Source organism: Lynx canadensis, chromosome A3 (genome assembly GCF_007474595.2).
Source record: "Lynx canadensis isolate LIC74 chromosome A3, mLynCan4.pri.v2, whole genome shotgun sequence".
Classification (NCBI taxonomy): domain Eukaryota; kingdom Metazoa; phylum Chordata; class Mammalia; order Carnivora; family Felidae; genus Lynx; species Lynx canadensis.
In genome coordinates this window covers 70,579,213-70,651,301 of record NC_044305.1, presented here as the reverse complement: position 1 = coordinate 70,651,301, position 72,089 = coordinate 70,579,213, and positions in this window count along the sequence as shown.

Below are 72,089 nucleotides of genomic sequence, written 5' to 3'. Positions count from 1 at the left end.
TTTGTAAATCACCAAAGTGAAATCTATCTCTGAAATAACTGAAACAAAATAAATTAATCCTTATATCAATTATACTATAATGTAGAAAAAGTAAAAGTGTAGAGCAAAGGACACGATATAGACTGTCTTATACTTTGTAAGATGAGGGAAAACCTCAGAAACCAAGGGGAAAGATATGGAGGGCCAATAATGAGTTCGTTTGGCTAAGATGCCATCTTTTTTATTTTTTTATTACTTAAATTTTTTTTTAATGTTTATTAATTTTGAGAGAGATAGAGTGCAAGCAGGGGAGGGGCAGAGAGACAGAGAGAGAGAGAGAGAGAGAGAGAGAGAGAGAGAGAGAGAGAGAGAGACATAGAATCCAAAGCAGGCTCCAGGCTCTGAGCTGTCAGCACAGAGCCTTACATGTGGCTCAAACTCACAAACCACGAGATTGTGACCTGAGCTGAAGTCAGATGCTTAACTGACTGGCTCAGATGCCATCTTGACCACAGCCAGAGACCTTCTATGTTATTCTGTTATGATCTATTTGTTTTCTGAATGTCCAATGTAGAATGATAAGAAGTGATAAGTTCTTCCTGGAGGGACTACCAACTGAAAAATAAAACCACTTCCCTTACCTAAGTCTAGATTTCTCTCCAATTCCTGGCCCTGTGGCATCATCATGTGGAGGACGGGACACAACCATTTGAATTAGAAAGTCTTGAAATCAGATAACAAGTCTGGTATTAGACAACTAATCTAAAACAACTTCTTCCATGAAATTGGGGTAACCCCACTACATAGGCTTGCTGAACGAATACATAATATATTGTTGCAGGCAAAAATGCCTGGCACTTAGTATTTCCTCAGTAATTTTAGTTCTTTTCCTTTCTTTATTAATTCCATGATATAACTAGATGATAATAGATATATGATAGGTAGATTGATAGATAGATAATCTTGCTTTAAAAACCTGGAAGAAATCAAAGTAGATGTTTCTATACATCTAATAAAATGTTTATTATATCTAATAAATAAATATAATCTATTTATATTTTATTACATCTAATAAGTAAAATGTTCTATACATCTAATAAATTTTATTACCTCTAATACGTTTTTATTTATTACATTTAATACATATTACATCTAATTACATCTATTATATTTATTACATCTAATAAGTAAAATGTTCTATACATCTAATAAATTTTATTACCTCTAATACATTTTTATTTATTACCTTTAATACATATTACATCTAATTACATCTATTATATTTTATTACATCTAATAAATACATTTTATTACATCTAATAAATAAATAAAATGTTCTATACACCTAATAAAATCATGATGTTTTTCCTTTCTGGATCCCCCAAGTATTTTCCAATGAAATGAAAAGTAGAGTACAAATGATTATGATGCATTACACTATAAACTAAAACATTGGGAATAATTAGGGAGGGTTAAATTTTATTTAAATATAATCTGGCCCTTACATGTTATTCATGGAATAATACTGAAGGTCTCAGGGGACTAGTAATCACATGGCTTCCCAACTGAGAGTGATTTAAGTAGGAGTGGGAGCTGGAGAGTCAGATAATCCATTGCTGTTCAGTAGTGTCCAGTGCTGATAACTCACATTACCTTCAACATTGTGCAGTTAAACTATTTGTAAGCAAGGTAGGCACTCATTGTGCCTGAGTTATCAAAGCCATTACATAAGACAATATTTGAGAAAAGCCCTCACAATACAGCACTAAAGAGGGCAGAGGCAGAGCACTTTACCTGGAGAATATGTAAGGGGAAGATTTGCCATCTAGTAAACGTTCAGTTTCAAGAATGTTCTGGGGCTCTAATCATTTCTGACTATTTTAAATGTTTGATAATGTGAGCAGAGGTACAAGGAGGCTGAGATTTCTTCTACCTCATGTGAAGAAGCTTGTATTCTCTGGAAGGAGTGCTCTATTTGAAAATACTGAGGCAAGATGCTTCCTTTGTGACACTGTTAGCCTACCTGTCACTTGCGCTTAGCATCTCATTTGGGCTGACTGCCTTGAAGCTAAACAACTGGGAAGAAGTCATGCCATATTTATAGCCTGAGGGTATAGATGTATAGGGGGTATGCCAATTAGTACACTTTAGATATCCTGAAATTCTCTTCTGACAATTGATTTCTATTGTAATTTATCATTGTCCCTTTGCTTTATATTCCTGCCTAATAAAATGGGTTTTGGTGTCAAAAGTCAAGAAATGCTTCTGAGAATGGGGATGATGAATCATTATGGTTTTCTAACCAATGAACTCACAAAACTTGGAAGGCAGTCCTGGAAAGATTTTGGTTTGAGGACTATAGCAGCAGAAAGGATATCCTACATTGTTTATGCTGTATTGATATGAATTAGTGGTAGGTTTTCGGACAGATTCTAGGTGAGTAACATAGATTTTATTTCAGGGTAGACATTGAGGTCTGAAGCTTGCCTTCGTGTTAGCAAATGTATGTCACCAGCTAAAGGTAAGTAAATCAAATTTCTGTCTTTGGTTTCTTTAATACAAAATAAGGATAATGATATCTGAATCATTGTTTTTAAGTATGGTTCAATTGAAATATAGAAAAGACAATGCTTTTAGAAATATGATTCAAGTAGAGACCAAAGAAATCAACGTGCTTCTGATAAGCATCGGTGTCACCATCACCAAGAGTGAAAACAGAGTGCCAAAACTCTGTCATCTTGGAAAGATCCCTTTCTCTTTCCCAACCCTCCAAAACTCATAGGTTTGCCATCATTATCTGCATAGAGACCATCAAGACTAATCACTTTATGTCCTTTATCCCCATTTAGATCATCACCTTAAAAATCTCAAGCATTTAAAGGTAATCTTCATGACTAGATTCTGGGCCCTATAAAGTTCGAAGAAGCAACATTCAGCCCCTACCTTTTCCCATTTTCTCTGCATCCCCAATCACCCTTAATGCTTTATTTTTCTTCAGAGCAAATATTGCTATATCATTTACCATATAGTTTTTGGTTTTTATGTTTTCCCAACTAACATGTAACCTCCATAAAAAGGTATGGGTTGTCATGTTCACTGCCATTTTCCAAGCACATTGAATATAACTTGGCATAGAGTAGATAATTAATAAATATTTTTGATTATATGCATGAATGGAATTACTAAAATTATAAATGATATTAATATATATTTAGCAAGCATTTATGAGAATTTAATATACTATGTATAACATATCAAATGATATTAAAATGATACATGTCTAAAATATATATCCTGAGACAACAAATAAATTAATATTTATCTTTCCAATAAATCAGGGATCTACAATATTAAATGTAAATTCTGAATGTTGGAGAGTCTACTGTTTTTGGGTCCTATGAAGTGTAAAATAAGTCCCTATATTCAGGTACTTCAAAGTACTGTTTAGCAAAGAAGGTTTATACGTAGATAACTAAAATGCAAAGTAGGAAATGGGATTCAAAGAAAGCTACAGATAAAGTTACTTACTGATAAAATTACTCCTCTTAAGAGGAGGGTATTAAGGTAATTATGTTTTGCTGGTCAAAAATACTCCAGAATTAGGCAATAAACACTTTCTCTTAGTGTGTTATGATTGAATAATTTAATATTTGGTATTACATTTTAAGCTTCATGGCCTTAGGTAGTTTCAAACTAATAGAACCCAGAAAATTATGCTTGGTGATAGTTTACATCAGTGCCTCTCAAACTTCAATGTGCATTTGTATCAACTGAAGATCCTGTTAAAAATTCAGATTCTTATTCAGCAGGTCTGGGGTAAGACCTAAAACCTTAAGGTTCTAATGAACTCTCAGGTGATTGTGGTAGAGCTGCCGGACCATGAACTAGGCTCCAAGCAGCAAGGACCTAAACAGCATCACAGTCATTAAGGAATGATTATTATAACAACTGGACTTTTGAGAAAATGTATCATACAGCAAGTTTATTGAACTTCATTTTGTAATTTGAGCATTAATACCTAAAACATGTTTGATTGCATTTTCACTAATATTGCAGTCAAGCAGCAGTTTCATTGTGCTGTTCAAAAAACTTAGACTTAGTGGGGCGCCTGGGTGGCTCAGTCAGTTAAGTGTCTGACTTCAGCTCTGCTCATGATCTGCCAGTTTGTGGGTTTGAGCCCTCCATCTGGCTATGTGCTGACAGCTCAGAGCCTGAAGCTTGCTTTGGATTCTGTGTCCCCTCTCTTTCTGCTCCTTCCCCACTCACACTCTATCTTTCATCTCTCTCTCTCCCTCCCTCTCTCTCTCTCTCTCAAAAATAAACATTAAAAAAAAAATAAAAACAAAAACAAAAACAAAACTGACTTAGGATGAGCACATGGTAAGATTACAAATTTCCCCTGCCATACTGTTTCCTTATATATTATCTTGAAATAACGCTTGTTAGATATCCACAGGGTTCCCATTGTAGAACCAGGTACTGTACAAAAGAGAACAGCCAACCAGTCTCTGCCCAAGATATTCAGTTGTAAAATCTGACAATATTTTTATATGATCCGAAGCTCATTTTGAACAACTTTAAGAGTCTTATTAAGGATTTAGAAAATTTTTCAAAGCTGAATTCCTTGTGAAGCTTCATTTTCAATTTGATCTTTTACCAAATTCCTGATAGTAAATTCACTGGAAGACTGAAAGCATTCAAAATTTGAAAGAGAAGATGCAATTACTCTTCTCAGTGCTAGAATAAATAAATGCAAATGTGAATAAAGAATGGTATTTTTATTTTGTTTACAATAGGTATTGTGTACCCATACCAGGAACAGTCAATGCAGCTATGGTTTAGAACAATTAACTGCCTCTCCCACAAACCCATCTTTTTGACAGAAGTCTCAAATGTACACTGGTTATAATATAATATGAAACATGCTATAAAATTGAAAACATATATGAGTTCTTATGGGGGCAACTTAATATGTCTGAGGTCTGGAAAAGACACTCCAGAAAATTTCATATATATATATATATATATATATATATATATATATATATATCAGAAGTGGTGATGTATAAGCTGGGAAAGTAATACCTGATAAGAGTTTTCAGGAGGAAATATTTCTAGAGGGAATGCATAATTTCTGTTAAACTTTACAGGCCCAAAATAACTGGGCATATATGGGGAATAGTGAGTAGTTTGCTGCGGTTGGGAGAAAATCGCTTATAGATGGTCAAGGAGGGCAGGAAATGCTGAACATAGAATCTGGAGGCCAATTACAAGGAATTTTGTGTGCTTTATTTGTTAGAGAGTTGCTGATTTATCTTATAACCAAAGAAGAATAATTAAAACATGCCTCATATGTGGAAGCTAAACAAATACATGAATAAACAAATAAAAAGCAGAGTCAGACCTACAAATACAGAGAACAAGCTGTCGGCTGCCAGAGGGAAGGGTTGGGGGATGGGCAAAATGGATGAAGGGGAGTAGGAGGTCCATGCTTCCAGTTATGGAATGAATAAGGGAATAAAAGATACAGCACAGGCAATATAGTGAATGATATTGTAGCAGTGTTGTATGGTGACAGATGGTACTATACTTGTGGTGAGTTTAGCATAAAGCATAGAGAAGAATTATATGTACACTATATTGTACACTTGAAACTAATGTAACATTGTGTGTAAAGTAGACTCAAATTTAAAACCAAATTAAAGATATTTATAAATATTGTGTTCTAGAAAGCTAACTTCAGTAAAGGTATGGAGTACTGACTAGCTAGAGAATGTCTCGAGGCCAACCATCACCTAGAAGCCTACTGACCCAAAGAAAGAAAGATGCTGAAAGCCAGAATCAGCACATTAGCAGTGGGAATAGAGAGAAAGCAAAGAGCATATATTTGTGTATTATGTGTATGTGTATGTGTGTGCACATTGTGTGTCTCTGTGTATGGATTGGTGAATATATATACATATGTGTATATATATACATGGATACATATGTATATATGTATATATACATATATGCATACATATGGATACATATGGATATATTATATATATATATGGATATCTATATCTATATCTATATCTCTATATATCATTGAGTAACTGGATCTGTGTGTTACCCAATAGTTGCCTATAAATAAGAAAAACTTATAGATGATAACTTACTCCTAATATAAGATAATGATGAAAACTGTTAATATGAATGTGAATCGGGGCACCTGGGTGGCTCAGTCTGTTAAGTGTCTGACTTCGGTTCACATCATGATCTCATAGTACATGGGTTCGAGCCCCATGCCGGGCTCTGTGCTGACAGCTCAGATCCTGGAGCATGCTTTAAATTCTGTGTCTCCCTCTCTGTCTCTCTCAAATAAATTAACAAAATGTTTAAAAAAATATGCATGTGAAGCAATAAGAAGTTCTCTATTTACATGACATAATTTTGTGTGTATCTTGTCAGAGTGTTAATATCTTTTTCATTAGTATCCTGAGACAGATTTATTGGGGACATGGCCTTGCCTTCCTTATTTTTATAGACTCTTCTAAGATATGAAAAGTGGCAGAATTTACCACCCCAAAATATTCCACTTTAGCATAGAATTATTTTGAGCTAAAGATGCTGAATAGCATCATTAGAAAACAGATTGAGGGGCACTTGGGTGGCTCAGTTAGTTGAGTGTCTGACTTTGGCTCAGGTCATGATCGCAGGGTTCATGAGTTTGAGTCTGGCAATGGGATCGCTGCTACCAGTGCAAAGCCCACTTCAGATCTGCCCTCTCTCTCTCCCTGCCCCTCCCCCACTTGTGCGCTCTCACTCTCTCTCTCTCTCAAAAAAAATTAATAAACATTAAAAAAAAAAGAACAGACTGAAACTTTCATTGGAAAGATGCCCTCCCTTTTCTGGGAGGAAAAAAACCCCAACATTCTTTGACAGAGAGTGAAAGCCTAGAGAATTGTATACAAGCAGACCTTGTTAAAATAATTACCATCTTTAGCCGCGCCCCCCCCCCCCCCGCCCCATATAGTTTAGTTACATTTTCATTCATGTCTGTCTTTGTGAAACTTCATATAATAGTGTGTAGGTTTTGCTGTTTCTTTCAGTCTTTATTCCTTAGGAGGGTTCCCATATCACACGTAAAGGGTATGAATGCATATGTTTTTTCCTACTAATCTGTCTTATGTCAGTCTAATTTTTTTCAGGTCCAGCCAACTCTCTATGTAGAATAAAAAGCAATGTTAGAATATAATTTACCAGAGTGTACTGTAGCTTCTGATGTATTTTCTACCTGTCCTGTTTTGAATATTATATAAATGAAGTTAATACCAGGGTCTCATTTCTCTGTGAGTTCCACTCTGTTTCATAGCTGCAGACCATGAGATCATTTGGTGCAATGTGTTGTCTCAAATATGTATACTTTTAATAAAAAATAAGTCTGCATAAGAAAAAAGAATTGTCCAACCCACCACATCCAACTTTGAAAAGTGACATGAGCTCTTATGTTGGTTTAATGGTGGCATGTTTATATAGAGAAGTGATCACACTAATTCATGAATATTGCTATTCCTGGGGAATGTGTCAATCAGGCAAGGAATCAGCATGGGTAGAGGTTTAGCAAGATCTTAGAGAAGAGTGTAAAATGTGCCAAGCGTATGCTCTGATACCTTTCAAGGTTTCTGGAGGGGTTGCAAAGCTGATGAATGCAATGACGTGTGAGGGTACACATACCCTCATGACCCTATATCCAGTAAACACAGGTTACTGCCATTTCTTGTTTTGCTCATCTTTTCAATTTGCTGGAGATGTAGACTAAAAGAACAGAACTGGTAATAAGTTATTATTGTTTTCTGCAATAAACCTAGGGTAGATTTGGGTCAGAAAATTGTTTCATGCCATCATTTGGATGCAAGTTATTTGTCTTTCAATACATTTTGTTCATTGTTGAGAAAGTCTTTTAAATAGAATATCTCTGTCAAATTCCAGATAATTATATTCTTCCTCTGAAATAACCACTGATATATTCCTTTTTTTAATGTATAAAGAATCATGGGGTTTAAGTCTAAGATGATAAACTTATCCAAACTCTTGCTATCAGGGGAAGATTGAAAAGTCAATAGGTCATGTTAGAATTTGTCATATGAATAAAAAAAAATGAAAGCAAGGGGGAAAGGGGATAGAGAAAGTGACTTTGCTGTAAAGAAGTTGGAAAAGATAAAAGTATTCCCCAAAGTGACTTACCAAAAAGTGTGGTTTAAAATTTTTTGCACAAATGTCTCTGTGTGAATCTGGCTGTGAGATTTTTAGCTCATTGCTGCTCTATAAATGCAAAGAAACTCAGATTTATTTCATTTTCTCATACAACAGGGATACTACTATTTCATTCTCTAGTCCCATATGCTAAAAAATGGCTCCTCTTGCATGCCTCAATAATTTTTGAATTTAAATTAGGTCATGAAGGTAAGTGAGGAGGAAGAAAATGCTAACATTTTTCAATGTTTATTACCTGAACTTCCAAATTACATCAAGAAAGTCACACACTTCTCTGAATTTGAAGGTAGGCACAGACCAAAAAGTGTATTCTTATCCAGGTAACACAATTATATTGGAAGTAGTTATCTTTGCAACTCCAATTTTTGTCATTCTTCTGGGGTTTGAATTCTATGTGATCTTGCAGAAGACCCAATGGATTTTGTGTCCTATATCAGATGGTCTTGAGTATTATGCTCACATTACCTGGCTGAGTCTAACAAAGTGAATTGTCATAGCAAATTTTGTCTACCTAGCAAAGTAGAAGACAATAGCATTATCTCTAAACTAGATAATTTTAACAGTCTAACCCCTTAACTGCTATCTTTACCATCCTAAACAGCAGGAACAGGAATCTTAAGATATTGATTGCATTGATGAAAACTTAACATCTTATTTCCCGAATTGTGATTCTCTTGGTTCTTAGTTATCTCTCTCTCTCCCTCCACCTCTCTCTCTCTCTCTCTCTCTCTCTCTCTCTCTCTCTTTCTCTGTGCCTTCTCTCTATTTCTTTCTATCCTCCCTGCTTTTGCTCTTCTAATGAGTAAAAACAACATAAACATAGTGTTCGGCATAATTTGCTTGAAAACCACTTACCTAACACTTACTATGCTCCATTCTTCTAAATGTTTAAAAAAATAATTCATTCAATCCAGCATAATCCTTACAACAATTCTACTAAATAAGGATTATTGTAATTGTCATTTTACAAATGATGAAACTAAAGATATAAGAAATTAAATCAAAGTCACAAAGGTAGTAAGAGATTAGGAATCCAATTCAGGTACATGGGCTTTCAAGGCCACTGCTATTTTCATTATTCAATGTAACTGTTTAAATAAACTGATAAGTATAAATAGGCTCATGAGTTAAATTGTAGACAGTTCCCTAGGGGAATAATTCTAAGTCACTGTTTAAAATAAGTCACTAATTCTACTAATGAACCATTGTTTGTTGATTTATTCTGTGGATCTAGAGTCTTGTTGTCAAAGAAAATCCAACCCAAACTCATGACCATTATCAAGTATTGATTAATGTGAATTTCAGTAGTAGCTTACGTTTATTAAATCTTTACTACCAGCTTAATGCTATTATGCATTTTATCTGAGCTTCCTCGAATAATATTCATAACAATCCAATGAGGTAGGCACTATTGTTATCCCAATATTCCAAATTAGAAACTCAGCCTCACAGAAGTATATAACTTCCTATATTCAGTTGCTCCTAAATGGCTCAGTCATGGCTTGAATTGGATCTAATTTATTTCAGAGTTCAAACTATTAACTTCAGGACTTGTCATTTGCGATAACACTTAGAAATGTAGTAAAACAGTTCATTACTGACTTCAGAATTTATTCAACATACCTAACATGAAGTAATTGGGCATTGCTTTCATTTCTCCCTGAGAATATAATCAAGTTCAATCTTTGCTTCTTCTGGTCACCTTATTTGTCCCAAGGTCTGCACATACCAAAGGGATATATTTAAAAAGTGAAGATGACAAAATAATTCCTAAAAACCTTTTATATTTCATGGTAAAAGTCTTGCCTTTTTCCTCCCTTGTTTTCCTATATCCAGGACACTGCCTGACTTTCGTGGACAGGAGATAACAATTTATTCCTGCTTACTTTAGGTGACTGTTGCCGGCACAGCCACAGATTCCTACCTCTTCTTCAAACCTTGTATCTATCTCTGCTACATAATCTTGGTTCTATCAGACTCTTCCTGCACTTTCTCTGTTGCTATCACAAGGGGGCAGTTGGCATGGTAACACTCAATGGCCTTCTGAAAACTGTCACTTATTTTTATTCCTTTAATGACAAGCTAGGTGATCAAAGTATGGCTGTTTCAATTTTTACCTTTTTTTGTATATGAAATACAAAGTATCTTCCACAGATATTAGTGCATAGTAGGCATTCAATAAAGATTTCTACAGGATTCAGAGTGTCTCTGAAGCAGGGGTGAAACTGGTGTCCTCATTTGTATATCTAGTGCCATGTCTGGATGGGGGAATCTCAGTAAATATAAGTCGTATTAATCAATGAAATGATCTTTAAACTCTTGCTGTTTCTTTTCTATGTTACTATTCATTATTTATTGATTAATGTATTTCATACTTTAAAAAAAAAGATTTTATTTTTAAGTAATCTCAATGTAGAACTCAAATTTACAAACCCTGAGATGGAGAGTCGCAGGCTGTAACGACTGAGCCAGTCAGGTGCCCCAGTGCATTTTATACTACTTATGAATCTAAATTATTTTCTTCTCATCCTAGAGTGTTTATATCATTACGGGACTTTCAAATCATTAGCAAAGATCTGTACTGATAGGGCTTTCTTTTGTCTACCTTCAGAAACATAAAAAATATATATGCATTGTATTTGAATTTGGTTCTCTAATGGCAAGCAGAAATAACTAGAAATTTTCTTTTCAGGTAACAAAACAGGGGCACCTGGCTGGCTCAGTCAGTAGAGCATGAGACTCTTAATCTCAAGGTTGTGAATTCGAGGCCCACATGTGGTGCAGAATTTATTTAAATCTAAAAAAAATTAATAATAACAAAACATATTAAGCCAGTAAGAGCTGCACTTACATTTTGGATAAATACTTTATAGTTAAGTCAGAATATCTGTGCAGGAGCAAAATGCTACATTACTCTTCATTTTCTCTAATAATAGATTCACTCGTGTCTGTGAAAAGAATTTACAAGATGAAGATACGGTGACTGAACTGGCAAAAACTAGAGAACACACTCCACACATAGACAAATGGGAAGAGTTCTGGGCAGGAAGTAGGAGGACCTGTGGTCTCAGTTCTACCACTAATTAGCAGTTTGCTATTGAAGTCATTTTACTCTTTTCCAATTAAATATCATTAAAAAAAACAGTGAGAGGTCAGTGACACAAATTATTTTTAAAAATGTAATCAGGTCTATTGCTAACAATCAACAAGATACTGTGGAATTAGGTTTTATGTGTGTGCAAAACTGTGTTACTTATTTCAGTCTCTGAGAAAACCAAATCCATATTATCTGTTCACACAAAGGATGGGTTTAGTCATTGCTTGAGCTTATGGTATTTGCCTAGAGATTCTGGCCTTTCAACAGACTTAACCTGGAGGTTTGAACTATTGACTTAATTTCACAGAATCTCATAGTTTTCTGAACTACAAATTGGGGAGATTCATGTTTACTTACCTGCTAAAGTATTGCATGGATTAGTTAACAGAGGAAGAGCACACATTTTGGAGTCCCACAGTTTCTATTCTTTCTTCATGTTTTAAATGACTTCTATCTTGAAAGAGATATTTGCTTTACATCTGCCAAGACTGCTTATTTCATCATCTATTTTTTTTTTATTACCTTAGTAGTTTGGAAAGTCCAATGTACTCAGTGAATAGCTAGCACCCTCACCCTCCTACTGTTTTATTACTTTAGCAATGAAAGTTTATTAACCTATTTTAATACTTATTCTGAACATCCCTAATAGTTACCTCTTTTTAAGTTCATTCCCTTTGTTGGTTTAAATTGAACACAAAGAGGTTATAGGAAAATCTTGAATTTTCCCGTAGTTCCTGTTATGAACATATGTAAAATGCCATGATAAGCTAGTAATTGAAGTAAAATGGGCAATTAGATCAATTATGTATGTGCTTTGGTGATAGTCTGTGTTGACTAAAGGGAATCCAAGGTTAGCCAGCTCCGTAGTAAAGAGACAAAATAATCTAATGTTTGAGACCATAGGTTCCGTGATCATGCAGAACCTATTTCCAAATTGAGTTTATCCCTTTTTATCTGTATGACCTTGGGTAAAGGTCTCAATTTTCTAGGCAAGGCTCTTTGTTTGTAATATTAAGATACTAATAATTTTCTACATATAGATGTTGAAAACATTAAATCAAATGTTGTAAGTTAAGAGTGAAGAATAATATTTAATCCATAGGAGATGATCAATAATTTTAAGCAATTATTATTATTATTTTATTATTATTGTAGTTGTATCCTTCCAAGAAATTTTCAGTGATAAAATTTAAAGCATTTGAAGCTGAAACTGATGCCCCTATATTTTATGGTATCAAATGGCATCCTAAGAAAATTCAGCTCTACAAATTATCAGGGTCTTTTGTACAACAGTTTTAGTGTCTAACCTGGAGTAGGTTGCAGTATGCTAACTATTCTAGACCTCCACCTAAGGATGTTGATCTCAATTACACAGAACATACTCTTCTTCTTCTTTTTTTTTTAATGTTTATTTTTGAGAGAGAGAGAGAGAGAGAAAGAGAGAGAGAGAGAGAGAGAGAGAGAAAGTGTGAGTGGGGGAGGGGTAGAGAGAGGGATACACAGAATCTGATGCAGGCTCCAGGAGCTGAGCTGTCAGCACAGAGCCTGATGTGGAACTCGAACTCACAGACCACCAGATCATGACCTGAGCCGAAGTCAGATGCTTAACCGACTAAGCCACCCAGGCACCCCAGAACATACTCTTCTGTGTATTAGTTTCCTAGTGTGTTATTTTGTACTCATGAGTATTTTCTGACTTACCAGAAGTTGAGTGTGGAAAACAAGTGAAAATATATATCATAACTTTTTTCCATGTTTTATTTTTACAAAGCTATAAATAAAAATGTTCTTTGTACATTTAAAGATATATTATTTTTAAATGAAAAGCATAGGCACTTTCAATTTAATAGCAGGCAGACAAATATATCTGATATTTTGCAACATGTCCTGTACCATATACAAAATAATGATAAGTTCCAAATGGCACCTAAATATTTTCAACAGACCAGGAGTATTTGAGACTTGAACAATGATTGTATCTAATATTTATTGTTCAGTAGATACAAATTACCTTACACTCCTCTATGCTGTGTTGTGCTATGTGGTATGTCATAGCACACTGATCTACACTGCTTTATTTATAATCCCAATCCAAAATGCTCCATAAACTAAAAAATTCTACAAAATTCAGCAAATTCATTTGATGGCAAACATGAAATGAAGGATGTGAGGTTCTTTGTAGTCCTTATTTTTCCTGGTTAGGTAGCTCTCTCTATGTTTCACTGCAACAATATTATGCCATCTGATTATGAAGTGCTGTCATAGATGTTACTGGGAATATTATGTAATACACAATATATGCACTATATTTCCTTTCTAAAATCTGAAGGATTCTGAATCCCTGTAACATGACTTGCTCCAAGTATTTTGGAAAAAAAAAATTTTGGACCTCTACTAAGGATATTACTATATACCTAAACTTTAGAGGATTAAATGAGAGAAGTAACCAGCATCATTAAAAAGACAAGAATTTCAAGCGCCCCCAAAGTCACTTTGAACAACAAGAGACTCAATTTGGGGGAATTTCTGTCCCCCAAAGTCATTTTGAACAACAAGAGACTCAATTCTCCTTATGTAAATGTATTAAACTGGCCAAAAGTTGTCTAAATTCACACCATTTCCTGATCAAACTGGTGTAAAATTGCCTTTCCATAGTCAATAGCATCTAGCACTTCTCCAAGAAGCTTGTCAATTTTTCTGTAAAACAAGACTGTCACTCTTCTTTCTCTTATATGTCAAGATAAAGTCCAGAGAGTATTGCTTACTCACAAAAGTTGAAACTACATTCCATATCCTCCTGATGATTTGTCTTGCTCTTGCTTTTTTGGGCACATGGATATTCCATGTGCTGAAGGAAGTGATAGATAAAACTATGAATGATGTGTGTAAACATCACACTTGTCATAAGCATCTATCATCATCTTCTCAGGAATAAAACTATATATATATATTCCATCAAGAATTTCTTTCCAAATAAGTTGTGTTTGAAGTGAGGACTGTTGTTGTGTCAGTTATTTTTAACCTCTCTGGTATCCAACCTTCTCTGACCTTTATTATTATAATATGAGTCACTACTGGGCTATATTTAATGTTATGTGTTAATACAGAGAACTGGCATGAGCCTCTACAGCTGCACATAGAGTAGGCTAGTTAGCATGGACTTCAGTGGGTAAATTGGAAGCTATAGATATAAGGTGAAAGAAACAATAGGATGTCTCCAACAATAGAAAATTAGTTGAATAAAAAAATTATGGCAAATCCTTAAGAGGTAGCAATGTACAAGTGTTAAAAACTATCATGCAAAATGCAATATATTTAAAGATGGAAAATTATCAGAGAAATTTAAAAAGTAATATTTAAAAGCAATATGGAAGTTCAATACCAACTTTGCTACACACATAAGCATTCACATATATGCAAATTATATATAATATTTGTTTGAAGAAAGGACCGTGAAATCTTTTGACTCTAAAACATTTGTGGCAATAATTCCAATGGAGCTGAGTTAGTAGTGATTTTCATTTCCATTTATTTGCCTTTCTTCATGAGCAGGAGTTTCAGGTACTTAGCATTCTTGAGAACATGTGGTATTCCTATTTATTTCTTTTAGCCATTTTCCACTGTTTTTTCTTACAGATTCATCAGAATTCTTCACATTTGGGACTACTAATTAATGGTCAGTAATATATGTTGCAACAATAGTTCCCAATTCATGGCTTGCCTTTTCATCCTTATTTTATTTTTCTTCATTTCATTTTTATCTGTCATGATCTTAAGTTCCTTATTTTATTTTTACTAAGTTATTTATTTTAAAGTATTTATTTAAAGTCAAATTTCTCATCGTATAAATGTTCTACTTTATGCTTCATAACCAATGCTATATATGTGTAGACATATGTAGATAAATGTAGTATATATGTATATGATAAGTGTAGATGATGACACATATATAGGTAATAATCAACTGCCCTTATCTAGTTTTACCTCATGGATCAATAGTAAATCTATCAAACACAACTGTTCATATATATTAGTTGGACCCCTTTCACTACATTTATCTATTTGCCCATTCCTATTCTGGTAATAAAATTAACAACCATAGCTTATAATAATAGTTAGCATTAAGTAGGGCAAATATTCTATCCAATTCTGATTCTTCATGGATGAAGAATCCATGGTGGCTCTGGCTCCTTCTTTCCCACACAAATTTAGAATCATTTTGTGAAATCCTCTCACATACTCATCAAAAAGCATGTTGAGATTCCTACCAGAATGACATTGAATCTATAGTTTAATTTAGGATGAATTAAAACATTTAAAATATTAAACCTTTGATAACTTGAACATAATATATATCTTCATCAATGTAGGTCTTCTCTTATATATTTTAAATAAAAGTACAAAAGTCTATAAGATCTTAAATATATTTAATTCGATTTATTTCTAGTTACTTTGCATAGTTGCTGCAATTTTAAGTTGTATGCTTGAAATTTCATTTTCTAAACGTTTGTTGTTGATGTATAGGAATGTAATTGAGGAGTGTCTTGGTTGAGCATCCAACTTTTGATTTTGGCTCAGGTCATGGATTCACAGTTTTGTGGATTTGAGCCCCGTGTCAGGCTCTGCACTGACGGCATGGAGCCTGCTTGGGATTCTCTCTCTCTTCCTCTCTCTCTGCTTCTCCTCAGCTTGTGTTGTCTCTGTTTCTCTCAAAATAAATAAATCAATATTTTTTTTAAGAGAAATATAGTTGAATTTCATATATTACCTTTTTATTTAAAAATTTTAAAAATATTTTTATTTATTTTTGAGAGAGAGAGAAAGAGAGAGAGAGAGAGAGAGACAGAGCGCTAGTGGGGGAGAGGCAGAGAGAGAGACACACACAGAATCTGAAGCAGGCTCCAGGCTCTGAGTTGTCAGCACAGAGCCTGTTGCAGGGTTTGAACTCATGAGCTGTGAGATCACAACCTGAGCCAAAGTCGGATGCTCAACCCACTGAGCTACCCAGGCACCCCCATATATTGCTTTTGTACCCAACAAACTGTTAGTTTTAGCTCCTTATCTATAGTTTCTTCTGGATTTTTACACATAACATATCATCTGTAAATAATGACAGCTTTTGTTCTTTTACTATTTTTGTAATAGTTTTGTTTCTTTTCCTTGCCTTATTGGACTGGCTGGAGTATTCTGTATGGTACAGAATAGAATGGTGTTAGTGGGTGTCATCATCTTTTTCCTGAATTTGAAGAAAATGCTCCCAGTATTTACACTTAATTATTGTAATTTTAGTAGTTTTTTTCATTAATAGCTTTTAGATAGTTTAGAGAATTCTTTCTTCTTCAAACGTTCCTAAGAACTTTATTTTTAAATTATCATTCTTATCAAAAAAGTAAGCTCCTGAAGGCAGGAATTTTCATCTGTCTATTTTGTTCATTGGTTATCTCTAGTACTTAGAAGAATGGCATATAGTAAATGACCAAAAAATAGTGTGTTGTTAAATTGGATGTTGAGTTTTATACACCTTTTTTTCTGCATTTATTTTGATAATCACACAAATCTTTACATTAATCTGCCAATATACTGAATTACATTAATATATTTTCTTTTTTTAAAATAATATTTTTTAAATATTTTATTTATTTTGAGAGAGAGAGAGAGGGCAGAGAGACAGGGAGACACAAAATCTGAAGCAGGCTCCATCCAGCCTCTGAGATGTCAGCACAGAGTGTGATGCAGGGCTGGAACCCACGAACCATGAAGTCATGACCTGAGCTGAGTTAAGGACATTTAACAACTGAGCCACCCAGGCGCCCCCATTAATATATGTTCTAATGTTAAACCAGCTTTGCATTTTTAAGTTTTCCTACAAGAAAGCAGATGTTAAGAGGTACGACAGACATTTCTGTGGCTGTACAAATTCTGTAGCAAAATATATTATTTTCTTTCTTATCCTTCCTTCTTTCCTTCCTTCCTTCCTTGCTTCCTTCCTTCCTTTCTTTCAAGAGTACGAACAGGGGAGAGGGACAAAAGGAGAGAGAGAGAGAGAGGGAGAGAGACAGACAGACAGAGAGAGGGAGAGAGAGAGAGACAGAGAGAGAGAGACAGAGCGAGAGAGAGAGAGAGAGAGAGAGAGAATCTTAGGCAGGCTCCATGCTCAGTGCAGAGCCCAACGTGGGCCTCAATCCCAAGACCCTGGGATCATTACCTGAGCCAAAATCAAGAGTTGGACACCTAACTGAATGATCCATTCAGGTGCCCCAGTAGCAAAATAGATTCTTATCATCAAGGAAAATATGGTATCAAGCTAAAACTATCATTTTAGGGTATACCATACTTTCTCTTTCTCCTCAGTTATCAATGCTGAAAGAAGACAGGGCAGTATGTTACCGCACACAAAATAAAAATGTATTCACTACCTTCCAAATATTTGTTTTCCAAATTAATGTGTGAAGATATGGGCTTATGGGGTAAAGTTCAAAACCATAATTTTGTTAATTAGTGTGCTAGAACTAGATGTGATACACATCAGATATGCAATTTGCATGGGAAAGTCAATGATGAAGATGAGCTAACAAGGAGATGGATACTAAAGCACGTTTAAGTTATACTATCAGCTCTAGCCTTGTTTTTCTCTCTGACTAAAGTATTAGAAAAAATTAAAACCCTCAATTAATTCTTCCCTATTAATAATTTTGCTGTACCTTTTTCTCTTTCCAAACCTGAGATTGTATATTGTCTTGCTGTTTGAGACTTCATAAGAAATATTCTTCTGATAAGCTATATGGTGCTTCCCATGTCTAATCATGTCTTAGAATTATGAGTTGTTTTCCCATTGAATATTCCTCTGCCTGGTTATGTTCTTGAATTTATAAATAGAAAATCAGGCTTTCCCTTGCTCAGCAACTCCTAGACATGAAAGATGCCTCAGAAGGAAGTGATCCTTTAACTGCATACATGGCAAAATATACATGTTACTCACATACACAAAAATGGACTTTCTAACCAACTTCACAGGCACTTTGATTGTCAGGGAGGTGTTTCTAAATTTGATATTGGCAAATTTCATTAATTTTGCAGCAAAATAAAATCTAGGATATTAGTATTGCTTATTGACTACTTTAATGGTAGAGATTCATACCAGCAACATACATTTAACATTAACATTGGTTAATTACAGAAGGAAGAATAAAATTAGAGTGCTCACAGCATCCCTTTTTCCTAAATGTCATATAAAACCCAGTCTGTGGCAGATGCAAATATCCCTTGGGTAATTTCTCTGGCCCTGATTAAAAATTTGTGACATCATTATTAATTTTTATACTAACTATCACATCTGTTTGATAAAATGTCCTTTAGAGGTGTTATAAATTAGGGCAATCCCAGCCATGGACAAAATATCAAATTGGGTATTATATTTCTTTCACTCATTCATCACTAATATCATGCCCTAGTACTTTTTCATGTTCTAATCCCTGAATTTCCACTGCTGTCCTCTGTCTGGATCCAGATCTCCTGTTTCCCTCATTTACCCTAACAAAGCCTAGCTATGTCTCATTCACAGTTGTATATAGATGATTGTATTTGATATAATTTTTCTTGGAGGTGTTTACATTTAATAGAGACACAGGTTATGTGTACCCAATATTTCCCCCTTTCACCAAAATGTTGGCTGTGTAAAAGACTATATCAAGGTACATGGAGCTTTCTGCACTCCCTGGTCACCAGTAAGGAGCTTGGAGGGGTAAAGTGCAAAAACAGATAGCATCCTGTAAAAGTATTTTCAAGCTGAACTACAATGACAAGGACATTTCTGAGATATCTTGTTTGAAAGGTAGGAAGACTAATGATGTGGGACCTTTACAATATTTCATTGTCAGTTTCATTTGTAATGACACCAAATATAATTTATTTGTCTACTCTCTAGGAGCAACATCACTTGGGCAAAATTTCTTTCACATTGGTAATCAGATATTTCTCCCTGAACACTCTTCCCAAGGGTGATGATATAGCATATGTAGTTGGCTCAGGAATATTGATTAGGAAAAAAAGGTGGGGAAAAGTGTTGATTGATTCTTTTTTGATATTCCCACTCTTAACACACCTTGCTTAAGATTCTATCAAGCTCTCTGATGGTTTCAGCCATAGTCTAAAGAATAAAGCTAAAATTGCTGTGTAAATTGCAGTTGTTGGATAGTTGCTGCCAATAGTGCATTGTAAAAGTCTTATGAGACTGCATTCACACTACAGCAGAGTACCATGATCAATTACTTTCTCTACCATGGGTGCAAGAGGGGAGATAGGGCAGTTAATGTGTCAAATTACTACTGGCTCTTCTGGATGATATATGAGGGATCATAACCTGGTGATCTATTTGGAAGATATAGCCTTTGTCTTTATTGTTAACAAATTATAAGAAGTTGTAATGCTTTTGAAACAAATTATTTCTTTTCTTTGCATTTTTTATTTGAAGGGTTTGCCCTGTCCACAAAACTGAATGAACTGTTCCAACTATATAAATGTGGAAGTGCTCCCGAGAATTAAGGAACAGAAAGAGTGCATGAGGATCAACTTGTTTTGCTTTTGAGTAAATGAATCTGGCAAAATCATAAAGTGGACATTATAAAATTAAATATTACTTTGTTATATTTATGTATGTCAGTGTAGGTCTTTACACTTTCAAAATATTTCTCCATTAGATTTTTTGAAATCCTAATCCCCATAACAGCCTAGTGAGATATAGAAGGGCAGTGCTAGTATCCCTACCTTATGAAGCATGAAACTGGATACACATCAAGTCAGTGATTGTTCAGGGACAAGATCTAAGGCATTCAACCTTAAAAAATAATAATATTTCTGTTATACTACTTTAACTTCTGTTAAACCACATAAAGAAGGAGGAACACCAAATGTGAAAGCCACTTATATGTCAAACACTATACTAGTAGCTATTTAATAATTATCTCCTTTAATTATCATCCTAGCTCTCTGAGGTTGTTGATAATTATTTTCATTTTATGAATTTTATGAATAAGGACACTAAGTTTCAGAAAGATTAATTAACTTACCTAATGAATACAACAGGTATATGGCAAAGGTAGCATGCAGCATTAGGGGTGCATGATGCCAAAAACTACTACTTTTCAGGGATATTATCTAACCTTCAACTGATCCATCATTGGATCCAAACTACCCTTTTACTAAATGGGCTACTGGTTTATGACCTCTTTTCTGGCTTCTCTTTAGATCTTCTCTCTGCCAAGTATTATCTATATGCTGGCATTGGCAACCAAGATAGTAATTTTCCTTTGTTAGTGGCGGAGGTTGTGCTTTGCTCATGAGTCACATCTTGTTCAAACCTTTATTATGCCACTTACAACAATGGACAGATCATCTAGGCAGAGAATCAATAACAAAACAATGGCTCTGAATGACACATTGGACCAGATGTACTTGATAGATATATTCAGAACTTTTCATCCCAAAGCAGAAGAATATACATTCTTCTTGAGTGCACACAGAACATTCTATAAGATAGATCACATACTGGGTCACAAAATAGCCGTCAACAAATATAAAAGTATGGAGATCATACCATGCATATTTTCAGGTCACAACACTGTGATACTTGAAATCAACCACAAGAAAAAAATTTGGAAAGCTGCCAAATACACGGAGGTTAAAGAACATCCTACTAAAGAATTAATGGGTCAACCAGGACATTAAAGAAGAAATTTAAATATATATGGAAGCAATGAAAACATGACAGTCCAAACCCTTTGGAATGCAGGAAAGGCAGTCCTAAGAAAAAAATACATTGCAATCCAGGCCTATCTCAAGGAGCAAGAAAGGTATCAGATATAGAACCTAACCTCACATCTAAAGGAACTAGAGACACAGCAGCAAAGAAAGCCCAAAGCCAGCAGAAGAAGAGAAATAATAAAGATTAGAGCAGAAATAAATAATATAGCATCCAAAAAAACAAGTAGAACAGATCAATGAATCTAAGAGCTGCTTTTTGAAAGAATAAACAAAATTGATAAACCTCTAGCCACACTTCTCAAAAACAAAAGAGAGAAGACCCAAATAGATAAAATCATGAATGAAAGAGGAGAGATTACAACCAACACCACAGAAATACAAACAATTATTAGAGAATATTATGAAAAATTATATGCCAACAAACAGGACAACCTGGAAGAAATGGACAAATTCCTAGACCCCCACACATTACCAAAACTCAAAAGGAAAGAAATAGAAAATTTGAACAGACCCATAACTAGTGAGAAATTGAATCAGTTATCAAAAATCTCCCAACAAATAAGAGTCGTTGGCCAGATGGCATTCCAGGGGAATTCTACCAGACATCTGAAGCAGAGTTAATACCTATTCTTCTCAAGCCATTCCAAAAAATAGACACACAAGGAAAGCTTCCAGACTCATTCTATGAAGCCAGCATCATCTTGATTCCTAAACCAAAGACCCCACTAAAAAGGAGAGTTACAGGCCAATATCCTTGATGAACATGGATGAAAAAATTCTCAACAAGATACTAGCAAATCGAATTCAACAGCATATAAAAAGAATTATTTACCATGATCAAGTGGGATTCATTCCTGGGCTGCAGGGCTGGTTCAATATTCACAAATAAATCAATGTGATACATCACATTAATAGATGAAAGGATAAGAACCATATGATCCTGTCAATAAATGTAGAAAAAGCATTTGACAAAATGCAGCATCTTTTCTTAATAAAAACTCTCAAGAAAGATGGGACAGAATGAATATACCTTAACATTATAAAAGCCATATATGAGAGACTCACAGCTAATATCATCCTCAATGGAGAAAAACTGAGAGCTTTTCCCTGAGATCAGGAACATGACAGGAAGGTCCACTCTCACCACTGCTGTTTAGCAGTGCTAGCAAGTACTAATCTCAGCAATCAGACAACAAAATGAAATCAAAGGCATCAAAATTGGCAAAGAAGTCAAACTTTCAATTTTCACAGATGACATGATACTCTACAGGGAAAACCCAAAAGACTCCACCAAAAACCTGCTAGAACTGATACATGAATTCAGCAAAGTCACAGGATATAAAATCAATGTGCAGAAATCAGTTGCATTTCTATGCACCAATAATGAAAAAGCAGAAAGAGACATCAATGAATCAATCCCATTTACAATTGCACCAAGAAACATAAAATACCTAGGAATATACCTACCTACCCAAAGAGGTAAAAGATCTGTATGCCAAAAACTATAGAGAGCTCATGAAAGAAATTGAAGAAGACACAAGGAAATAGAAAAACATTCCATGCTCATGGATTTGAAGAAATCCAAAGCAATCTACACATTCAATGCAATCCCAATCAAAATAACACCAGAATTATTCACGGAACTAGAACAAACAATCTTAAAATTTGTATGGAACCAGAAAAGAATAGCCAAAGTAATGTTCAAAAAGAAAACTAAAGCGGGAGGCATCAGAATCCTGGACTTTAGCCTCTACTACAAAGTTGTAATCATCAAGATGGTATTGGCACAAAAGAGACACATAGACCGATGGAATAGAGAACCCAGAAATGGACCCACAAATGTATGGTCAACTAATCTTTGACAAAGCAAGAAAGAGTATCCAGTGGAAAAGACAGTCTTTTTAGCAAATGGTGCTGGGAGAACTGGACAGCAGCATGCTGAAGAATGAAACTGGACCATTTTCTTACACCATACACAAAAATAAGTTCAAAATGGATGAGAGACCTAAATGTGAGACAGGAAACCAACAAAACCTTAGAGGAGAAGAACCGGCAACAACCTCTTTGAGCTCAGCCACAGCAACTTCTTACTGAACACATCTCCAAAGGCAAGGGAAATAAAAGCAAAAATGAACTATTGGGATGTCATCAAGATAAAAAGCTTCTGCAGAGCAAAGGAGACAATCAACAAAACTGAAAGGCAATGAACAGAATGGGAGAAGATATTTGCAAATGCCATACCAGATAAAGGGCTAGTATCAAAAATCTATAAAGAAATTACCAAACTCAACACCCAAAAAACAAATAAAACAATGAAGAAATGGGCATAAGACATGAATAGACACTTTCCAAAGACATCCAAATGGCTAACAGACACATGAAAAGATGCTCAACATCACTCCTCATCAGGGAAATACAAATCAAAACCACACTGAGATATCACCTCACACGGGTCAGAGTTGCTAAAATTAACAACTCAGGAAACAACAGATGTTGGTGAGGATGTGGAGAAAGTGCAACCCTCTTACATTGTTGGTGGGAATGAAAACTGGTGCAGCCACTGTGGAAAACAGTGTGGAAGTTCCTCAAAAACTTAAAAATAGAATTATCCTATGACCCAGAAATAGCACTGCTAGGAATCTACCCAAAAGATACAGGAGTGCTGATTTATAGGGGCACATGTACCCCAATTTTTATAGCAATGCTATCAACAATAGCCAACTTATGGAAAGAACTCAAATGTCCATCAACTTATGAATGAATAAAGATGTGGTATATGTACACAATGGAATACTACTTGGTGATGAAAAAGAATGAAATCTTGCCATTTGCAACAATGTTGATGGAACCAGAGGGTATTGTGCTGAGTGAAATAAGTCAGTCAGAAAAAGACAGATATCATATGTTTTCACTCAAATGTGGAATTTGAGAAACTTAACAGAAGACCATAGGGGAAGGGAAGGAAAAATAAGTTACAAACAGGGAGGCAAACCATAAATATAGAGAACAAACTGAGTATTGTTCTAAGTCTCTATATTTAGACTCATAAATATAGAGAACAAACCGAGTGTTGATGGGGGTCGGGTTCCCTGATTGGCAGGGAAAATGAGTGATGGGCATTGAGGAGGGTACTTGTTGGGATGAGCACTGGGTGCTGTAAGTAAGTGATGAATCACAGGATTCCACTCCTGATGCCAAGACTACAGTGTATGTTAGCTAACTTGACAAAGCATTATTTAAAAAAATAAATAAAATAAAATAAAATAAAATAAAATAAAATAAAATAAAATAAAATAAAATAAAATAAAATAAAATAAAATGTGTTTTGAAAAAACTTTGTGAGATGCTACATTTAAAATTGTAAATACCTCATCCAGAGTCAAAAAAATAAGAGTGGATTTTATATAACTAAAAACATTGTGAAATTTTAATTTCACTTACTATAAAATATATGTAGAACTTAAACAAGATTATACATTTAAAGTGTCAGACAAGATGCCAGGTACATTGTATTTTTTTCCCCTTTTACTTTGAATCCTTACCTGCTTTTTAGGGTTTCTGGCTAGTAAGTTCCATGTATTGTTTGCTATTTGGGCTGGGTTTTTTTTTTCCTGTTCTGTAAACAAAAATAGAAACTAAACTTCATCATATTACATATTAAGAGGCTATTGTATGAATCCCCATAATAATAAGCAATCTGTTTGATAAATTTGATCTTGAAATTCTCCTAACCATATTTTTTAGACAACGCATTATGCTGGTATCTTTTAAAAAAAATAGAAATTTGACATTTTTGGAAAATATTCCGTACAGCCTTGATGAGAGGATGTTCCTAAAAGATATGAATCTTATATCTGATTTACATCTCTAACTCAATCTTTGAGACTCCTTCCATTATGGTTCTGCAAATGTGACTGGAATATAAACCTTGAGTAGCAATCCTGGAAAGCTTCTGAAAACCAGTTTTTGCCACTTCTTCAGTGAAAGCATTTCTTGGAGTTGCCCTTCATTTTTGGAATATGGTTTTGTTTTAATGTTCATAAATTTCCCAGATTTGTTATTAATGTAAATGTTTTATTTGAGAGAGAGAGAGACAGAGTGCGAGTGGGGGAGGGGCAGAGAGAGAGGGAGACACAGAATTTGAAGCAGCCTCCAGGTTCTGAGCTGTCAGCACAGAGCCTAATGTGGGGATCCAACTCACGAACCATGAGATCAAGACCTGAGTCAAAGTCAGACACTTAACTGATTGAGGCACCCAGGCTCCTTTGACAAATTTCTCAGATTTGAAAGCCTTCCCAAACCTACCTCTGTTTCTCTTATGCCCTTCTGAATCATTTTAGACCAATGATAATTCCTTCTAAACGTAAAATTAGCAATCTATACCACACCTTGTACCACTTAGTTCTAATTACTCTATTAGGGTTATTGCCTCTCTCTAACTAGATGTATATTTCTTGGGTGTTCTGTAAACCCTAGGCCTAAGCTTAAATCAGAACTATGACTAGACACCTTGAAGTATTTGTTCTATAGTACTTATTGCAGTCATTGGGGAAAATTATAATGCAAAGGGGAACTTTCCTCTGTAGTATATGCCTTGCTCCAACTTGGCTAAGAATGGCAAATTAATTTGATCTTTTGTACCATTTATTATAAACTGATGGTAAACTGCTATGTTGAAGAGTATTTAGAGACTCTATCAGCATTCAGTAAGTAATGATTAGTTAGCAATCCTTTCCTCAGCATAGGAAGTAGGGGTGGGGTAAGTGCTAGAATACACGGACACCCTTTTATTATTATCACCATTTCTTTTCTACTTTCTGAGTTACTTTCATATTTTTCATACCAGTTTTTACATAGAGGAATTAAAATTATTAATGAAATAATAAAAAATATAAGCAAATTATTTCCATATTATTTCAAAAGTTAAATCTGAGTAATTACTTCTAAACGGTATGCTTCTCATAGCTAGAGTCAAAGGACAAGAAAATAAGAAGCCATAGAAGTATGATTCAACTATTGAATTTCTTCCCTTCAATCCATGAAGACAATAATACCAGGCCTTTTAGATGCCATAAAGAATAAAGCCTTCTTTTGTACCCAATTTATAGTCTGTTTTTCCCCCTACAAACTAATGAATTATTGAGACATTACATTGTGTTATGTATAAACAATATGTGTCATTAATTCATAGAAACTTAGCCCATGTAACAAGACATCATCTCACTATGGGAGGGGCATTTACACACACATTCTCCTTTCTCTCTATTATCCTCTAGTTTACTTCCATTGGGAATCTTTCCTTGTTTCACCCAACATGACTTAAGGCATCTCCAGGAATCATAGAAATCTCTTAGTACATGACTGTTTAAATGTATCTGTCTATCTAACTCTTTCATTACTGACATGTTCTACTTTCCTTTATTGTACATTCTATTCCACCCTCCCCATTATTTGTGACTTCAATGAGAACATAAACTGCACTTGAGAGTTCTTTTCAGAGTAATTATTATCAACTGAATGGGGAATTCTCCGATATATATGCAATTTTTTTCTAAAATGAATGGGAGTAAACAAGTCGATCTGGTACCAGGAAAAAAAAACAACAACTATGGATAAGAATCTGGCTTGTTATTCAGAATTCAACTTGGTATCACTTCTTGCAAAAAGGTTTTTTTGAACTTAACAAATTTATCTTGAGGTTGTGCTATTTTCTGTTCTTGCATGCCTTCATAAGATTCTATGCTTACCTGAATCAGCATATATAATGTATTTTATGTTTATTAGCTTATGGGTTAGCTCTGAGTTTTTTCTGTAGGGAAAAAAATCTCATTTGTTTTTCAATTACTTGGCATAGTACTTGGCATATAGTAGGCTCTGTCTTTGTAGTGAGGGGATAATGTTGCAATCATGGTCAACATGAGAGATACTTTTGGTAGAATAATAAGTAAACAAGTAATAAATTTTTATATCACTGAAATAATTTTATTTCAAAATTTGTTTTAACATTAGGATTTATACCAATTCTGTATAAACCAGCACTTTCATTTTTATAATGATAATAAAATTTTTACAATCACAGAACTACTTTGCATTACTGGAATACTTCTTCTTTATAAAGCCCCAAGTGTTTTATAGCCAATGATATAGCACTCTAATTACAATGTTTTGGGGGACAATAAGTTACTAACAATTCCTTACAGCTCATTAGCATCTGGAATTGAATATTGTAGTGAAGAAGATCTGTGAGAAAGGGTAAACCAACAACCTATTCTAACAAATGAGCCTATGAAACCCCAGCGATGTGGCATGGCCTGCTAAGCTCTTATGGTTGGTTAATTATGGTGTTAAGGCCAAAACTTATATTTCAAATCTAAAATATGGCCCATGAATCTCTGTCTGCTATGTCTCCACCTATATTTGAGGGAAGTGATTACAGAAAGAAGATCTGCATAAAGTAGAATTGCCAATGACATGAAATCTACCTTCCTGTCTACAACAGAATGTACTAGGAAGTGCCTATTAGCCAAAGGCAGGATTTGGTGGGCTAAGGAGTTCCATGCCAATGAGATGGATTGCTTTAAGACTGTTCTCAATAGTGGAAAATCAGGTTGGCAGCTGACAAATTCACCTCATTCTACTTTCTCTTATACAGTGTGAATGGAAAATGCATATGGGGAGGGTGATATGGAAAGAGAAATGGGTGCTTGCTCAATGAAATCATTCAGCTCATATGAACTGATGACTTATATTGTGCCAGGCACTGTACCAGTGGCATACAAAAAACTGACATGGTCCCAATACTCAAAGTCCTCATAGATTATCAAGAAAAGTGAATATTATTCAGGCTATCAGACAAGAAATTATAAATGTAAAAATGTTTAAAATTGGTACTTAGGAAGCATATTACACAAACACTTGGCTTTATCAAGGTGGTTAAGAAAGTTTTCTCTATGTAATTGAATTAAGTTTGAGAATGAACTTAGTACAGGTTAGGACAGAGGGAAAGAACATTCCATGTAGAAAGAATAATATGTTCAAAGACCCTTGGGTGGGAGAAAGAAAGGCTCTTTCAAGTTTCTGAAAGATGGGCAGTACAGCTACAGTGGTGTGAGGAGGGATGTCCCTGCATCTACCTGCTGAGCAGACAGAGCTAAGAATTATATGTGTGTATACTAATCTACATGAACCCGCATTGGTATTAGTTTCCGTACCATACTGTATATATATATTTTTAAATGTTTGTTCATACTAATAATACCCCAATTTCAATCAAATACAAGATTCATTCTAGTTTTTCCACTTTCTTTACCTGTAATTTCCTTCTCTGACACTGGGAGCCATTGCTCTCATTATTTATTTAGTTATTTGTTTATTTATTTATTTATTTATTTATTTATTTATTTATTCAACTGTAGTATTTTCTTAAGTAGTATCAGGATTGCTAATCCATACAGCTGTGAGTAAAAAATATACTAACTAGAGCACAGTAGTTGTATACAGTTCTATCATCTTTTGTCTTACAATATGGAGGCAAAATATTGTTTTCCAAATTTACTTAGTGTTTCTCTTCTCCACCCCTTCAAAGTGGTTGTATTAATCATTACAGATAGATCTCTTTGTTACAGTTTGTGTTCCATTTTTTATTCCCCCCTCATCATTGTTATTTCCTTTTAAAATTTGTATACTATGAAATTAAATCTTTTGGTATATAGTTCCATGGGTTTTGGAAAATTCAGAGTTTTGTGTCCACTACCACAGTTGGGATACAGAAAATTTCCATCATCCCAAAAGTTCCCTCATGTTCTCATTTATAGACAACCCATCCTCTGCCCCCAACATATGAGTGGTTGTAACTCAGAAAGGGTACATTGGAATTCTATAAAAGAAGCTGAAGCTGCATTCCACAGGCAGAGTTTTTTCTTCAGGAAAGCAAGTTTCAGCTCTGTTCTTAAGGCTTTTCAATTTCCTGACTCATAGCCACTGTCATCACCTAGGTTAAACTCCCTTGCTTAAAGTCAAACATTATAGCCTTGGTTTCTGCAAAATACCTTCATGACAACACCTACACAGCATTTGATTGAATAACGAGTCAAATTAAGTCATGAAATAAGCCATCACAGGCATATTATTATTTCAGGGAATTTGAAGAAAATGAAAGAGATAGTGCAATATATGTTTTCTTATGGATATCTACTCTCCTTTTCTTCCTTGTTAATAAAAATACAACTAAAATATATATATTCTCAGCCTGCATTTTAGTTAATGTGTCCAAGTCACAGAATTCAGACCAATAAGATATAAAAGCAGACCATATCGACTGCTTCCAGACAAGTACTAAAAAAACCCAGGCTCCTTTGGCAATATATCCACTTTGCCTTCAGTTTCTATAACTTTTCTACAGCTTGGACCTGGATACAACTGCTGGCTTTCTAGTATCTATTCTGTGTTTGTGTGTGTGTGTGTGTGTGTGTGTGTGTGTGTGTGTGTGTGTGAGACAGAGAGAGAGAGAGAGATAGAGATAGAGAGAGAGAGAGAAATGGAAAAGGATAGAAGGTAAATCTGAAAGAACATGGTTCCTGATAAACCATGGAACATCCATCTCAGTATGGTACCACCTACTTGAACATACTTCACCTAGACAATAAACTTTAATCTTATTTCAGTTACTATTATTTTGGCTTTCAGTTTCAGGGCTAAATGGTACTCACATGTGCAAATTTAAGCCTCATATATTTGTCTTAAGGCTAAAATTCTAATCATATACACCTAGCTAAACTTACTTTTCAAATAACATGACATAAATCTTGAAATCATTATTTGTTTAAAATGTATTGAAACTTTACTTTCACACTTTAAACAAAATACACAAAGAAGAAGAACCAGACAGTATTTTTCAAGAAAAAAATTATATTTCAATAGAATTCTGGAAAACTTAATTGAAATGTACAATAGGGCCAACATTGGGTACGTTATTTTTAAGATATAACCAATTGTTTTCATGGAATCAGAAATTTGGGTCACTGAGGAATCACAGTGATTATTTAAAATGAACTACTTATTTTACAGGTAAGGAAACTGTGCCCAGACAGTTCCACACAACACATGTTATAAACATCAGAATTAGATTTAAAGTGTAGTGTTTTGGGGCACCTGGGTGGCTCAGTCCATTAAGCATCCAACTTTGGCTCAGGACATGATCCCACCATTCGTGAGTTCGAGCCCTCCATTGGGCTCTGTGCTGACAGCTCAGAGCCAGGAGCCTGCTTCAGATTCTCTTATCTCCCTCTCTGCCCTTCCCTCACTCATGCTCTCTCTCAAAAATAAACATTAGGGGCGCCTGGGTGGCGCAGTCGGTTGGGCGTCTGACTTCAGCCAGGTCACGATCTCGCGGTCCGTGAGTTCGAGCCCCGCGTCAGGCTCTGGGCTGATGGCTCAGAGCCTGGAGCCTGTTTCCGATTCTGTGTCTCCCTCTCTCTCTGCCCCTCCCCCGTTCATGCTCTGTCTCTCTCTGTCCCAAAAATAAATAAACGTTGAAAAAAAAAATTAAAAAAAAAAACAAACATTATTTTTTTAAAAAAAATAAAGTGCAGTATTTAGAGTTATTTAATGATATGGAGGGAGAGAGTGAGAATAAATGAGTGTGCACTAAAAAATACCCTAATATCTAAATTCCCAGCTTAATTACTCTTCAGTTAAATCAACAGGACTCATGAATAGCTATTATCATCTTGCCTACCTTATACTATGTGTCAAAATTTATATGATGATATCTGTACTTTAGAGTAATATAAGAAAGAGGGTAGTTTCCAAAGTGAAATGATGATTTTACATTAACTCCATTTTCTAGAAGCTTTAAGTTGCATCTATATCCTTTGTATATCTTGATGGTATTCTTCTAATCCATTTTCTGAGTTGCGTTTTAGGATTTTATTTATAGCTAGGATTTTTTAAAGTTTCATTAGAATATTAACATACGTGTTTGGGAGTTTAGAAACATATGTACTTGAAAACCATTTGGCTTTCCTTATTTCGGTTATCTGTCACTATTCTTGTACCTTTGAAGACTGTCAAATCCTGATTTGTTTCTCCCTAGTTCTGATTTTGGTTTCCTCTTCATCCATTTTGGATTCAAATGTTCTTTTATCAGACAGATCTTTCCTTGTCCAATGGAATGGTTAAGAGTGCACAGAAAGAGAGGGAAGAAGACAGAGTCCCAGAACTCCTGTGACACAGTTTGAGATTGGTCTGATCCATGGAAAGAATATTCTCCTCCTCTTGTGAATTCCCAGTTTCATTTCTGTGGCTTATGATACATAGGTAGGACTTGGAAACCTTCAATCACAAGGCTTATGATTGACTATAAGCAACAGTTCGAAGAGTATATTTTATTTTATGCAGCTATTTTCTTATGTTTGTCTCAGTTTTCATGGCAGTTATACATTTCCTGGGGTTCAGAAATTACTTAAAGCTCTGGTTTCACTGAAGTAAAAGCAAAATGTCTATTTTTCTATGAACATCTATCTTGAATTAAAAAATCATTTTGTTATGATATTTATTATACTTATACTTATTTTTTATGAAACAACATACTTGGTATTAGTACAAGTTTTATGTAGAAAAAATGCTAAATATTTTATACTTAACAATATGCTTTTTATTTAAATAATATTTATTGCTTACCAGGTGCCAGAAACTGTGGTAAATGCTTTAAAATATTTACTCAATACATGCAATAAATCAATAAAGTAGGTGTTATTATTATTCCTCTTTTACACATGAAAAAACAGTTAAGTAAATAAATCTGGTTACTGAGGTCCTATATATGCACACTCCTTGAATTTACTGTCTTAATGCAAAATCTGTGATTAAAAATAAAATGAAATACCTGAGAAAGATCCACTGGAAAATGGCTGCAAAAATAAGTGTTCCCTTTAAGTGATGATGATTCTGTCATATTGTTGAAGAATGCTTAGAACATCATAAGTATTCTTCCTCTATTTCTTAATTGGAGTTTGTAGTTCAAGGTAGAGTTATTTTATCTGAATTATAATGGAAAAAGTAGAATGTATCTTACAGCTGTGTGTGGTATGTGGTGAACCTGGGGTGTTTCTCTTATATGGAATGCAGAAATCCCATGTGCACAGCAAGAAAAAGGTGATTATAATTCACTTCATAAAAGAATACCTCTTAGATAGGCATCCATCACAACATGGAAAAACTGAGAAAAGACTACTAAATAATTGATGTGTCAAAGATGAAATTGTAATGGAATTTATAAAATATTTAAAAGTGAAAGATAGCAAAAACATTTCATATAGACCTTTTAGATTTTACTAAGAAATGCTTAGATGATTTCTAAGCTTAGAAGCATACAACAGAAATGATACTAAGTTAACATTAATGAGGGGCGCCTGGGTGGCTCAGTCGGTTAAGCCTCCAACTCTTGATTTCAGCTCAAGTCATGATCTCACAGTTTGTAGGACTGGGCCCTGAGTTGGGCCCTGTACTGACAACATGGAGTCTGCTCAAGATTCTCTCTCTCCCTCTCGCTCTGCCCCGCCTCCACACACTCACTTTCTCTCTCAAAATAAATAAATAAACATTAAAAATTATTTAAAAATAAATGAATATTAATGCAATATATATTCAAGTAAAAAAATCAGAAAGCAAATGCCCTGGCATATTCTAAAAATACACAAATATAAAAGTTTAAAAGTAAGAATTAATGACTTGAGAAACAATGAAACCTAGTAAGGATCAACCAAAACCTGAAGACACATAAAAGTAAATGATCCATAATTGATTAAGGAAAACGTGGCATTTAAATAAACTAACACCACCCCCCCAGAGAGAGAGAACATGCATTCATGTGCAATGGAGATCAGAATATCATAGGCGAATATTCTCAATAAATGTATATAAATATATTTGAAAACTAGATGAAATAGTTTAAAAGAAAAATAAAATTTGCCAAAAATTTCTCAAGATGAAATTAAATTGAAGTATATGTGCATTCACCAAGGAAATCAAATTAGGAAAAAAAATTATACAAAATAAACTTGCCAAGTTCTGAGAATCTTCAGTCAAGTTTGATCAAAATTTGAGGAAACACTAAGAAGATACAAAGAAATGGAGAAACATCCTGTGCTCATGGATTGGAAGAATAAATATTGTTAAAATGTCAATACTACCCAAAGCAATCTACACATTCAATGCAATGCCAATCAAAATTGCACCAGCATTCTTCTCGAAGCTAGAACAAGCAATCCTAAACTTCGTATGGAACCACAAAATATCCCGAATAGCCAAAGTAATATTGAAGAAGAAGATCAAAGCAGGGGGCATCACAATCCCAGACTTTAGCCTCTATGACAAAGCTGTAATCAAGACAGCATGGTATTGGTACAAAAAACGGACACATAGACCAATGGAATAGAATAGAGACTCCAGAATTGGACCCACAAAAGTTTGGCCAATTTATCTTTGACAAAGCAGGAAAGAATATCCAATGGAAAAAAAAAAAAACAGACTCTTTAACAAATCATGCTGGGAGAACTGGACAGAAACATGCAGAAGAATGAAACTAGACCACTTTCTTACAACATGCACAAAAGTAAACTCAAAATGGATGAAAGACCTGAATGTGAGACAGGAAACCATCAAAACCCTAGAGGAGAAAGCAGGAAAAAAATCTCCCTGACCTTAGTCGCAGCAATTTGTTACTTGACATATCTCCAAAGGCAAGGGAATTAAAAGCAAAAATGAACTATTGGGACTTCATCAAGATAAAAAGCTTCTGCACTGCAAAGAAAACAATCAACAAAACTAAAAGGCAACCGACGGAATGGGAAAAGATATTTGCAAATGACATATCGGACAAAGGGCTAGTATCCAAAATCTATAAAGAACTCACCAAACTCCACACCCAAAAAACAAATAATCCAGTGAAGAAATGGGCAGAAGATGTGAATAGACATTTCTCTAAAGAAGACATCCAGATGGCCAACAGGCACATGAAAAGATGCTCAACCTCACTCCTCATCAGGGAAATACAAATCAAAACCACACTGAGATATCACCTTACGCCAGTCAGAGTGGCTAAAATGAACAAATCAGGAGACCATAGATGCTAGAGAGGATATGGAGAAATGGGAACCCTCTTGCACTGTTGGTGGGAATGCAAACTGGTGCAGCTGCTCTGGAAAACAGTGTGGAGGTTCCTCAAAAAATTAAAAATAGACCTACCCTATATCCCAGCAGTAGCACTCCTAGGAATTTATCCAAGGGATACAGGAGTGCTGATGCATGGGGGCACATGTACCCCAATGTTTATAGCAGCACTTTCAATAATAGCCAAATTATGGAAAGAGCCTAAATGTCCATCAACTGATGAACGGATAAAGAAATTGTGGCTTATATATACAATGAGAAATGAATGAGAAATGAGAAAGAATGAAATATAGCTTTTTCTAGCAACATGGATGGAACTGGAGAGTGTTATGCTAAGTGAAATAAGTCATACAGAGAAAGACAGATATCATATGTTTTCACTCTTATGTGGATCCTAAGACACTTAACAGAAGACCATGGAGGGTGGGGGAGAGGGAGGGGCAGGAGAAAAAAATAGTTACTGAGAGGGAAGGAGGCAAACCATAAGAGACTTTTAAAAACTGAGAATAAACTGAGGGTTGATGGGGGTGGGAGGGAGCGGAGGGTGGGTGATGGGCATTGAGGAGGGCACCTGTTGGGATGAGCATTGGGTGTTGTATGGAAACCAATTTGCCAATAAATTTCATATTAAAAATAAAATAAAATAAACTGACCAAGTTCTGAGAATCTTCAGTCAAGTTTGATCAAAATTCAAGGAAACACTAATCTCTCATTTATGCAAATTATTCTAAACAATTGAAAAAGATATCTTCCTATATAGCACTTTAAGGGGCTTTTTATAAGCATAATAAAAACAATAGAAAGAGAAAGGAAAACTAGAGATCATTCTATGAAAATATTTGGAAAATTTATAAATCAAATAATAGCAAAGTCAAGTAATGTATAAAGTATATGTAAATTTTAAAAAGTATTATAGGCATGCAAATACAGTTAAAGTAAATATATCTGTAAATACAGTTCAATGCCTTAAGAAAAAAGAAAAAACATAATCATCTTAATAGGTGTAGAAAAAACACTGGATGCAGTTCAGTGTCCATCATGTTAAAACTCAGAACAAAATTAAGAGCATTTCTTGGGGCGCCTTGGTGGCTCAGTCGGTTATGCATGCAACTCCTGGTTTCGGCTCACGGTCATGATTCCATGGGTTGTGAGATCAAGCCCTGCATTGGCCTCTGCTCTGAGTGTGGAGCCCGCTTGGGATTCTCTCTCCCCCTCTCTCTGCTCTTCCCACATTCATGCTCTCTCTCCCTCTCTCAAAACAAATAAAATTTAAAAATTTTTTAAAAAGCATGTCCTACAATTATAAATTTTTTTCCTAACCTGTGATATAGATAATATTAGTGAAATATTAGATACTTTTATTAATAATCAGAAAATACATGTCTACTCTTCCACTTATATTTTTCAATGCACTAAAATTCTGACCAAAGCAGTAAGACCAGAATCTTTGTTAGAGATAAAGTATGAAGTTTAGTAGAAATAATGATTGTCTACATAAAATCTCAGGAGAATATAAAGAAAAATAGACTTAATAAGTCTATTAGACTGCCGGACGCAAGATTTCCATTAAGAAATAAGAGATTTCAGGGGCGCCTGGGTGGCGCAGTCGGTTAAGCGTCCGACTTCAGCCAGGTCACGATCTCGCGGTCCGTGAGTTCGAGCCCCGCGTCGGGCTCTGGGCTGATGGCTCAGAGCCTGGAGCCTGTTTCTGATTCTGTGTCTCCCTCTCTCTCTGCCCCTCCCCCGTTCATGCTCTGTCTCTCTCTGTCCCAAAAATAAATAAACGTTGAAAAAAAAAATTAAAAAAAAAAAAAAGAAATAAGAGATTTCCTATGTATCTGAAAATAAACAAGTAGAAAAAACAAAAATTTCAAATCTATAATGAAGATTCCATTCATAATAGAAACATTTAAATTATATAGGTATAAACCTTAAAAATATATGTAAGACTTATATGGAGACAACATACTCAGACAAAAATGACAAACTACACATTGTCTAATCACATTCGGATATGGGAATACTTATTTTGTGGAATTTCACACACTAACCAAAAATTTATATGGAAAAGTAAGAGCCAAGATAGGGGTGCCTGAATAGTTCAGTCAGTTAGGCATCCAACTTCGGCTCAGGTCATGATCTCATTGCTCCTGAGTTGGAGCCCCGCATCAGGCTCTGTGCTGACAGCTTACAGCCTGGAGCCTGCTTCCAATTCTGTGTCTCCCTCTCTCTCTGCCCCTCCCCTACTCATACACTCTCTTTCTCTCAGAAATAAATAAACATTAAAAAAAAAAGGGCCAAGATAAGAATGAAAAATTTAAAGGAGGTGACTTTCCTATATATATATTTAGACTAATTATAATGCTTTAGTTAGTTTGTTTATTTATTTTTTAATTTAAGAGAGAGAGAGAGAACAGTGGGGGAGAGGGTCAAAGAGAATCCCAAGCAGGCTCTGTGTTGTGCCTTGAGCTTGATCACACAACACTGGGCTCATTGCCAAAATCAAGAGTTGAACACTCTACCCACTGAACTACCCAGGCACTCTTAAAAAAAATTTTTTTTAATGTTTATTTATTTTTGACAGAGAGAGAGAGAGACAGAGCATGAGCAGGGGAGGGGCAGAGAGCAAGGGAGACAGAATTGGAAGCAGCCTCCAGGTTCTGAGTTGTCAGCACAGACCCAGACGCAGGGCTCCAACTCACAGACCCTGAGACCCTGAGATCTTGACTTGAGCCGAAGTCAGACGCTCAACCGACTGAGCCACCCAGGCGCCCCCACCCCACGCCAGGCGCTCTTAACGCTATAGATCTTGAAGAATGAAATATGACACAGGATACAAATCATGGAATTAAAAAGAGAATGCAGGAAGAAATCTACATGTATATAAAGCTAAATGAATCACAGAAGATATATTAAAACACAGTGAAGAAAGAATAACCTGTACAAATTGGAATAGATAAATGGACTGTATAATAAATGATTTGGGGCAGCTTGCTATCCAAAAGCAAACTAGCTAAAACATATTCTAAATATGTGGTGCCAGATTTTACTTTGTTTAAAATGCAGAATATGTGCCCAATGATCAAACTAGCTAACTGGTTTGCATATACTAATTCATATATATTTATGTAAAAAGTAAGCACTTAAATGCCTGCCAATTTTAATTTAAATTATAAAATATTTTGATGAGTGGAGACAAAAATGTAATCTGACTACAGATGTCGCCTTAATTCTGTCTTTTCTATTCATATAATTTTACCACTCACAGCTTTATTATTTTATTTTACTTTATTGCAGATTTATTTATTTATTTATTTATTTATTTATTTATGTATGTATGTAAAGTTTTTATTTGAGTATAGTTGACACACAGTGTTACATTAGTTTTCAGTGTACAACATAGTGATTCAATAAGTCTACATGTTATGCTATGTTCATCACAAGTGTAGTTACCATCTGTCATGTCACCATACAATTCTATTACGATATCATTTGATTTTATCCCTATGTGATACCTTTTATTCTTATGTCTTATTCATTCTATAACTGAAAGCCTGTATCTTTTACTCCCTTTCATTCATTTTGCCCATTCCTTCACCCTGTTCCCCTCTGGCAACCTTCAGTTTATTTTAAATGGAGATATTCTGAAACAATGATATAGAGGTGGAGATAGAGATAAAATGTATATTTCAACTTTCTACAGTTTTGTTAACTACTTATAATGGAGTCACTGATATGCTATTAGCAAGAACACTACGAACAGCATTTTTTTTCTTGAAATAATTACATTGAACACTTAATATGTCAATTGAAAAGATTTGTTTCTATATAGTTCCAACAATAGAATAATAAAAGCTTGCATTTATATAGTAAGGATTGGCTATGTGGGAAATCTCATTCTTTTCTCTATTAATATAAAAACCTTACCAAAGGCTGGGGAGTGAGGTAAATCAGGAAATACTGGTCAAAGAGTACAAACTTCCACTTACACGACGAGTGACTTCTGAGTATCTAATGGGTGGATAGGAAAACAAAGAGTAATTATGTAATGTGATAGAGGCTTTAACTAATGTTATGGTGATAATCATTTTGCAATATATAATGGTATCAAATCAACATGTTTTACACCTTAAATTAAGAAAAAAAGAAAAGTAAAAGAAAGAAAAAAATAAGAGGAAAGACTCGTGTGATGTATTTCTTAGCTCTTGGGGTTTCCAACACTTTAAAAGAAAAAAATCTCCCTATTTTTCCTTAATTAATAATAAATTAATATTAATATTATTAACTCTCCATGCCTCAGTGTATTTAAATCTTAGCTTCATAATAACCAATCCATTTCAAATAAGGAGTCTTAACATAAAGAGATTAACTTGAGTACAAAGTTAATAAATGGCAGAATTGGGAATCAAATTTTGGCAGTGTAAGCCAGAGCTGAGTTATTTGTTCTCTTTTTTGGTTTTCTTCTTGACTTTGTTTGTTTCAAGTTTTTATTTATATTCCTGTTAGTTAGGATATACTGTAATATCAGTTTCAGGAGTAGAATTTAGCGATTCACCACTTACATATAACACTCAGTGCTCATCACAACAAGTGCACTCTTTCACACCCATCACCCATTTAGACCCATCCCTCCACCCACCTCCCCTCCAGTGACCCTCAGTTTGTTCTCTACAGTTAAGAGTCAGTTTTATGATTTGTCTCTCTTCTTCTCTTTTTTACCCCCCTGTTTATCTGTTTCATTTCTTAAATTCCACATATGAATGAAATCATATGGTATTTGTCTTTCTCTGACTGACTTATTTTGCTTAGCATCATATACTCTAGTTCCATTCACATCATTGAAAATGGAAAGGTTTTATTTAGTTTTTTAAAGTTTTCCTTCTTTATTTGAGAGAGAGAGAGAGCATGAGCAGGGGAGGGGAGAGAGAGAGAGAGAGAGAGAGAGAGAGAGAGAGAGAATCCCAAGCAGGCTCCACACTACCAGCACAGAGCCAGATGTGGGGCTTGAATCCATGAATCATGAGATCATGACCTGAGCTGAAATCAAGAGTTGGAGGCTTAACTGACTGTGCCACCCAGGTGCTCCAAGATTTCATTCTTTTTTTGTGGCTGAGTAATATTCCATCGTGTGTGTGTGTGTGTGTGTGTGTGTGTGTGTGTGTGTGTATGTGTCACATCATCTTTGTCCATTCATCAGTTGATGAACATTTGAGCTCTTTCCATAATTTGGCTACTGTTGGTAATACTGCTATAAACATCTGGGTGCATGTATCCTTTTGAATCAATATTTTTGTATCCTTTGGGTAAATACATAGCACAATTGCTGGATTGTGGGGTAGCTCTAGTTTTAACTTTTTGAGGAACCTCTGTATTATTTTCCAGAGTGGCTGCCTCAAGTTCCATTCCCACCAACAGTGTAAGAGGGTTCCCCTTTCTCCATATTCCTGACAGGCCCTGGTAACCACTATTCTACTTTCTATTTCTTTGAATTTGACTTTAGTGTTTTTTTTAACCAGACTTATTTCACCAAGTGATTTCAAGATTATTATAAAGCTATAATAATCAAAACAGTATAGTACTGGCTCAAACAAATCATTAAACATAGTAGAATAGAGAACCCAGAAATAGGCTGATACATATTTAGACAAGTAATTTTGAAAAGCTGAAAAATCTGTTGGAGTTAACATCTTGGGATTGATTTTAAAATTAAGATACAACCTATTTAACTCTTAAATAGGAATGGAAGCCTACTTTTCCTAAATGTACTTTAACCAAATATATACATAATTATACTCATTTCTGACAATGAACACCTGTGTTTGAGTATTATAGGCAATCTATAACATTTATATATAGCAAGCTATAAATCATGTGCTGTTTGTTTTTTAAAAGCAAAAACAAAACAAAAAAAAAACTACATAGGAAAACAACAATGGAAAATAAAAGTACAGCTGACCCTCAGGAGTAACCCCCCCCCCCCACCGCCCATGTAGTAAAAAATTTGTAAGTTTTGACTCCCTAAAACCTTAAGTACTAATAGCCTATTGTTGACTGGAAACCTTACCAAAAATATAAAGAATTGAGTAACCCACATTTTGTATGTTAACTTGTATTATATACTGTATTTTTATAATAAATTAAGCTACAGAAAAGAAAAAAACCTTATAAAATGGACATTTTTATTTTTAACTGTTGGTGAACATATCAACAAGTCGATATGCCAAAAATTTTTAGTGTGAAATTTGGTATCATTCGCTGGACTTCTATATGTGCTTATCATTTGACCCTTCAACTTACTTACAAAAGTTTATTCTATAAGATTACTCAAATGTATCAAACATGTTTTTCACAGGATGGTGTGGAATTATGAAGCAATGATAATAACTTAAAATCTGTTGGTAAATAATGGGAAAATATAGTGCTTCCATAAGTAGAAATACTTGTATTGACATTAAGAGATGATTAAGGGGCGCCTGGGTGGCGCAGTCGGTTAAGCGTCCGACTTCAGCCAGGTCACGATCTCGCGGTCCGTGAGTTCGAGCCCCGCGTCAGGCTCTGGGCTGATGGCTCGGAGCCTGGAGCCTGTTTCCGATTCTGTGTCTCCCTCTCTCTCTGCCCCTCCCCCGTTCATGCTCTGTCTCTCTCTGTCCCAAAAATAAATAAAAACGTTGAAAAAAAAATTAAAAAAAAAAAAAAAGAGATGATTAAAATGCATTAACTGGAAAAAAAAAAGTAAGAAGAGCACAGACCTTTTAATAAGATCTTACTTTTAATTTTGTTCTTAAAATAAATTTAGGGGTGCCTTGGTGGCTCAGTCAGTTAACAGTCAGACTTGATTTTGGCTCAGGATGTGATCTAATGGTTTATGAGTTCTAGTCATGTATCGGGCTCTGCCTTGACAACACAAAGTCTGCTTGGGATCCTGTCTCACTTCTCTCTGCTCCTCCCCTGCTTGCTCTCTATCTCCCTCTCAAAATAAAGTAAAAAAAAAACTAAAAAAAAAAATGAATGTAAGGGCTATGGGCATTGAGGAGGGCACTTGTTGGGATGAACACTGGGTATTGTATGTAAGGGATGAATCAGGGGAATCTACCCCCAAAACCAAGAGTGCACTGTACACACTGTGTGTTAGCCAATTTGACAATAAGTTATATTAAAAAAAAGAAAAAAAACCATAAATTTAAAAAGAAAAAGTAAATTCAAAAATAAAATAAATCAAATTAGATTTATGTCATGTTAAAAATTGAGTGAAATGGTAAATGATGAATGGATTTAGTGAATTGGTGAATGGTGAATAAATTGATTAAACTGGTATTGGCATGATATCCCAGATTTTCCCGTTAGAAATCATCATCAACCTAATGGGTGAATTTACTTTTAATAATCTCAGTTAAAAAAATGCAACTCATGGAAGTAAACACAATATATTAATGGCATGGAGTGGAAAAAGACATTTTCTAGATCCCTGAATTGCCTTCCTTAAAATATACGTAAAATATCTTTCTGAGTATATAATCATGCCTGTAATTTGTAGAAACAAACAAAGATATATGGCATAGAAAGTGAAAACCTCTAAATCCTACATTTCAGATACAGTTATTGTTAATACTAAAAATTCACATGTAAATTCTGATTATTAAGATCTTTAAAATATGGAATTTCAATTGTATCCTTCAAGTCTATAGGTTTTGAAATAATACATAAAGCTCCTTTTCTACAACATAAGGTCACTATTAGTTAACTGTGATTAGCAAATATGAAAATAATGGCGTCGTGAGGCAGAAGTTGTATTGATTCCTAAGCAAATTCCAGTGCAAGATGAACTGCAATAGGAGACAGGTGAACATATCTTAAATACAGCCTTCATCAGGAAGAAAAAAAAAAAAGCCCTTAATTCTGCAGTTACAGCACTATTAACAGTATCCTTTTGTATTGTTCTTTAATAAAATCAGAAATAAGCATGTACACCAGGTTTGCATTCCCAGCCTAGTAGGGCACTGGCCTTATAGCAGGTTGTACTTCAACACCCACTCCAGTGGCTCGGAGCTCCACCTCCTCATGTTTCAGTAACTGCATTTCCAGTCTCTTGTATTTCATAATCCCTATATTATATAAATTCTACAACTTTAGTTTTTATTTTCACTTGAAGCTAAGTTTATTAAATGAAATGTTTTCTATTCCTCTAATATGATAATAATCTTGAATTTTATTTTATTACAAAAAGTGAATGTTGTTTGTAAAAGCTATTGAGAGTTTTTTAAAAGGAAGACATGGGAAATTCTTGGGAATATTCCATGTGTGCTTGAAAAGACTGTATATTCTCTAAGTCTAAATATATTCTTAGAAGATCTACTTATTGATCAGGAGGTTTGGTTCTTAAATATTTTTAGTTATTCTTTATCCAACTGATCAATTTTGGCCTGAAAGTGGTATATGAAATTTTATTATCAGTGTTTCTTGGTCTACTTCTCCTTTTACTTTCTGTTTTATATATATATATATATACACACTCATTATCTTTGAAGGTGCACAAATATTCAATATATTTGTATTATCATTGTGAATTTTAGTCTTTAGCATTATGGAGTGTTCATTTTTTTCTTTTTAATGCTTAATCTAGTTTGCCTTAATTCTTCCTTCTGTGATATCAAGATTATATTCATTTGATATTATTCTTTCCAACTCTTTATTTTTTCATTTTTACAAATTTATTTATTTTTGAGAGAGAGATAGAGTGAGTGAGCAGTGGAGGAACAAACAGAGAGGAAGAGAGAGAATCTCAAGTAGGCTCTGAGCTGTCAGTGCAGAGCTTGACACAGGCCTCGATCTCATGAACTATGAGATCATGCATGACCTGAGCCAAAATGAAGTGTCTGATGCTTAACCCACTGAACCATTCAGGTGTCCTTCCATTTTCTAAAGATAAAATTTACATAGTATAATATTCACCCAATTTAGTATAGAATTCTACTAATTTGGTAAGTGCATACTGTCAGGTTAACTGCCACCATAATCAAGGAATTGAACAATTTTATTACCTCTGAAAAACTGTGTCATGTCCTTTTCTAATTCAGTCATCCCATGACCTACAGTTCTTGGAAATAACTGATATGTTTTCTGATTCCATATTTGCCTTTTTAAGAATGGTATATAGGGGCGCCTGGGTGGCTCAGTTGGCTTAGCATCCAACTTCAGCTCAGGTCACAATCTCCCAGTTCGTGGGTTCGAGCCCCTCATTGGGCTCTGTGCTAACAGCTCAGAGCCTGGAGCCTGTTTCAGATTCTGTGTCTCCCTCTCTCTCTGACCCTCCCCCGTTCATGCTCTGTCTCTCTCTGTCTCAAAAATAAATAAACGTTAAAAAAAATTTTTTTAAAAGAATGTTATGTAAATTGAATCATATGGTATGTCACACATTGAATCTAGCTTCTTTAATTTAGCACAGAGGTCAGCAAACATTTTCTGTAAAGGACCAAAGAGTAACTATATTCAGCTTTGTGAGCAATACAGTGTCACAGCTACCAAACTTGGCAATTATAGCTTGAAACAGATTTAGACAATAGGTAAATGAATGGTGTAGCTATATTTGGCTCTTAGCAGGCCAGATTTACCTGATGGATTATAGTTTGCCAACTCGGGACTAGTATAATGCATTTAAGATCCATCCATGTTATTATGTTGTGAGTTGGTATTTTTATTGATGAGTGATATTCCATTACATGGATGTACCAAGTTTTCTTTATTTATGTCCATGGAGGAATTTAAGGACATTTGGGTTTTCCCAAATGGTTCTAAGTCAATTCACCATAAACACTCTTATACAGGTACTAGATAAACATACTTTCTCATTACCCTTGCATAAACACCTAGTATTGACATTACTGGGTCATATAGTAAATGAATATTTAACTTGATGAGAAATTATCAAATTGTTTTCTAAAGTGTTGTGTCATATTACATTCCTATCATCGATGTATGAGACATCAAATTGTTCTATAACACTGTCAGCACTTGGTATAGCCAATTGTTGTTACTTTTAGCAATCCCAATCAGTGCATAGCAGTATACTATTGTAAGTTTTAATTTGCTTTACCTAATGCCTAATGATGTTTAGCATCTGTCATATGCTTACTTTGCTATCCTTTTATCTTCTTGAATTGTCTGTTCAAAGTATTCAGAATTCTTTATTGGATTGTTTTCCTTTGTTGAGTTTTAACTGTTCTTTGATTATAATTTATAATATTCACTATCTTTCATTGTTTTGTTTTTATTTTTCATATGTTCTTAAAATATATACGTTAAACCTTTGATATATTTTATATCCATAGCTTTCTTTTGTTCCTTTTTTTCCTCCTTATTTTGTTTTCCATTTTTTAGCATTATTTGTCCTTTTTAAAGAGCTCTTTACTGTGTATTTCATCTAATTTATTCTCATATGGTATCCTGCAAAAATATATATCAATATCTATATATTTATATTTATGCATTATTTTTGAGGTGAATTTATATTTTACTTTAGTTTATTTTCTGAGTTTAGTCAATTCTTATTTCTTACGTCAACTCTTTAGTATTTATATTCTGAATCTTTAAAGTCTAATTCAAGGAATTTTTTGTAATATCTACAAAAGTTTTTAAGAACATTAAATCAATTTAGGGCAGGGATTGTAAAACTATGGCCTTGGGCCTAATTTGGTTTACAATCTGTTTTTGGATAGTCCATGAGCTCAGAATGTCTATTACATTTTTGAAAGGTGGGAAAACAAAACAAGGAATATGCAGCAGAGACTAAGATCTAAAATGTTTCCTCTTTTGCATTTATAAAAAAGAGTTTTCAAGTCTCTGGCTTGGGTTTTGTGTTATAGCTTTACTTACTCTGGATTATAATAGAGTTTTGACAGGTGAATTTTCAGTGACTTGGCATTTTTTTATTATTTATATTTTTAAATTATAGTAGTTTTGTATAGATGTGACCTGCTATTTTCTGTTAATTTTTAATATTTTATATTTGATTAGACCACAGATAATAGAAAGATGTGATAGCTTTGGGTAGGATATTGGAGTTTTGAGGTTTGGGGGGTTTTTGTTGTAAGAATGTGAAGTTACTTTAACTGATAACAATTTTGGGGGAAGGTGGTAAGTATTTTGACTTTCAATTCTTTTTCTCTTTCTGTAGAAACTTTAATACCCACAACTTGCTTCCTCTTCTTCAGTATCAAGTGTCCAGGTGACCACGTTCTCCTTTTAACTAACACTAAAGGCAGTGCCTTCCTAAGACCATCACTTTTTGCTCAGTGGCTTTAAAACTTCTCTTTAGATTCCCCAGGAAACACAACTCTCATCCACCAGGTCTCTGTTATTATTTTTCACTCAGGGTTGAACTACATCTTTTTGGGTATCATTTTCTCAATTTTAAGAAATAGTGTCTTCTCATCATTATCATGTATTCTCCATTTGATTCTGGTCCTGATTTGCAAACCAAAGATGGTTCTGATCATTTTGGAATACTTATCTACTTCTTTATGCAGACATTAATGTTCATAGCATTTTCTGTCTCTTTGCTATGGTATAATTATTGGCTATGATTGGTTTTATTTGCTGTCCTCTTGAATTGTTTGTATTTTTTGGAAAATACATAGAACTAGATTTAGGGGGCTGCCATGAACATGGAGGAAACTGGCCATGCTTATTTATTCGAATTACTAGTATTTATTTATGAAAAACAAACATGGTTCTTTCTTTCTTTCTTTCTTTCTTTCTTTCTTTCTTTCTTTCTTTCTTTCTTTCTAATTAGAGAGAGAGAGTACAGGGGAGGGGCAGAGAGAGAAAGAGACAGAAGATCTGAAGCAGGCTACATGATGACAGCAGACAGCCTGATGCAGGGCTTGAACCCACAAACCACAAGGTCATGATCTGAGCCAAAATCTTGCACTTAACTGACTAAGCTGTCCAAGTACCCCCAAACATGTCACTTTTTAGAAGCCCCTCTTATTCCACACTACTTTTTTTTTTGATAGCAGATATACATGTATGTGTGTGTGTGTGTGTGTGTGTATATATATATATATATATATATATATGTATATATGTGTGTGTGTGTGTGTGTATATATATGTATATATATATATACACATGTATATATGTGTATATATGTGTGTATATATATACATATATATGCATATAAGTGTGTATATATATACACATATATGCATATAAGTGTGTATCATATCATGTGTATTTATCTGTATACATATATAAATATTTATGTATTTTTTAATGTTTAGTTTTTGAGAGAAAGAGAGAGAGAGAGAGAGAGAGAGAGAGAGAGAGAGACTGTGAGCAGGGTAGGGGCAGAGAGAGAGGGAGACACAGAGCCCAATGCGGAGCTCAGACTCACAGACTGCAAGATTATAACCTGAGCCAAGGTCAGACACTTAACCAACTGAGCCACCCAGGTGCCCCTATAAATTTTTAAATGCTAGCCTCGTTTTTGAGAAAGCTTAAGCTCTGTATTATTTGATGAATACATTTTTTCCACTTGAAAGAAGACATTTTCTATGCCTGAATTTGTACTTACACGTTAATTTGAATGCTATCTCTATCTGAATTCCTCTGTAGACTTGATAGTTGACTTGAGCAGTTGTCAATATGTGGTGCTCTGTTTTTTTATTATTTTTTCAAATATGCTAAGCTTGTTATTTTTCTTCTTTCTCTCTTTTCCTGGTCAGTTGACTGGTCAATATCCTCCATTTTACTTATATTAATTTTCAGGGCAAGTTCCTGTCACTCATAATTGAATCTCTTCTTCATTTTGTCCATGTATGTTGGCTATACCCAAAAGATTATTATGGAGGGTGCTTCAACTTTTAGTTTGAGTTACAAAGTCAAGTTTCACAGCATCATGTATTTTCACAGATTTGGTCCACTTTTTTTTTGTTTGTTTGTTTTTAATGTTTATTTATTTACTTTGGTAGAGAGAGAGAGCGAGTGTGTGAGTGGAGTGAGGGGCAGAGAGAGAGAGGGAGAGAATCTCAAGTAGGTTCAATGCTGTGAGGGTGAGCCCAATGCTGAGCTTGATCTCACAAGACATGAGATCATGACCTGGGTTGAAATCAAGAGTCAGATGCTTAACTGACTGAGCCACCCAGGCATCCCTGGTCCACTGGTTTTCTAGGTAGTGAGATACTTTCTAAATTTAGGTGTTTTCAGGCACCTAATCAGTAAAACAGATGACAGAGAATTTTTTATAAAAGCCCTGAAATATGTAAAGATTTATAGATTAGATTATTGTCCATTTATAAATTCTCTTGCATGGACGACTAAAGCACTTATCTAAAACTCATGACTCTGCATATTGCTGACTGGATCTAGTCCTAATCTTTTCTTAAATTAACAAAACATTGTGTCCAGACATCTTAAGTGACTTGTACATTGTAATGACAATGCTGGTACTACAAATTAGGCTTTTTGATTACTTCTGAAATGAATTTTCTTATATACTACTGTATGCTAGACATTTGAATGGTAAGTCAACAATTTATATTTACCAATGAAAACCATACAAATTGTTCTATACTCTTATTCTAAACAACAAATTTCATTGTTTTTAAGTAAGTAATTAAATATTTTAGCAATGTCAGACTTCAAAGAAAAAAGCAATTTATAGAGATAAATTAAATTATGTGAGGAAAAACAAGCATGGGATTAGGGAAAGTGCTTAGCAAAGTTAGGAGTTATGATTCAATTATCATATAGCCAATGGAGCCCTTCATATTTTAAAACATAGAGAATTAAAAGTCAAAATCCCAACTAGAATGAACTGTATGTGTCTCTTGCTTATTGTTTTTGAATTCTAAATATGGAGTTTATTTGATGTTTCATATTATTTTGGGTAATCACAACAATATCCTTAGAAAACGGTGAGTCTACTTGTCCAGTGTCATATTATTAGAAGGCACATCTTCTGGGAAACTTCCTAGTTTGCAATATTTTGTCCATACAAAATTCTTGCTTTTCATGTGGTTAGTGTTTTTTTTTGTTTTGTTTGTTTTTGTTTATTTTTAACACACTTTTTAATATTCATAAAGGACAACTTTTATCATAAGCCTGTGATTCAGTGGGTGACCACACCTGCTAATCTGCCTTACACGCCCTGGCTTATGCCTGTTTTCCAGGTGTAATTGTTAATAGCACCCACTTTACTCTCAAAGGATTCCTCAGGGAGAATAAATTATAATGCTGTCGTATTTATGCCAACTCAGATCTCTTTAACCTTATCTGTTGTTGAGGCCTTTGGCCACTGTTTTGTATAGTTGTCACCATAGCAACCAGCTCTAAGTGGACTCAGGCCCACTGCTGCCACAGCAACCACCCTCACACAGCAAACTTCAACAGCACCTCATATTGAGATCTCATTCTGTGACTCTTGCTTCCCTTACTGAGGTTTTGCTGTTGATTCTGAAGCATAGATTCCAGAAAATGTGAATGACACTCACACATACAGGAAAAAAAAACTTTGACCAACAAGAAGGGGATCTGAGGGACAAAGTATTTTTTCATCTTTTGGGATGGACTTCCTGAGGAGGAACAATATTCTTAGATTCTCAAAGAAGGCAGTTCTGTGATATCAAGTCATAATTTGAGCATGATTCTAAGCAGTAGTCAGCTAGTAATAAACCAACATATTTGCTTTTTCTCCTCCTTTCATTCCCCTTTCCTCTCACTTCTGCTTCCTTGGGATTGCTTTCCCTAATGAAGTAGCAAAAAATGAGCTTTTGTTTAAATCTCTGCATTTGTTAGAAACACATATAACTGTAAGTTGTAACTGTTGGAAAGCGATTTCATAGGTCCAGATAAAATTTTAAGTATTTTTAAAAATTTTTTTTTTCAACGTTTATTTATTTTTGCGACAGAGAGAGACAGAGCATGAACGGGGGAGGGGCAGAGAGAGAGGGAGACACAGAATCGGAAACAGGCTCCAGGCTCTGAGCCATCAGCCCAGAGCCCGACGCGGGGCTCGAACTCACGGACCGCGAGATCGTGACCTGGCTGAAGTCGGACGCTTAACCGACTGCGCCACCCAGGCGCCCCTAAGTATTTTTGATATCAGGTAGGACTCACTCAACCCAAGAGATGATATTATATGTATTGCACACACACACATGCACAAACACAAGTACACATATGTACATGCATATGCACATATATTAGATACATATGTATATACGTGTGGGTGTATGTAGATGGGTTTGAATATGGGTATGTGTGCATGAAATGGGCTATAACTTCACCATTATTATCTTTACTCGAGATGGCTTTCAGTGTCCAGGAAGGTGAATTATTTGGAATAACAAGTTTAAGAAGGAATATCATGGATATCCAAATATGCCAGGTACTGTTATATGTTTTGACATTCATCCCTGCTTGCATTTACATGTCATGGCCACTCTGAAAGATGGAGGAATTAAGTCATAGGTTTTAGTTCCTATCACTTGTGGTGTGTTGCTATTACCTTTTTGTCAAAATTCTTATTTTCATGCCTTCTATGTTCCTTGCTATGAGTAGATTGATCTTCCTACCCACACTGATGTCACATTTGTCCATATGTCTTGATTAATCTAATGAAAAGTGAGGGTAAGTGTAACAAATGCCGCTTATGAACAAAATGTTTGAGGGCCCACAGAAGGTTTCCCATATGCACCTTTCCTCTTTTTCAAAATCTACATAAAACAAATTCACAGCTCACCCACAATGGACATACAGTGTGAGCTAGAAATAAACCTCTGCTGTTGTGAGCCACAACTTTCAGGTCATACAGACCTGAAAGCATACAGACTATTCTGACTTATATTCAGTTAATAAATGGTGGTGAAAACATCTAAGTGTTTTGATCTTACACAGAGAAAGTCAGAATACCTATCCTGTTCTCAAAAGGTATGGAACATCATTTGGGACACAAGAACACAAACATAAAATGTAAAGGAAAATGTTAGGAAATTCCTATAAAATCCTGAACAAGGGACAGTCAATAGTTGTTAGAGGATTTCAGATGACAGAATGATCTTAAATTATACTACCATTTTTCCCCCATGACATAATTTCTTCTTTTCCGTACCCCGAATTTACTATATTTTATTTCATGAATTTTTGCAAAAAATAAGTAAGCAATCCTCTATTTGAATCTATTAACTGTATGCACATCTCACTATATTAACATATCATACACATTGTAAAAATACAAAGATGAAAGGCAAAATCACTGGACCATCTTGTTGACTTATTTGGTTCCTACTTAAGACTCCTAATGATTGTGCTTCTATTAAAACCTATAGACTTTCAATATGTATTGGAGATTTATGATTTGGTTACAAGAAACAAAACACTGTCCATACTAAGCACAAATATAAACAATTAGATGAATATTGGGGCTCCACAGAAACAAAGGATGCCCAAGTTTAGACAACTGACTAAATTCAAGGTTGTTCTAGAGAGCCAAGAATCTGGTTTTGCAAAAAAAAAAAAAAAAAAAAAAAAAAAAAAAAAAAAAAAAAAAAAATGTATACAGTGGTCAGCATAGGAATTGACTTCCACTCAGCCTACAAAAAATAGGGACTGTTCCAAAATACATAACAAGTTTGAATAAAGGACTGAGGGAGAAAAAAGTCAAATTCTAACAATAGCCAATTGAAAGTCTCTATATCCCCAGTTTTTGCAACTTATTCACATTCAGGCTTATGCTGTTTAGCATATCTCAAAACTTTCATTCCAACCCATTGGATGTTACCCTAATAACTCTCACTCACCTAATCCACTTAAGTGTAGAAATAGTAACCATGTTACATGATAGTAACATTAATCACAGAACTAATAGGAAATGATAAAGTGGTAGTTCAGATCAATGAAAAATTAAACTTCTGCCTCAATATTTAGTACCGTTCAGCATCCATTTAAATATCTCACATATAACAGACGTAAACATTAGGAAAATATTTACAAAATAATCTCATAATGCTGGTAATATAATTCTCAGAGAAGATTTCAGGAAAAACCATACTAAGTCTGGGTATTGAAAAGCCAAAGTTGCATTAATTTATTTGCTCACACTCAAGATTAAATTTATCATACACAGACTGCAGAGGGGAAACTGACAGGACTATTCTTCTTTTGGTTGCAATTCTTTATTACCTTTCCCTAAAGATCAACATCACTGTTTCTGTGTTATTAAAGACATTAATCTAAAAATATCTCAAATGACCCTAACAATTGACTTGCTAGTGTGAATGGTTTGCTCAGCTGACTGATCATGTTAATTAGATTGGTGAACTACAGAAAATATTCTCAGTTTTAATATGATACTTTTTGAGAGCTTGGGACCTCCAGACATTTAATTTGCTGTGAAAGAAGATCTTCAGAATCAAAGCAAAAAGAGCTAATGTAAAACTGAATGGTTTATAGAATTAAATATTCTCATCCATGGAGTTCTTTAGGACCTAGATACCATCCGAGGAAGACCTTCCAATGGAGTGTATTAGTATTGGAACACTATGTCAAAATGTCAGACTCATTTTATTAGAATGCTTTCTACTATGTGGTTTAGATTTGGAAAAAAGAAAAAGAAAAACTAATGTAACAACAAAATAAATTAGCTTTCTACCTATTTTGATAGTTATGGGGTGTCACCTGCCCTACATTAAGAGAGGTAGCTCTACATGCACTTCATTCTTACACGTTCTCAGTACACGTCGGTTGTTGTCTATAGTGAAAGTTTAACGGAAACTGGGCGAGGAGTGATTCAATTTGCAAAAACACATAAAGACAAACTGTAACTCAATGATGTAAATAAAGAGTGGCAATGTTAAAAATATTGGTAATTTCAGGTAAGTACCTGGGGGGATCACATAGCAAGTGGACATAGATGTAGCATTTATGAAGGATCAAAAGACAAGCAAGATCAACATTTTTTTTTTTTTTGAGGAGTCATTTCAATGTATTTCCTAGTATTGTTTTCACGGTTCAAAAGTCAGAGATCTCTTTACATTAATATCACTTTACATTATGAAGTGGCAACAAAATTCATGCTTGTTCTTCTACTTGCTACTGTCACTTTGAGTAAATGCAAACATCTTATCAGGTGTTCATGGTCTCTCTCTAGCATTGTCCCTCACTTACCTGGCACTTTATTTCCATGCTGTAGCTATACTGAATATCCAGGGATTCCTAAAATACTTCCAGTCCTTTCTGCTGCATGAACTCTACACATTCACCGCCACACCCATTCCTCATCTCTTAACATGGCTGACTCCTATTCTTCAAATACCAGCTTAAATATACTTTCTCAGAGTAGCTCTCACCCATTTCTTAATCCCAAGAAGTTTCCTCCTGCTATCTGCCCTCAAGTACCACATTATGTTCTTCAAAATCTTTAATACAATGTGTATTAATTAGATAATTTAATACACTTTGTATTAATTAGATACAAGGTAAGCTGATGGTAAAGAAACAAACAATATAAAAAACCTAACATTGAGAGTCAGTGCTTGAATGAGGTAGAATTTGATTTCTTACTCTTCAAACAGTACGAAGGTGAATGGTACTGTGTCTGGGGTGGAGGCTCTGTAATCTTCATCACTTGTTTTTTTACCTTTGCATTTGAAACAGTTTTAATTTTTCACCAGCTACCAGGCAAAGGGACAGAAAGAAGCTGAAAACAAAGACCATGAGAGTGGAAGCTATACGATGCATCCCTATTGATCAAAACATAACTAATTAATTTAGTGGTCACATGTCCAATTAATTTAGTGGCAAGAAAGAAGGGGAGAATGAATAGTGGAGGACAGAGGAGTCTTGCTAAGGTAAAGTTTTTAAAGGATTTAATGTCTGCATTCTCCATTAGACTCTAAGCTCCATGAAGGCAGAAACATAATTATTTTGTTAAATTATTATTTAGCTTAGTGTCTGGAACAGAATGATACTTTAATTCAATAAACAATTGAGAATCATTACGCTAACATATTTTATTATAACACTCATAAGTATCTGCTTTTATGTGCATTTTCTGTCTTCCCTACCAAATTGTAAGCTCCAAAAGAGTAGGGATCTTTGCTATTAATTTCAAACTTTGCTTCTAGTACATAGTACACTGTAGACATTCAATAAATGCAGGTTGAATTAATAAATAAATGTAAAAATACAGTCTGTTCCCCATTTTATAGAATTTTAACAAGGTTGAGCAGCTGACAGATTCCAGAGCTCTTTCTTCTATACCAATATTTCTCAATATTTTTCTCGTCATCATTCCTACGCATTCAAGGCGCCAGGTTAGACATTTTTTTCTACTCAATGCGCCATGGAAGTTTAATTCTATGTATCTGCGTGTCTGTTTATGTGATGTGGCCTTTTGGGAGGCCACAGACTATTGTAACATTTAAGAAATTTTCGCCTCTCTCCCTCCCTCAGAACCAATTTTTGCACCCTTTGGGGATAATATAGACTCTGTTAGAATGCCCGCTGTATACCAGGACACTTAATATTTTAGTTTATATTAAGGGTTTCAAGGGATTTCATTCAGCGATATCATGGATAAAACATGAAAAATCAAAGTAAATTTTGCTAAAGTAATGTGCAAAACTGTGATTTTAAAAGCCAAGTATATGACCTAACAAAAATTCAACTTAGTCTACCTTTCCATTGTTTTTAATTTACACATTTGTCTATGGATACCTAGAGGTATCATTACTTGAGTTATCATGATTTGTTAGGCACAGGTCCAGTGCTGCACACAAGTTTTCTGATGAGAAGCCCATTCTGTAAGATAAATTGTTTGAAATTTTTGGGTTCAGTATACTTCAAGGTAGTATAAAAAATGAAAGGATCTACTGGGATAGCTGGAAGGGGCAAAAAATACTATAAAATATGGGTATGAAAAAGATTATTTGAAGTTTTTTGATTAAAATCATTAGTGCTTATGTATAGTATAACAATTTTATGATATGTATATTTATAATAAATGGTATTCAAATCTGCAATTTCTTTGTCATATTGCATGACTTAACAAGAGGAAATTTTCAAGTCAGTGAAATTGCATCTACTGTGCCAGTATCTTATTAATTAATTACAAATCAAGATTTTTATTAATTGTACTTCAGAGTAGATGATGATGATGCAACATTACTGGGACTAAATCTTTAAACAACTGATGCAGTTCTATAGAACTCCAAATTGTGATGCTATACTCTACTTATGAAAAATTTTTTTGCTTTAAAAAAATTCAATGTTTCATGAGTTAATTTTGACAGTTTGTCTCCTCCATGCATTTTTGTAAATATATTTTAATAAAAATAATTAAGGTTATGTTCAAGGATGGAAAAGGATATAATTTCAGAACAACAATGGTGAAGCACACAAAATAAAACAAATTCTGACAACAGAACAAAATATTGGTTTCTAAGCACTAACATGCTATTTATCCAAAAAATCATTTTTCTGGCAACCTGAATACTCTGGAATAGCCAACAGGCAACAAGAAAATTAAACAAAAAGCAAACTGCTAAATACCAGTCACAACAAGTGTATATTTGATTCATATTTTAAAGTTCTTATATTGGGGTTCCTGTGTGGCTCAGTCAGTTAAGCATCCAACTCTTGATTTCCCCTGGGGTCATGATCTCATAGTTCGTGAGTCTGACACCCACATCAGGCTCTGTGCTGACAGTGCAGAGCCTGCTTGAGATTCTCTGTCTCCCTCTCTGCCCTTCCCCTACTTGCATTCTCTCTCTCTCTCTCTCTCTCTCAAAAATAAATAAATAAATAAATAAATAAATAAATAAATAAATAAACATTATAAAAAAAATAAAGTTCCATATTCAAGCCTCATCCATGGACACATAACTGTGATAGTATTTATCACTTTAGTTATAATCGGTGAGTTATTCTCCTTATCTTATTACATTAAAAATTCCTTAGTGGTAAGATTATTAAATTTAATATCACCTAGGAGAATAGAATAATATTGAAATTAAGATATAGAAAATAAGTTTCATCCAAAGATGACTAACTCAGGTAGCATATCTTGTTCATCTTTGTTATCCATGTAATACTGACCTCAGTGTTTGCATATTATTATCTGTGCTAATTTAATATACAACTACAATAAGTGTGACAACCTGTTTTCCTAAGTCACACCTAATTAAAGGGAGTATACCAACAAAGCTAGGCATAGGCATCTGGGCCAAGACAAAAAAAAAGAGGAGGAAGAGAGGGAAAAAAACAAACAAACAAGAATAAAAGAAAATGCTAATAAAACAGCCGAGAAGAAAAAGAGAAAGTCATTATAGTTACTGAAGTCTTTCAGAAAAGTTTGAATGATATTCCATTTTATACCTTTAAAAGCAGGCAAGTATATAATACAATACAAAAATATTCTCATCCAAAATATGTAAAATTTAAAGGTATTAGCTCTTAAACAATAAATTTCAGTTATATAGAAATTTAGTGTCTTAAAACAGGTTATTCACATATGATGCTAAATAAAAGATATTACTGTATTGCTAACACAAGAATCTATTTTGGTTCATTTCAACTTTTGAAGAAAGTTTATGTGAAAAGCCTAGGATGACTTCTTATCAGAAAAATTACATTTGCTTTGCAATCTTCTCTGACATCATAAATCCTCACTTAAATTCTTACTCTATGCTGAAACTGGATTGTAATTGATGGATAGCGTGACATTGTATTTGCATTAGAGATTATCATAAAAAGATCATGAAGAGGATCTTAGTACTTAGAAAAATCCTGCCTTCTCAATTAATTAATTGGTAGGGAACAGGTAAGTGACTCCTTTAGTTACATACCTTGATATGGTATGATTTTATTCTGTAAAGTCCTACCAAGCAATTTTCTTTGTAGTGCTTCTTTAAAAATCTAAACGAGTGCATCTCTGAGATTTAGGCATACATAGCCAAAGTTTTTAGGAATCCTCATATCTCAATATTGTTTTGTCATTTCTACTACAAATTTAATATGAGGAAAGTATACAATTTGATGAACCCTTACTCATAGGAAAATGCTCAGCAACATAGGGCTAAATAAATCCAATCAACTGGCTGTCATTTATGCAAATTCAGCACAATATATTTCTTTGTGAGTGTCTAATGTTGGCCCTTTTATTATTTTTAAGATGGTTTCAATGGTTTTCTCCAAACTTGACGAATCTAAGTAAAATCACAAGTATGAAGAATTTAAAAAAGGAACTTATATACTCCCTCCCATATAAGTGATAGTTACATTAATGTGATTCTCTATTAGCAAATTTCAGAAGGATCCACCTAGTTTCCAGGCAATCTCTAAGTATATAATCATATTCTCAATTATCATGCTTTATAAAATATTCAACATGCTACCCTCCAACCCTCAAAAAGTGAATCTCCCAAGCTATTTCTGTAAGAAAAAAAAATTGTGCTCACTTTGGCAGCACACATACTAAAACATAAGAAAAAAATTATTTGAAGCATTACAACATTCTTTTCTCACCTCTAGGTTCTGATATCTAATCTTGGGGCACCATAGCATTAATCACTATCACAAAACCAAAAACTACTTAAAGATTAAAATCATTTTTAAGAAGTTTTGAAACAGTGAAAGTAACCTAGAAATGATCTTTAATATCATCCTTCTTTTGCACAAAGTGTTTTTAAAGCTCAGAAAAGAAATTTGCTCAAATCATATGTCTAATAATAACAAGCATACAATGAATTCTTCATAGATATTCACTATAGATAAGTGCTTTACATGGATTGTTCCATTTAATCATATCAACAAGGTAAGTATTATTACTGTCCTCATTTTACAGATGCATCTTGGTGAGGATACAAAATTTTTTAAGTGTGAAAGGCTACAGAACTAGAAATCAAGTGGTTTTTTTTTGGGGGGGGGGACTTATTTTTTATATCACCTTTTAGTGCATAATTAATCTTCTATCTAAACAAACAAAATAAAAAATAATTTTTAATTCAGGTTTTATACTTAAGAACATTTATAGAATGCAAAAACCTTGAGCTAACAAATTTCATAGAATTGGAACCGCCATAATTAATCTGAGAGCACATGCTAAAGTTAGGGACATCTGATAAACTGAAATCATAACATGACTATCCATCTAGTTCCATATACATAAAAATAGTTAAATCTTATTTCATTGGTTCTTACAGGCATTTTTTTTTCACTTTTTAAACTATGAAATCAGGATGCTCCTTACAACTGAAGGCGTGTTATAAATGATACTGATCAGGAGGCAGATATTACAGTCACTGTTGCATGACAGGTGTACATGAACTAGCTGGAAGACTGAAACTTTTTTTTTAAGTTTAAAAGTAAAGACCATTCGTGGAAAAATACAAATATATTTTATACGATTATATACAATTATATATACGATATACATATATATATGAATATATATGATTGTTCTCTGAATACTTTTCTTGGCACTTTCTTACCAGATGAAGAAAGTTTCAGAATCTAAATTTGCAACATAGTGGCAGGCAGTATGCACTCCTTGAAGAAATGCTACATAGAAAATATGTGGACAACAGAGGCTTTGACGCTGCATAAAAAGCCTTTGGATATGGACAATGTTAACTCTAAGTGAAAGAAAAAAAAAGGCACCGTATCCTGCCTATTAAGAAATTAGAAACATCTCAGTAACTTTGTTACACTTAAAATTTTCCCTTTAGTATATGCACAAAAATTATATATGATAAAGTATCAATGTATAAATACATCTACAAGAGATCCTTAATATGAGTAACAAAAATTTAAAGTGATTTATAGTCAATATTTCTATTTTTTCCCTTTTTTTCTTAATGACATAGAATGATGGGGCATTTTTCAATGATGGTGCCCTACATATGTTAAAGCATGTTAGTATATGACTTGATGATGATGATTTTGTGACTAAATTGCATCAAATAAAAGAGCACACTTCTTTAAAGATGACCAATAATTTTAAATTTCTAAATGCTAACAACCCAAGTTCAGCTAGGAAAATTTTGTGAAAGAAAAGACCAACATGGACAAATCTTACATAGCATACTATTAAAAAAGTAGGACCAGTGTTTGATTTTGGTGGAAGGAAGACCAGGACAGTTTTGAAAAGGATTATGAGGAGATGTTCCAATTGCTAGTAATGTTTTATATTTGAACTGAGTTGGTAGCTGTGTGGGTATTTGCTTTGTGATTATTCACTCAGCTGTGCATTTTGGTTTTGTTGCTATTTATACCTGTGATAATATGTTTCAATGAAAAAGGCAAAACATTTTAATACTTTAATAGGCATGGAACAGATACAAAATAGTCATAATAGTTATTAAAATTTATCCTGAAAGCAGTAGTGCATATTAAAGTTTATCTTGAGGCAATAGTGCAATTTCCACAATGCTGAAACTAAGAAAAAGTAATATTTGATGTACCTAATATCATATAGGTAATCAGTACTAGAGATAGACTGACTCTATATGAATAGACTCAGACTCTATAATGCCACAAGCAGTTAAGTAAACAGTATTAACTAATGTACAGGATATAGAAAAAAGTCAGAACACTTAGGGTATGAGGCAAAGAAATTAACAAAATTCTCTGAGAGAGAGATTACAACTTTCTGGCCTCAAAGACTCCCCTGTATGTGAGAAATTATAGATGAAAACCTTTGGAGGAGGGGGAATCACATCAAAATTTCTACATGCCTAAATCTCCACACACCAAACCCAACATACGTAAGAAACACAAGTTTGGGGCATTTGTGTACGCAGGTTTAACTGACTATGTGTGGGAGACTATCTCACCTATGTGTTCCTTCTCCGTGATGTATACTGCTCCAGATATAGCCAGGGAATGATTTATAAAAACATTCATATACTGTTACATATTTATCCACAGGCTCTAGTTTTATCAATTATTTTTCTTTCCAATTTAATTCATGACTTTCTTACTCACTTCTCCTTAGGAACTATGCAGAGGGCAGTGCAACAACATCTTTGAAGTAGTATTAGGAAAAAGAGTAGTTCAGTTTAGGATTCTGTAATCACTGAAAATACTTTCAGAAGTAAAGGCAAAATAAAGAGTTTTGAAAATATACTATCAGAAGTGAAGAGAATGTGCCATCTTGAGACCTCCACACTAACAAATGTTAAACAAGTGTATTTCAGGGGAAATGAACAAACTAATGAATAATGCCAGAAGTGGTAAATATGTGGGTACACATTCAAGATAATTATTCTCATTTCTTTATTCTCTCTAAAATTAATGACTCATAAAACAAAAGCTGTAACAATGAATTGTGATTTTAAAAAAGTATTATGACACCCAGAAACCACATTGCTTCTACATGTATCCTATACTATCTTAGTTCCAATTAGTTCTTTATTTTTTTTTTTCAACATTTCCACACTCAGGTTGTATCCACTTAAGTAACTGTATTTTGTTTATGAATACTATATGGCCATCCATTTCAGACAGACTGTAACCAACTCTCTTCTGAAGTACCCAGTAATGAAGGATATTGTCCTCAAGTGTGTGTTGTGGTGTGTATGTGTGTGTGTGTATGTGTGTGTATGTGTGTGTGTGAAAACTGGGGATTCTTATTTTTTTTTATGTGTTAAATAAAAGCCATAGCCAAATGCAACATATTGATTTGACTTAGTTCTTTCTTCTAGGAGAATATTTACCTTAGTTGGATGATTGTCCACAGTCTTTGAGATATAGCTCTTCTCAGTTCAAGGAACACTGTAATAAGTAAACCAGACTCATTTCCAGGTAATGCATGGATGAATCTTAGAAACTTTGTGCTATATGAAAAATTCCAGAAATGAACACTATATTCTCTATAATTGATATTATATGGAGTTCTGAAAAAAGCAAATCTATAGTAATGAAAAGCTGACCAGTGATTGCTAGGGACTAAAGATAATAGAAAAAGATATAAATGATTGACTTTTTACAGGATGGAAATAGTCTATATCTTGTGTGTGATAGTAGTTACACATCTGTATATATATATATATATATATATATATATATATATATATATCCAATGGAATTATACACTAAAAAGGTGAACTTTATTATATGTAAATTATACTCCAATATAACTAACTCCCTAACCACCCCATCCCAAATAAAATTCTTATAATCATATTCCTCATACCTTACTTCTGGAGATAAATTGTCTGGAGATTTAGTCAGAATAAGGCTTCCCCTGTGTCTTGTCTATTGGTTGTATAAATAGCTTTGGATCCACCCTTATTTATTATTCATGTCCCTGAGTATATTATCTGCATATTTAATCAGTGAAATCATTTGGAATCCTTCTTCCTTCGCAGAATCTTTTTGGTGTTGTTTCTGACATCACTCAGAATATTATTGGAATCTTTTCTTTCCACTGTTTAATGTCTATGTTTGGTTAGGTGCAGTCTCAACTAATGCCCAAAAGCAAACCAATAGCTGCTATTTACTGAGTATCTCTTAGGTACCAGTCACCCTTCAAAACTCTTTACATGTACTTATTATTTGTTGTTCATGATAACCTTGGCGAGCACATTATCTTCATTTCATACATGAGGAAACTAAGACACAAAGAGGAGAGTAACACGCTCAAGCTCAAAGAACTGGAAAAGGTGAAGCTGGGGTAATTGTCTTTCATAATGTAAGTAGCAAGTAGATTTGTCAGTCAATTATTGGGCCTCACATTCCAAATGTCACTGTTTTTATTCTCCTGGATTTTACCAGAAACGTCAAACAACACAGTTCTTTATAGTCACACCTTTAATCTGATAAAAATACAAAAATTTAAATATTCCTTTATATGTGACCTGATTTACCAGCCAACGCAGAAACATCAAGTTGCACACCACAGTCTGTCAATTAAGAATGGGCGGTTCAACGGGTGCCTGGGTGGCTCAGTTGGTTAAGCGGCCAACTCCTGATTTCACTCAGGTCATGATCTCATGGTTTGTGGGTTCAAGCCCTGTGTTGGGCTCTGCACTGACAGTGCGGAGTCTGCTTGGAATTCTCTGTCTCCCTCTCTCTGCCCCTCACTCTCTCTCTGTTCCTCACTCTTTCTCTCTCTCTCTCTCTCTCTCTCTCTCTCTCTCAAAAATACGCAAATAAACTGGAAAAAAAACCCAGAATGGGCTGTTCACGATGACTGTAGTTAACACTACTATATGATACGCATGGCAGAAGTTAAGAGAATAACTCCTAAAGTTCTCACCACAAGGAAATATTTTCCCTTTTTATTTTTATTGTATTTATGTGAGATGATGAATGTTAGCTGAACTTAATGTGGTAATAATTTCCCACTATACTTAAGTCAGACCATCATGCCATACTCCTTAAACTTCTATAGTGATGCATGTCAATTATCTCTCTATAAAACTGGAAAAAATAAAGAAAAATGGAAAAAAAGAATGCATTCTTCCTGAGAAATTGCTTTCTGCCCCCCAATATTAAGTCATCAAGGCCTACCAGCTGTTTATTTTATTGGTCAGACAGGCCTATTATATTGAGAATCTGAAGGTATCAATATATCTACATGTATCAGTTCTTTAATGAAAGAATCCAATATCCTCTTGTCCTCCAGGGAGTCTGAGCTATTTGAATTTTATCACAGTTTTGTGCTTTAGTAACTCTAGACGTCCTCAATTAGCATGTTCTCTTAAAATTTGGTTAAGAGCAGGGGCACCTGGGTGGCTCAGTCAGTTAAGCATTGACTGTTGTTGTGTCCAAGGGCATGATCTCACGGTTCCTGGGTTTGAGCCCCCACATTAGCTCTGCACTGACAGGGTGGAGCCTGCTTGGGACTCTCTCTCTTTCTCTGCCCTTCTCCCTTTCTCAAAATAAATAAATAAACTTAAAACAAAGCTTGGTTAAGTACAGATTTTGATGTCTCCTAGCTACTTGAGCAGTAGCGGCTGGATTTCCTAGTCACTCATAATACCTACACCACTGATTGTACTTCTAGTATTAGAATAAATATCAAATCTCTCAAAACAGAGATGTGATTAACATTTATATTGCTGTTACTTCTTTTTCACCTTTTTATTCCTGCATCCTTTTATTCTGTCAAAGACTACTGTGGAGTATCTGTTTAGAGCATGTAAAAAATAGTGTAAATTGAAACTGAACTCCAATATTTGGAGATCAAAGAAAGCTTCCCACCATGAGCTTTCATACGAAGAAATCAGCACATGGCCCCAAATCTCTGCCCTGGCATCAATTGGCATTGTTATCTCTCTTCCAGGGCTATTCTCCCTATACAGATTTCTTTTGTTGGGGATTTCTATTCCCAAGTCACTTGCTCTCACCCTTGCTAATTATCAAAATTAAGTTAGATGCTGCAAGCAAGTTTTAGTCAAAACAGAGTAATCTTCACAGTCAGAGAGCACTTGATCCTGTGGTCCATAATAAGGCAGCACTGCACATTAAGGGATTGACCATTAATAACTTGTTTAACTTGTTTTCCCATTTCATATGGAAAACAGCCACCAACTTTATCCAGTTTTAACTAATACTTTCTTTGCTCCAGGTCTTTTTTTCCCCTCCAATTTAATTTTGCTTTATTTGCTTTATCAATTAGTTTCATATTTGGCAAAATTTCTCCAAACCCAGGCCTTGAAATGATAACTTGAGTGTCCATTTACTTGGGAGGTGAGTCCAAGATCACCGATTAGACTGTGGGAAAAGTCAGACAGAGAAGAAAGGAAAGCTCCACCAAAGGGTGTGTTACTGAGTGTAGTAGAGGGTTGCCAGATAAAATGATGGATGTCCAGTTACATTTAAATTTCAGATAAAGAGTAAATATTTTTAAACATATAAGTATGTACCAAAATTTGCATGGGATATATTCACGCTAAAAAATATTTGCTGTTTATCTAAAATTTAAATTTAACTGGGAAATTTGTATTTTTATTTGCTCAAGCTGACAATTCTGGCATGGTACCACCATGGGCAACTAGAGATAAGTCCTGAGAAACCAAATGGAATATGTTTCAAAATCATCTCCTCAAAGGACAAGATAGCTGACTTCCCAATTTTGTTTAGGGTTTTTCTGATTGCTTAACTCTGTGCTCCGTTTCCCCTCTCTGGACTTCATTCAGAGTTGTGCCTGCCTGCCTCAGCAAGCTCCCATGCATCGTATTGGAGAAAGCCCTTGACACATGGGCTTGAAGGGAGAAAAGTGCGTCTCTGGCCAGGGCTTCATTCTCCTGAATACAGTTCCCAGCAGGAAGCCCTGTCTCAAGGCTGCAGCTCCTGGTGAGCTCTTGTCTTCACTATTTCTTCCCCCTTCTTCAGCCCAAGGGTTGGCAATGGCTTTAAACACATTTTGGTTCCCCGATTTCTTAATGTCATTTGTCTGTCACTTTAATTCTTCATCCCTCTGTAACTAGTCACTTAATAAAGTACTAAGAGATTTTTCACTTAAACTGCATGAGGCAAATTTTATTTCTTGCTCAGACCTTGAGTGACAGCTTATATAATTTTATGTATTTTTCTGAATACGCATACTATTGTTTCTCAAAATAAAACAAAAATAAGCAAGAGAGGGGAAAGAAACACACAAACATACCCAGAGCATGCCTTATGACTGTTTAATTGGTGGTGTGGAAGGAAGAATCTGTTTAAGTAGAACTTGGTTCTTTCTTTCCTTGAGACTGGCCAATGTACAGGAAAGTTTCATTCTGGTGTAGTAAGTGAGCTTTGTGGACAAGGTTAAAATAGTGGTGAGTATCCTCAATTCAAGGAGATAACAGCAAATACATCTGGATGCATGCCTAAGTCACATCCTCCAATATTTTCCATCAATAATAAATTTGATTTCTTATCCTCATTGGTCTGAGTCCCATTTTATATATTTCAGTTGATTTAGAAAATAAGTTGAATAAGAGAAATTTCACATGGAGCCTTTAAAATTGGATTTGAGGAACAAAAACAGAGGGAAGAAGGAATTGTGGTATGCATAAATCATGCTAATTAAGTCCTTATGTATTAGCCATTTAGGACCACACAGATTATTTTACTTTAATAATGTTTACGGAATTATATTGTGCCAGGAGGCTTGTTTTTCAGTTTCGTGGTTGACTTTCAACTGGCATAGCAAGGGCAACATTGATGTGATCATAAGATATTTCTTCTTTAGCCTCTTGATGTGATGGATTATATTAATCACATTTCATATAATGATTAGCCTTGTATACTTAGAATAAATCCCACTTGGTCATGGTTTATAAGTCTTTTTCTACATTGTTAGATTTGTTAATATTTTGTTGGTATCTTTGCACACATTTTCATGAGTGGTACTGGACTGTTGTTTTCCTACTTTGTAATGTCTTTGCTTGATTTTGGTATTAGAGTAATTCTGACCTCATAGAATGAATTAGAAGGAGTTAAAATGAGTATCCATTCTGCTTCTATTTTCTGGGGGAGATTGTAGAGAATTGTCATAATTTTCCCTTAAATATTTTGTAGAATTCATCAGTTAACTCATCTGCACTCAGTGATTTCTGTTTGGAAAGTTATTAATTATAGATTCAATTTCTTTAATGGATATAGACCTATTAAAATTATCTCTTATTGTGTAATTTTTGATAGCTTGTGCATTTCAAGTAATGGGTCAGTTTCATCTAGATTGTCATATTTGTGGACAAAGACTTGTTCATAATAATCCCTTATTATACTTTTAACGTCTTGGGAACAGTAGTGATAGTCAGGTACTGCCTTTCATTTACAATATTAATAATTTATAGCTTTTCTCTTTTTTTCTTAGTTGGCCTGGCTATAGATTTATTAATCTTATTGATCTTCTCAAAGAACTAGCTTTTGGCTTGGTTGTCTAGAGCTGGTCTTGTAAATCTACAATTGTAAACAGTATTTGGGAAAATAACTTTAGAGATTATGATAGTTATAGTAGGTAGTTACGCATAAGATTTTGATAAGATCTGAGAAAGGTAGAACAGGGAAATCAGTACAAAATACTCAGAGAAAGAGTATAAATGGATGAGTTTCAAGATGGCAGTTATTATATATGCAAATTCAGGTACTGTCTTCCCAGGAGGTTACATGGTAGAGAAAGGTCTAATATTATGGAAAGGGTTAGATGTTCTTCAAACAAGAGACTATCTTCTGGGTGAGGTAGTCCTATTCAGAAAGATAAAAATGACAAGATACATTTGATCAATGAATTCTTGTAATGGATCATAATATCATTGATTTTACACTTTCTAATCATGGGAAACTCCATAAGATAATATACAGAGAAATTTTTTAGACAAATAAATTTCTGGGCCATACAGTGAGAGAGAAAGAGAGAGAGAAAGAGAGTAAAATAAAAGACATTCATATTCAGAAAGAAGCATAAACCATATTTAAGATAGAAAAAAAGAAAAGAACCTATGTAAGCAATTAAAAAAAAAACACTTTTCCCTGACATGAATAGGAGAATATAAGAAAAATATCTATATCCTAGGGGGACCTGATTAAGCATCTGACTTCAGCTCAGTCATGATCTCACAGTTCGTGAGTTCCAACCCCTCATCAGCTCACTGCTGTTAGTTCAGAACCCGCTTTGGATCCTCTGTACTTCCTCTCTCTGCCCCTCCCCAACTCATGCTGTCTCTATCAAAAATGAATAAACATTAAAAAAAATATATCTATATATCTACATACCTCTATCTCTATAAACTAAAAGTATAGGAATATGTGGAAGAAAACAATGTTCTTGTCACCACTGAAATAACAAAAGCAGAGAAAAATAAAAACCATGATGTAAATAAATACCAGAGAGGCATTACTCTTAACATGGCCTCTAGGACTTATCAAGAATCAACAGCATTTGTAGACCAAGAATTTGTTGAGTGTAATTCTCCAGCTGGAATGAAAGGGGGAAAGTAAAGGTAAGCAATTGCAAGACTAAGGATTCATAAAACCAAGGATTCATAGATCTAAGCCATCCAATGTCAAATGAATTTAACTCAAAATGGCAGTGATAGAAGCTATTTGGACAAGAAACAGTAGAAATTGCATGTCAAGATCGAACCCATATGATCTGTGCCCCAAACATAGGAATCAAAGGGAAATGAAAACTAAAAGTTCTTCATCTGTCAGAAATGTGCTTTAAATATTATCTTGTCACTGAGATTTTCACCATTGCAATTACTATATTTTTTATTATGTTAAGAATGTCAGAAATATTACAGTCTTAGAGAAGAGGAAAGATTTTTTTTAGTGCTTTTCTACCCTCTGTTTTTTAAATAGTATATATAATAGTTTCTTTGGTGAGATATTTCTACAAATAGAATTAATTTCACAGGCTGAAACAAAGAAAGTCTTCGCATTTTATTTTCCTCCTTGCAGGTACCAATAATTTTTCCCATAATATTTGGAATGTGATAAGCCAATGCTGTGATAATACTTTATATTCTATTTAACTCCCGGGTTCTTCAAAAGATGGAATTATGAGAGACCAGATAACTGCTAAGGTCTTAAAGGATTTCATTGGAAGACATTCTGTATTACAGCTGCTAAAAGAATCTAGCTCTACCAGATATCAAGAATCACTTTTGCTGAGTTTAGTAGAATAAGAAATTAGATAGGATTAATTTTGGATTCAATTACTTTGAACTAAGATAACTGGACTACAGTCCATACTAACTAGAATTCATATAAATGTCCTTTATAATATGGTTAGGAACATAAACCAATTCAGATGAAGGGAAAAAATACATCTACATTACTGTTATTTTTTAAAATCAAATAATTTCCTGTTTAGGATTTCTTACTATGCAAAATTTAATGGTAGGAATAGGTAATGTGTAAAGTTTCTTCTAATTCCCCAAACTTGTTTTATATGTTTTAATATGAGAATAAATTTACCTTAAAACAGACCATTATTCTTGACAACATAAAGTACAAAAAGGTTCATTTCATAAATAACATATATAATAATCTATTTCATAAAGTTTTATAACTGTATTTATTCCTACATGTACACATGGGGTTTCTGAGGCAGGCAGAAATTTCTTGTTAGAGCAATAAGCACTCCCAGTCCCGCCTCCCCACCCCTCCCACCCCCAGTCTCCAATTTCCCCCTTCTGGGTGACCTTCTATATGTATTAGGGTCTATACTATAAGTGAGGAAACTTAATGGTTACATAGGAAAACTGGTACAGTAGCCTTCCTTTCCTCTTGAGTGAGGGGAACCTATTTCTCTAAGGCAAACAAATTCTCCTTAGAACAAAAGGGAAAAGATCCAGGTTACTTATCCTTTGGAATATAAATGCAGGCAGAAGATAAGCCAAGCCTTTCTGAATTTATAACCCTGGTATGCCTTCCTGGCTCCAGTTCTGGTCCCTTTTGAAATGCAAATACATTCCTCAGACTGGTAGATCTCTCCCAATGGCCTCATTATTTACTTACCCTTTAACTTCAAAATCTCCTCCTTGACCCAGGTCCCAAATTTCTGTTCTCAGAAAGTCCTACGCACGCAGAAACATAAAAACATCTACTTCCTGACATATGAAACTATATTTTCAAACTAGAATAACTTTTAGAACTTTTTCCTTTGGATCAATGATTCTCAGTGTGTGGTCCCTTGACCAGTAGCATTAGTTCCAGCTGGGAAATTGTTAGAAACATGAATTCTTGGACCCCCACACTGGCCTTCTGAATCAGACACTCTCTGGATTGGATCCAGCAATCTGTTTTGTTTTGTTTTTTCTACAAGCCCTTGTGATTTGGATACAGATTCAAGTTTGATAATCATTGTTTTAGATAAATAATTAATAATATTAACTTTCCCTCCCAATTTATTGTGACAAAATATACATGATATATGTATTTACCCGGGCGTCTGGGTGGCTCAGTCAGTTAAGCATCTGACTTCAGCTCAGGTCATGAACTCATGGTTCATGGGTTCGAGTCCCCACTTCAGGCTCTGTGCTGACAGCTCAGAGCCTGGAGCCTGCTTTGGATTCTGTGTCTCCTTCTCTCTCTGCCCCTTCCCCTTTTGTTTTCTCTTCTCTCTCTCTCTCTCTCTCGAAAATAAATAAAACATTAAAAAAAATAATATATATATGTATTTACTATTTTAACAATTTTAAGTGTATAATTAAGTGCTATTAAATACAGTTAAGTTTTTGTGCAACTATTTCCACACATCTCCTAAATTATTTTCATCTTGTAAATCCTGGAGTCTATACATATTAAACAATAACTCTTCATTCTCCTATACCCTTAGCCTTTGGCAATCACCATTCTACTTTCTGTTTTTATGATTTGACTACCCTAGGTGGAATCACACAGTATTGACCTTTCTGTGACCAAACTATTTCCCCTAGCAAAATGTCCTTAAGGTCCACTGATGTTGCAGCATATGTCAGAGTTTCCGTCCTTTTAAGGCTGAGTAATATTACATTGTATTATAGGTTCTAAAGACAGGCTGTCCCAAGGTGGGTCACTTCAGCATAAAGATTATATTTTGAACTTGAGGTAATGAGATTCTGTGGACTCAAGAGAAATTTTTTGCCCCTTACTTAGCTATTTGGCCAAATTAGGGGTCTTTCCCAGAATAAATTCAACTACTAGAGTTAAATTTTATCTGAGTGACCCATCTGTATGGCAGAGCAAACATCTAATTACCAAACATCTGCTCTTCTTATTGCCCTGTGAATTACATTCCTTTTCTTTGAAGTTCTAGACCCTTGTCTCCTCCTTAGTTCAGGATGACCTAAAGACTTCATTTTGCCTGACTGTCTTTGGAATTTCACGTGTATGTGGATTCCCTGTAGGAAATTAAATTTTATTTTCTCATGTTAATCTGTTTCATGTCCAATTTAATTCTTAGTCCAACTAGGAGGATCTAGAAAAAGACAGAACATTCTCGCTCCTTGGCCTTATGTATATTTCACAGTTTGTTTGTCTCTTTATCCACTTGGGTTGTTTCCATTTTTTAGCTATTTTTGAATAATGCTCCTATGAACATAGGAGTACAGATATCTCTTCAAGACCCTGTTTTCAATTCTCTTGGATATATAGCTAAAAGTAGAATTTCTGGATCATATGGTAATTCTATTTTTAATTCTTTGGGAAACCATCATACTCTTTGTCACAGGAGCTGCACCATTTTAACATTAGCACCACAGGAATTGCATAAGAGTTTCTTTCCCTTGTGCAATCCTTGCCAAATTTTCATTTTCTTTCTTTTTTTAAATAGTGGATATCCTAGGGGGTATGAGTTGATATCTCATTGTAGTTCTGGTTTGTGATTCTCTAATTATTAGTGATGTTGAGCATCTTTTCATGTGCTTATTGGTCATTTACATATTTTCTATGGAGAGATGTCTATTTGATTCCTTTGTCCATTTTTTTTTTAATTTTTTTTTTCAACGTTTATTTATTTTTGGGACAGAGAGAGACAGAGCATGAACGGGGGAGGGGCAGAGAGAGAGGGAGACACAGAATCGGAAACAGGCTCCAGGCTCTGAGCCATCAGCCCAGAGCCCGACGTGGGGCTCGAACTCACGGACCGCGAGATCATGACCTGGCTGAAGTCGGACGCTTAACCGACTGTGCCACCCAGGCGCCCCTCCTTTGTCCATTTTTAATAAGTTGTTTGTTTTTTGTTGTTGAGTTTTAGGAATTCTATATATATTCTGAATTCTATATATATATATTCTGTATATATTCTTAATCCCTGGTCAGATACATGATCTGCAAAAATATTCTCCCATTCTGTGGGTTTTCCTTTTCCTCTGTTCATAGTGTCTTTTGATGTATAATTAAAAAAATATATGAATTCTAAGTTGTCTATTTTTTCTGTTGTTGCCTATGCCTTTGGTGTCATATCTAAGAAATCATTGCCAAAACATACGTTGCAAACTTTTTGCCCTTTGTTTTCCTCTAAAAGTTTTATAGTCATTTAAAATTTTTTTTAACATTTATTTATGTTTTGAGAGACAGAGACAGATTGTGAGTGGGGGAGGTGCAGAGAGAGAGGGAATCACAGATTCTGAAGTAGGCTCCAGGCTCTGAGCTGTCAGCACAGAGCCTGATGTGGGACTTGAAATCATGAACCATGAGATGATGAGCTGAGCCAAAGTCAGAGGCTTAACCGACCTAGCCACCCAGGCGCCCTTAAAAGTTTTTTAGTTTTAAGTCTTACATTTAGGTCTTTGATCCATTTGAGTTAACTTTTGTATATGATATTGTATAAAGGTCCAACTTCTTTCTTTGGCATGTGGATATTGAGTTTTCTCAGTGCCATTTGTTGAAAACATTGTCGTTTCTCATTGAATGGTCTTGAGACAATTGTTAAAAATCATATGACTGTACCTATGAAGATTTACTTCTGGGATCTCTATTCTTTTCCATTGATTTATTTCTCCTTCTTCATGTTAGTACCACACTGTTTTGATCGCTGTAGCTTTGTAGTAAGCTCTGCAATTAGGAAGTAATAGACTTCCAGCTTTGTTGTTCCTTTTCAAGACTGACTATTTGGGATTGCTTGAGAGTCCATATGAATTTTAAGATGGATTTGTTTTTAATTTCTGCAAAAAAAATAATCGCTGAGATTTGTTAGGGATGGCATTGAATCTGAAGAACACTTTGAGTAGTATTTACATCTTAATAGTATTAAGTATTCCAATTCATGAACATGGGATGTGTTCCCATTTATTTATGTCTTCTTTAATTTCTTTTAGCAATGTTTTATAGTTTTCATTGTACAAGTCTTTCACTACTTAGGTATAGTTAATTCCTAAGTATTTTATTCTTTTTGGTGCTTGTGTAAACAAATTTGTTTTCTTAATTTCCTTTTTGGATTTTTCATTGTTAATGTAATAATAATGAAAATTATTTTTGTGTGTTGCCTTTGTATCTTATTATTTTGCTGGATTTATTTATTAGTTCTAAGGGGTTGACTAATAAATGTAGGAACTAGTGTTGATTTATTTCCCTTGCAAGGATATAAGTGCTACCATAATACAAAATACCTAGCACTGGTTGGTATGGTAAGAAAGTCACAAGGGACACCTGAGTTGTTCAGTCAGTTAAACAGTTGACTCCGGCTCAGGTCATGATCTCATGGTTTGTGGGTTCAAGCCTCGCGTCGGGCTCTGTGCTGACAGCTCAGAGCCTGGAGCCTGCTTTGGATTCTGTGTCTCCCTCTCTCGCTGCCCCTCCTCTGCTCATCTTCTGTCTCTCTCTGACTCTCAAAAATAAATAAACGTTAAAAAAACAGTCATGAAATAAATAGGTGGGACAGCAAAATAATCTAATAATTATAAGGTAAAGACAAAATATTCAGAATGGACCTTACAGAGAAGATGAAATTTGAGCTAGATCTGAAAATAAAGATTAATGAAAGTGTTGGGATTATAAGTCAAATTTTATAGGAAAACATGTGTCTGATTTCCTACTGATTATTGCCCTACTATGACCAATACTTCTATTTCCCTGAGACAAAGATAAAAGGAAATTATATCACACATCATAAAGATAAAGTGGAATTTAATTCAGTTATTTTTTTTTAGTATGAGCAGTTATACTCTAGAATTTAGGAAAGGAATGTATGGAAATTTTCTTCTGAAGATATTTTAAAAATAATATATATTTGTGTTGAAGAAATTTTACTTAGAGCTTTGGGTTTATTATAAATATGACTTATACTCTGATAACATTGTGTTGATGATTCCTCAGCAATGAAAAATTTATTGTCAAGTATGGCATTGACAAATCCAATATTTAAGTACTTCATATGTACTTCACACTGTAGCTTACACATCCACAG